This window comes from Vitis riparia, chromosome 13, assembly GCF_004353265.1.
Source record: "Vitis riparia cultivar Riparia Gloire de Montpellier isolate 1030 chromosome 13, EGFV_Vit.rip_1.0, whole genome shotgun sequence".
Taxonomy (NCBI): Eukaryota; Viridiplantae; Streptophyta; class Magnoliopsida; order Vitales; family Vitaceae; genus Vitis; species Vitis riparia.
This window is the reverse complement of record NC_048443.1, coordinates 10,459,170-10,531,258: the sequence shown is the minus strand read 5'-3', so window position 1 is coordinate 10,531,258 and position 72,089 is coordinate 10,459,170. Positions and strand designations below refer to the sequence as shown.

The window sequence follows — 72,089 nt, the reverse complement described above, 5'->3', positions numbered from 1 at the left end:
ACTATAATTATTTCAATCATTATTCTTTAGATTTTCTATGAGAGACATTTTGGAGGGATTAGGGATATCACAACCTTGATTTTAGTGACCCTTGATTCTTAGTTTAGGATTTTGTTTTTGATTGATTTTAGTATATTTAGGTTTGTTTAGATTTCTAAAACCTTAATTTTTACAAATGAATTCGAGATTTAAATTAATCGATAATTGGTTCCATTTCTTTTATGAAATAAAGTATAATTAGGGTTTGATAATGAATTAAGACAAGATATTCTATAATTATGGTTTAATGTGATTTAATTATTTTGTTAAAATCATTTTATAAACTATAGAATTTGATATCCTAACTATGTTTATTAATTAGGTAAATTGAAAATTAATATATTATGATCATTAAATATATGTTTTAAAATTTTAAATCAAGCTAGAAAAGTATTTATTTCAATATTTTATGAACTTTAAATTAAAATATAGATTTAAATGTCTTAAAATTATTAAATCCATCTTTAAAAATATAATTTTTTTTATAACAAACATACTAGAATAATATACCTTTTTATATTTCATGAACTATAAATTAAAATAAGGTTTTGAATTTATTATAACCATTAAATCCATGATTTAAAACAATAAAACAAATGAACCGATCAACTTGTGTTTGACCCAAAAACACATTGGCTTTTGCCCTCATTTTGGCCTAATTTGTCAACAGGTAGCCCATCAAGTCGTTCGTGTGGAATGTATTTATTCGACATATGGACTTCATAATATTCCGATGTGGGATTGGTTGTAGTACAAAGAAAAAGCACTCTGCATAATGGGGGCTCAAGCCTTGGACCTGTGCTTAACAAAATGAGCATGTATCCACTAAGCTACTTAATCACCTTATTAAATAATGCACTAAAGCTATATATTAACGTTCTTTATTAATTTTTATCATCTAAAACATTTAAACAAATATAAATATTTACATTTTTTTTATAATAGTTATTAATGAGAAGTATGAAAATATTATAAATTCATTAATATAATAATTTAAAAAATTCTAATATAATAAATTATATAAATATATAGATAAAATTAAATATTATAATTCTTTTCATCTTAAATATGTCTTCATATCTAAATATTATACATATTCTATTTAATAAAATCTAATATGTTACTACATCTATATTTTTCTTTATCATTTAATTTAACATATCAATTACACAAAATAAAATATTATCTAAAATTTGAATTATATCTATATATTTTTAATTTCTCAAAATTATTTTTAAACTTAATAAAATATAACTTCTATTTATAACGTCATCGATTCGACCGCAATTTGACCACCAATCTGACTACTGAATCGTGAATCAATAACTTTTTTGGTTCAATGATCAGTCTAATTTTTAAAACATTGTTTTTATGTAATCTAAAAAGCACCAAACACTCCATAACCAGTCACAAGCTACTACACTTTGCCTTTACCAACCGTGCACTTAACCCTTTCACCCATCATAGCCCCATGCTCATGACCTCATAGACCATCAAATCAATTGCACCAAACGTCCACTAACAGATCTTTACACTAGAGGTGTCCAATGGGTTGGGCTAGCATAACCCAATACTATAGCGGTTGCGAGTTGACACGACCCAAAGGAGCGGGCCATGTTGGGCTTAAGGAAATAGCCCGCCGGCCCATCGTGTCAACCCATCATGTTGGCCCACCATGTCGGCCCACTTAGCCCTTTTAAATTTCACTTTTTAATTTTTCCTTTTATTACATGTCAAATGTCTATAATACCCCTCTTAACAACTATATAAAGACTAGTTTGAGGGGTTAAAAAGTAATTCTCACCTTTTTTTCTCCTTATTTTTTCATGTAATTTGTTGAAATATTGAATAAAAGAATGATTTTTTTATATTTCATTTCCTTTTATATTCCATTATTTTAAATTTTTTGTTATTTTGATAAAAATAAAATAAACAAATTCAAGTATAATTTGTTGCTATTTTTAAAAACAAAAAACTAACATTTCTATAAATTTTATAATTACAAACTCGATAAATATAAATATAAAAATAAAAAGTATAATTATTAGAGGTGTTTGAAGTAACAAAAATAAATTTTATTTAATAACAAAAAAAAACTTAAGACTAAATGCCTCAAAAAAATTAAATTAAATTTTTAAGTGGGTTGTGTTGGCCTGACACATTGGCCCGTAATGGCCCGGTAAACATTGGGTCATGCTGCTCTACTTCACACCAACCCATGCATCACTCCCTCATTAGCTTTTCATATCAACCCATAACCCTAACACCCTAGTCACTTGTAGCTATAGTGCATAAAGCCTTGAACCAATTGTCCTCTTTGTCCATTTCACTAACAAAAACCTCATCCCTGAGCTACCATAGCTACAAGCAAGCATGCTTTGCCACCCATTCACTCCCATGTCATCACTAACAATTAATCACTCCTCTTATCTTCTTTCTCTCAAACCCATTTCTCTCATCACCCTACAAAGGTCGCACCCAAACCGCCTCATCAAAAGCTCTAGATTTCATATTCGTCCTCTCACCTCAGATTAGGTTGAAGATGGTGTTTGACAAGCAAGAAAAAGGGTACAACAGCCGCCGCTGTATAGCACAACATTGAGAAAATGGTATGAAAATATCAGGTCGGATTGGTATTGACACTATGGTTTACTTGGACCGAATGGATGTGGAAAATCCACCATCTTCGCAGCAATGTGGTGTTGGGAACTTCCCATTCTAGAACACATGGATATCTATCATCTAACCATAGAGTCGCCAATCAAGAGCGGCAACTTCAAAAGTTGCCCCGCTTTTAGTCATCGTTTAAAAGGAGTAGCAGCAGCTCCTATTTTTTCAAATGGCCTAATGATCTCCACTTCGAACACCTTCGGAAGGGTTCGCTAAGAACTAGGACCGTCGCCAGCCTCATCTTCATCATCGACTACCCACAACGCTAGTGTTGGTGCCTTAGAGTTCTAGTGGATGGATTGATCAAATCCATCATGCCATGTATCATAAACAGGCACGTGCATTAGTAGGCATGTGACTAAGTTGGATGGTTTTTTTATTCTATGTTCTATTTGGCTAATGTATGTGCATGCAAGGTTCAACTGAATCTTCATGTATTTGGGAGGGTTTGAGAGCGCATTGAACCCAAAGTTAGAGAGGATGTCACGTAAGAGGTATCATCGACTTAAGGACTTTCTTTTTTTTTTTTTTCTTTTTGAAAGGAGGAGAGGAGGGAAGGGGGGGAGAGGATTTTCTTTGAGAAAAAGAACTTAGGGTTCGGAGATGAGAGAAGTGAATATTAAGAGGGTTTTGATAAGGGGATTCAGTGAAGATTGTGGTGCTTTCATTCTTCGAACTGTTAAATTTCACAAATTGAACCATTCTTTTAGGTTATAACCTCTTTGATTCATTCGTTTATTTATGAAGATCTCAATTGTAGTTTCTCTGTTCTTATGGGTTTTGGTTTAAATCAAATTATTGTGGAATTTGGCTAAATTTCCGTTCATATACTTTTGATTTCTATTGATCTAATTATTCCATAGTAATCGATTGTAATTATTTGAGATTCCTTTTATCTTGTATTGATTTGGATTGTAGAACCCTAATTCGTTTATTTTTGTAAATTTTGGATTGCTTTATTGGAATCTCTTATTTTTATATATGTTCATCCATTTTTGGATCATGTTGATTTAGCTATTATAGAATATTAATTTGAGATTTTGTATTCTTTGCATATTATGGTATGGATTGAGATCATTTTTTTGGAGTCATAAGTTTTTGTTGAATGTAAATCCCTTATTGATCTTTCTTGATTAAAATGTTGTATGATTATAGGTTGAATTTTCCTTAGGTTGCAGTCATTAAAATTTGTTTTAAATATTTTGAAAGTCCTGAGTCATAATTCTTTATTAGGTTTTGTTAATCCACATAAATTTGATCATTTTATGCAATTAGTTTATGACTTGTTTTAAGTTTATGGAGATCCTTATTGATTTAATGAAATTAGACTCTGGTTTTGTTGATTTAAATGAATTTAGTTGTTCTTGACCTTTACGTCATAATTTTCCTTAAATTTGTCAATTCATAATGATTTGATCTAATTTGAAAATTTTAGTGAAATCTTTGATAATCTAGTTGGTTTTATTTACTTAAAAAAATTTAATCTACGGTTTTCTTCACTTATTTTTCTATTCATCATTATTTTGAATTAATTCAATTAAGAATTTGGATTAAGTTTTTGTTGATCCAATTATCTTAATTCAATTAGAATATAGAGCGTGTTAATACTTAAATTCAAGGTTGATGGATCCCTTGAACAATATAAAGCAATGTTGGTCACAAAGGAATGCACACAAACATATGAAGTTGACTATTTATAAAATTTTGCAATCATACTAAAGATGAATACAGTGAGGATTTTATCGTCTTTGGTAACTCATTTTGATAGGGATTTACAAATATTTGATGTAAAGAATGTCTTTCTCTATGGTAAAAATGATGAAGAAATTTAAATAGTTCTTCTTGAGAAGTTTAGACAAGAATAAGGTGTGTAGGTTGAAGGTGTTTGCATGGATTGAAATAATCTGCAAAACCATGGTTTGGAAGATTTACAAGGTTATATTAAGTATAGGGTTTAGACAAAGCTAAGGTAATCATACTTTGTTCATTAAAATTTAATTCATGGGGAGTTAAAATTTTATTGGTGTATGTTGATAACATAATCATGATCGAGAATGATCTTAAAGAAAAAGAAGCATTTAGACAATGACTTGCAAAGAAGTTTATGGGAATTGAAGTGATACGATAAATATAAAAAAAAAGGTATATTTTGTATCACAACACAAATATGTCCTTGACCTGCTCAAGGAGACAGAAATATTGGATGTAAACCCGTAGAAACTCTTATAAGGCAAACCATAAGTTTTGGGAAGCATCATTGGAAGACAAAGGACTGGATCAAGGTGTACATCAAAGATTAGTGAGACAATTGATCTACTTGTCGCACACAAGATTATATATTACTTATGTCGTGAGGATGGTGAGCTAGTTTATGCATAATCCAAAGGAGGTACACTTACAAGTTGTTCATTGATAACCCGACTCTTGGTAGCTTGGCATGTAAGGGTATCAACAAAATTTATACCTAAGGTCCTTACACTAAAGTAGCAAAGCTACTATAGCATAGCATAGTGGCTCTAGGATCGAACACTGGGAAGGGTTTTTACTTTAACTGGTGAAGTTCGGAGGATGGAGTGAACTTTTCTTAATAAAAATTAGGTTAAGATGAAAACATAAAAAGATGAAGGTGTTGTAAACTAAACTAACATGAAAATAGGTTAAAAGATGGAAAAAGAAGTTTCTCAAAGCTTTGGATAGCCGTGCTTAACTCACTGTGTAAAAATGGAGATTTTGGGACTTTTCACCTCGAGTTGGGGAAGCAACTAAGGTGATGCTTACTTCCCGAACCGGTATGAGTTTAACAACTGAGTTTTAGTCCTTGAAAACTTACAAAAAGGGTAGTTGAACCTCATAAATGCTCTTTTATTGGTATAGGTCATCTCCTCGACTTGCAATACAATGGCTCGTAGGAGATAACTAATGAACGTCAGTGGATCTAACAATAAGAATCCACTGAGACCAAAAGGTTATCAAGTATTGGCCATTCAAAGCAAGTCAGAGGGATTAAAAGCTTTACTTTGAATGAAAACATTTATGACGCTCAGCTACTTACATTCATGGCTTGGAAATCTCCATCCTGACACGGGAGCTTCACATGGCATCCATTACTTCAAGAAACTAAAAGGTTTTAGCCTCTCATCCTTGGGGATTTCATCCTCCAAGGATGTTTGGCTACTAAGAAAATGAGAAAGAAAAGAGAAAAGAAGTGTATGAACAAAAGTGCTCTTATAACTTATAAGGTTACAGGTTACAAGATTCTTGTGTCTGAGGCTCTTCACCTCTATTTAAAGACAATAAAAAGCTAAATTACAAGAGCTATTACAAAAGCAACCTTTTCATTGGTTGATTACAAGGGTAAAATAGGTATTTACAAAGCTAAAAGTCAAGCAAAATATCTTGGAGAACCGGCAGTGGAATATCATCAACAGCGTCTCAAAACAGGGGATTTCAAAGGCATTTCGCAAGGGGAAAGATGAAGGGTCCAAATTTCGCAAGGTGAAAATTCACCTTGCCAAATTTCGCAAGGTGGTTCTTCATGGTGCGAAATGGCCAAATTTCGCACCATGAAGAAAATCTCCTTGCGAAATGGTGTTCCCATGGTTTGATGCAATTGTCTTCCGAATGCCATATCTTCCTCATTTCAGCTCCAAATCGTACACGATTTAAAGCGTTGGATTCTTGACTTCCTGAGCTTTGAAATGGTATATAGTATGTGAAAAATGGACTTCAGGAAGTGCTCCAAAAGTGCGAAGGAAGACTGCAGCTGCTGTCCTCTGTTCTCTTCACTCTGTTTTCCCCTTTGCTTCTCTTTGCTTCTCTCCTTTGCTTGGCTTGTCTTAATGATCCAAAAAGCTGTCAAAACACTAAAACTAGCCACAAATATGATTAGAAGTCATTGCTAGGTCCTTAACATGCCAATTGGAATAAGAATGGAGAACTACTACACAAAAGTGCCTAAAACATAATGACTTAAAGGTGTAAAATAGCACTTTTTGGGTAGTAATCATCCATCAAATTTTACAATATCTTAAAGGAAGATTATGAATGAAAATTATCTTGAGAAAAAATATGAATTGGTTCTTTGAAGTGTACATGTATGTTGACTATATTGAATCAATGGTAGACATGAGATCCACACGAGTTACTATACCTTTCTTGGAAGAAACTTAGTGATTTAGAGGAGTAAAAAACAACTAGTTATGCCAAGGTCTAGTGTGGAAGCAAAGTTCAGAGCTATGACATAAAGAATTTGTGAGCTATTATGACTTCAAATTATTCTTAAGGGTCTATGGATTAAATGAGAATGACTAATGAGGTTGTACCATGATAACAAATTAGCCATAAGCATTACTCATAATTCAATACAATATGACTAAAGAAAACATGTTGGAGTTGATAGATACTTCATAAAGGAAATGCTAGAAAGTGGTTTGATTTGCACTCTATTTATATCATCTAGAAGACAACTTATAAATGTTTTGATCAAGAGTTTGGTGTGCACAACATTTCATGCAATAAGTAAGTTGGAAATGGATAATATTTATTCCTTGGCTTAAGGGGAAGTGTTAGAATTTTGAATTTTACTATTTGAGGTTTTTTGTATATATATAATAATGCGTATAATTGTAAATTAGATTAGGAAGAATAATCTCTCATTTGTAGGGATTGTTAGTTTATTTATTTCCTTTAATTTCTCTATGAATATAGGATATAAACTATCATTGTAACAACTAATTAAATAAAAATTCAATACCATTTTTTAGCACAACTTGGAAATATAAGTGTAAGAATCACAACTTTGACAAGAAGCCTGGAAGAACTAGAACGAAAGATATTCTATAAATGGATGATTAGAACTTGCTCAGACTTGTGCCATATGCGAGTCTAGAGAACTCATAACCAATAAGGGTCTTACAATTCCTCTTGTGAAAGAGATTTTTAATGAACAAGTTGCTGGAATTGGAATCTTAGTTGGCTGAATGGTGGCATGTTTAGACAAGAAAGGAATTGCCCATTCTAAAACACCTATAATCCAAGTTAGATAAATCATCTAAATTTTTCTTGGAGCAATCTAAACAATTTTCAAGAAAGATATAAAACCTAGGGATAAATCAAGGGAATAAAGGTGTCAATGTGATCAATTTAATCAACCTCGGTCTCAAACTACAAATCAAATCGAAAATCATCAAAATTGTAAACCTTTTTTATCATCCTCATTGGATGTAAGATTTCATTGACAATTAAGAAAAATATAATGAAGAGCTTATGAAATTTGTTGTTAAGCAAAAGAATTGGAATGAAGAACAATACAAATTCAATTCTTAAACACCCTAAGCCCTCACCAATATCCAAACAACCTTAAATAATTTGAAAATATAGACTAATGGAGATAAAGGGAAATTTCCAGTCCAACCTCATCATAATCCAAGGGCTCTTTATGGAGCAAATAAAGGTGAAAGTTCTTCTCACAATCAACAAGAGGTGAAAGAAGTTGTTTCATTGAGAAGTAGAAAATTTTTAAAGGAAACTAAAGAAAAGAAAGAGCTTGATGTTGAGAAAAAAAAAAAAAAAAAAGACATAACTAAAATTCATGGTAATGTAAAGGAGATTAAAGAAAATGATCCAAGAAATGGGAGGAATATATAAAAGGAAATGCCAGAAAATCATTGCTCCATTTCCTCATGCTTTAAAGGGTAAGAGATCTGAGAATAAATATGATGAATTTTTTTATGTGATGAAGCAAGTGAAAGTCAACATGCCTTTGCTTTATGTTGTCAAACAAGTGAGTACGATAATTGAATGTAAGACCCTTGTAGAGTATAAGGATCAAGGATGTCCAACAATCTCTATTACTATCGAAGATAATTTATGAAAAATACATTGTTAGATCTGAGGGCTAGTGACAATCTATTATTATACTATTTGTATAAGAAATTGGATTTGGGGAAGCAGAAAAAGACAAGCATCACATTACCATTGATAGATCTTTTAATCAAAATCCTTAGAGGTTTAAGGGAGGATGTTTTGGCATAAATGGACAAATTATTTTATCCTATTGATTGTTTTGTATTGGATACCAAGTAATTCAAATGAGAGCTAATGTGGTGCTTATTATTTTTAGAAGAGCATTCCTTTCTATTGTTAAAGCTATAATAAATTGTAGGAATGGAATCATCAAAGTAACATTCAGCAATATGACTTTAGAGATGAACATATTCCACATGACAAAGCAACTACTAGTAAAAAAAAAGAAGAAGAACTACAAGTAGTCTTCTCAATTAACACTCTTATCTAAGAAGATGGTGATTTTCTACTAGAGATTAAAGTTGATGAAACATATGCCGGTTTCAAGGTATTGAGTAGTCATATGAGGTAGAGGAGACTTTTGTTGAGTTGTGGTCTAAGAGTAAGGAAATCTTAGTGTGGACCCGCATTTTTCTCGTGCATCTCCACTCAATCGTCGAGACTCGCTTTTATATTAGTGAAAAATTAGTTTTGAAAAAGTTGGAGCCGCCACTTATTTTATTTTATTTTATTTTAAAAAGGAAAATAAAAACAAGAAATAAAACCCTAAATAAGTGACTCGATAGTTTTTTTTTTTTTTTTTTTGGAAAAATGTGTCTTTGAAAAACCCAAGTCTAGGTCCGAGGATCAGGTTATCTATTGAGAAGGTACCTCTAAAAGATAGCACCCCTTGAAGCCCTACAAAGGTCTCTACTAACTAAGTTGAGGAAAATGTGGCAATTAATTTGGTTGATTATAGATACCTAGGTAAGCTACGTGATTTCAAAAATAGCATGTTAAACAAGAAAACCAATCATAATCAAAAAGAAGATTTAAGGTGTGGACCTGAACTGCTTCTCAAGCGCTATCACAAGACATCAATAGTTAGTTTGGAAAATAAAACACACATGTGTTTACCCTAGTCTCTTAATCAAACATGGCAAGTCAAACAAACAATCAAAAAAACATGTTGAACTGGTTGACAATCGCATACGAACCAATACATAACGATCATATATAAAGCAATACATAATTTATGGAATTAAGACACGAAGGTAAGAAACGTACCTGAATAGCATAGGTAACTTATAATGTGCTTCCTCAAGACATGAAGGGTTAGATAATAAATAATAAAATAAAGAAATCCTAGCATGCTTGTTATCTAATTAGCATAGCAAAAATGATCAGAGTATACGAAATAATCAATTATCACATATATCTTGTGTATAAGTCCTAATAAAAATAGATAGATATGGTTACAACAAGTAGCAAAGGTCGCCACAAAGATGAGTTTTGAAAAGATTTCTTATGTAGGGGTTCCATCAAGTCCCATTCAATTTTCATAAGTTTACCTGTGTATCCTCATTACTTTGGGAGCACAAGTCCAAACCTATGTGAATAAAAACCAAATTTAAAAAAAAAAAAAAAAAAAAAAAAAAAAAAAACAACAACAACAACAACAACAACAACAAAGGAGAAATGCAACTTAAATGAAATGAGTTGCATAATTTTAATAGAAAGTGTGCTCTTTGCCTAAAACTAGAATGAAAGTTTTCTAAAACTTTTTATTGGTGATTTAAATGCTTTTGAAAATGACTTTAAGGGAAGTAAAAAAAAAAAAAATGACCCAATGATTTGTTAAATCCCAATCAATAGACACAAAATAGAGATTTTTGATTTCTAACTTAAGAGGGTTTTGAAAATAAGAGAAAAGCTAAATTGGAACCCTTTTTTGGCTGCCTTTCATTTAGGATCAAGGAGCCAAACTTATGATGGAAAAATTCATTTTTGAAAAAAGAAAATTTTATTCAACTCAAAATGTCAATTTAATAAAGAAAACATTTTCTAAAAGAAAGTTTAAACTCAAGAATTCCCTAAGGTGCCTATAAAATAAGTATCAAAGATAAAGAGAACTAGCAGTTTAGTTACATATAACATCCCACATAATGCTCAATGAATTTTTTTTTTTAAGAGGTATCAATCATGTGAATTTAATCAAACTAAACTCAGTAAATTTTTAAGAGTCATCTAGCATGTGAATTTAAATAAATGGATACTCAGTAAGTTTTTTAAAAGGCATCAAACATGTAAACTTAAAGAAACTAATACTCAATGAAAATTTTAAAACTCAAGCTCAAACTAACCTGATTATTTATCAAAAAGTAAAATCCAAATTATCATCGAAAGTTATTCGAAAACTAAAGTCCATTATTCATCAAAACCAATATAGCAAACTACATCTGTACTTATCGAAACTAAAATCCAAACTAACTAAAATGGATGAAAACATATTTTTAAAAATAAATAAATAAAAACTTTAGCACAAAAGCAATTTTATCAATGGATTGAAATAACAAGAGAAAATAAATCTAAATCGAAGGAATAAATTTAAACTAAAATAAAACGAATTCAAGAACGTGAACTTACCTTTCAGACCAATGCATGGTCTTCAAATTGATAAATGATAGTTTTTTTCATTCCTTTCGTTCGTTCATGTACAGAGTATATATAGAGGGCAATCACCATTCTAAGAATGGGAAAGAATGATATAAGGAAATAACAACTAATATCCTAATATCTCAACTTTCCTAATATCTCAACTTTTCTAATATCTAAACATTCATAATACCTCAACACTAAATGATATAAGGAAAGCATTCCTAATATCTCAACACTCCCCCTCAAGTTGGTGCATAGATGTCACACATGCCCAACTTGTCTAAAATTTTTTAGAACACGACTTGAGACAACTTTGGTGAGGATATCGGCCAATTGATCTTCTGATCCAATCTTAGACAATTTCACAATCTTATCATCCAACTTTTCCTTAATGAAGAATCTATCCACCTCGACATGCTTTGTACGATCATATTGTACTAGATTATGAGCAATGTCACATGCGGCTTCATTGTCACAAAACAATCGGATTGGTTGCTTAGATAGGTAACCTAAATCCTGTAAGAGGAATCTTAGCCATAATGCCTCACAAAGTCCTAGAGCCATACCTCTAAATTTCACTTCTACACTTAAACGAGCAACAACATTATGCTTCTTACTTTTCCATGTCACAAGATTACCACCTATAAAGGTAAAGTAACCAGATGTAGATCGCCTATCATCCACTGCACTAGCCCAATCAACATCAGTATATACTTCTATACTCTGATGATCAACATTTTTAGCGAACAAAATTCCCTTCCTAGGAGCATTCTTCAAATACATCAAAATACGCATGACTGCATTCATATGTTGCTCTCCAGGATTATGCATGCATTGACTCACTACACTCAATGCATAAGCAAGATCTGGTCTTGTATGAGCTAAGTACATTAATCTCCCCACAAGTCTCGGGTATCTTCCCTTATCAATTGATACTTGATTAGGCTCAACACACAATTTCAGACCTTCTTCTATTGGTGTATTAACAGGTTGACATCCCGACATTCCAGTCTCCTGTAAAAGATCTAAGGCATATTTTCTTTGAGACAGAAAAATTCCTTCACTTGATCGAGAAACTTCAATCCCAAGAAAGTATTTCAGAGGACCTAGATCTTTCATTTTGAATTCTCTAGATAGATAATTTTGCAGAGCTTTTCTTTCTTCAGGATCATTTCCTATGACTACCATGTCATCCACATATACGATGAGTGTCGTAATCTTACCATGTTGCTTTTTCAGGAACAAAGTGTGATCTGAATTACTTTGACGATAGCTAAAAGCTCTCATTGACTTTGTGAACCTTCCAAACCATGCTCTCGGGGATTGCTTCAACCCATACAATGACTTCTTCAATTTGCACACCATCTGACATTGCTTTTCTGACACCATGCATCTTGGTGGAAGATCCATATATACTTCTTCAAATAACTTGCCATGCAGAAAGGCATTTTTCACATCGAACTGTTGTAATGGCCAATCTAGGTTTGCAGCTAAAGGAAATTATACTCGAACTGTGTTGATCTTAGCTACAGGTGCAAATGTCTCTGTGTAGTCAATTCCATAAGTTTGAGTGTCCATCTGCCTTGTACTTCACAGTATAGATCCAACGACACCCAACTGGCTTCTTTCCTGGTGGACATTCTACGAGTTCCCATGTTTCATTCTTCTGCAATGATTTCATCTCTTCATTCATGGCTGCTTTCCACCTTGGATCAGCTAAGGCTTCCTACACACTGTTAGGAATAGCTACAGTAGATAATTGATTTACAAATGACTTATTTGATTCAAACAAACGATGGTTAGACACATAGTTGCTCATGGGATATTCGACTTTGGTAGACAATTCAGGTTCATATGTGGGTTTACGAATACCTCTATTATGACGGTGTGGTAACCGTTTCATGAATGGATCAGGTTCCAAATTAAGAACACCCTCAACAGACGACGATTGGTTTGGTATTTCGGACCCAAATTGTTGACCACTCATATCCAACTCACCCGCTTCCTGGTTCACTAGTTCAGATTGTCCAGATTCATCCTCCTCAGAGATATGATAATCATAATCGAGAGTCTGAATTTTCTTATGGTACTCTCCCTAAAGTTCAGACTTAGATGAAAAATACATCGAATCTTCAAGAAACACCACATCCATTGTAATATACATTCGTCGAGTTGGAGGATGGTAACATCGATATCCTTTTTTGTGCAATGCATATCCAACAAACACACATTGCAATGCATGAGAAGTTAACTTGGTGCATTGGTGTTTGTGTAGATGCACAAATGCCACGCAACCAAAAACACGAGGAGGTAGATTTGGGACGGTTGGGGCAACTACGACATTAGTAAGAGCTTGAAGAGGTGTTTGAAAGTTAATTGAGCTGGAAGGTACCCGATTGATCAAGTATGTGGCAGATGTGATTGCTTCTCCCCAATAAGATATCAGTGTTTTTGCTCCTATCAAGGAAGCACGAACAACCTCTAACAAGTGCCGATTTTTTCGTTTAGGGACTCCATTTTGCTGGGGTGTATTGGAACAAGTAGTCTGATGAATGATGCCATGTCCTTTCAAATACTTTTGAAGATCAGAACTTTGATATTCTCCACCATTATCACTACGCAGAACCCGAACCTTTGCATTGTACTGAGTTTCAATCACTTTATAAAATTTTTGAAACAATAAGTTCACTTCATCTTTTGTCTTCATCAAGCATAACCATGTCATTCTGGTACAATCATCAATAAAAGTAACAAACCAACGTGAGCCACTCAAAGTTGGGACTTTGGATGGGCCCCAAACATCAGAATGTATAACCATAAAAGGAAACGGACTTTTATTCAAAATTAACGAAAATGAAGCACGATGGCTTTTAGCCAATTCACAAATATCACAACGGAAACCAGAAATATCACTCTTTGCAAACAAACTAGGAAACAATTTTTTTAAATAACCAAAGGTAGCATGTCCCAGACATCGATGCCACAACCAAATTTCAGATTTTTTCTTCTCCCCCTCAGATTCATCTGCCATCAAGGTTTGTTGCAACTTATTTGAATCCTTTGACTGCAAGTCCAAGTAATAGAGTTTTCCCCGCTTAATACCACAACCAATCGTCTGTCTTGTTTGGATGTCCTTAATCACACAAAATTCAGGCCAAAAAATGACAATACAAGATAAGGCTGCAGTGATTTGAGAAACTGATAAAAGATTGTAATCTAAAGATGGAACAACTAAAACAGAATCCAAATTCAAAGTATCAGTAAGAGTTAAGCATCATTCCCCAATGACTGGGGTTGTGTTACCATTGGCTGTGGAAACAATTTTTTGTGAGGAAGGTCTAAGGGGTGAAACCTATCTAGAATCAAAAGTCATATAATCTGTAGCACCAGAATCAATTATCCATGCACTATTAATAACAGGTGTAAAAGTATTTAAAAACTTACCACCATGATCTGTAGTGGCTACCAATGCAGAGGCTTTCTCAGCAACATTAGCCTTTGTTTTTATTTCGGCAACAGTTGCAGTCGAGGTTTTCTTGGAATCCTTCTTCCGTTGATCATAGTTATTATCATTAATAACAAAGTGTTGATAGCCTAAACATGATTTAAAGGTCCATGGTTCAAACCCTCGGTTCCTCATTTTTTTCCTAGTCATACCAAGAGTCGTTGCTTTGAAATTGTGGGATATCCAGACTGTGGGATCAGTCTTATTGCAGTGAGTGCATTTGAAGGTTGACTTATCAATATTAGGGCTTGTCTTAGGATGGTTGATTGCTGTCGGAATACCATAGCGACAAAATATCTAGGATATCAGTTCCATGGCTTTGATACCATCTTAAAATTGATAAATGATAGTTTTTTTCATTCATTTCATTTGTTCATGTATAGAGTATATATAGAGGGTAATCACCATTATAAGAATGGGAAAGAATGATACAAGGAAAGAATGATATAAGGAAATAACAACTAATATCCTAATATCTCAACTTTCCTAATATCTCAATATTCCTAATATCTTAATATTCCTAATATCTCAACTTTCCTAATATCTAAACATTCCTAATACCTCAACACTAAATGATATAAGGAAAGAATGATATAAGGAAAGCATTCCTAATATCTCAACACATGGGGGTTATTTTGAAGCCCAAAGGTGCGGGCTACTTTCTTCTCCAAAGTGGCGTGTTGCTGGAGATGTGTGGAGTCTTCCCATTCCCATGATTGTTAAACATTATCTTGAAGATTTTAGTTCCTTCTTCCACTGTTTCAGAACTCGTTGGCAACTCTAAAGACACCATGAATTTCTCGAGGGAGAAAGCGTGTGCGCGCGTAATATATAGGAGATTGTGGTGTGTCGATAAAAGCCTGTATGATGGCAATGCTGCTGCTTCTAGAAGGACTTGTGTTTGTTGTCATGGACCTCATCTTCCCCCAAAAAAAATCTTCTCAATCCAGTTCAAAAAAACCAGCCCCAAAATCCCCTAGAACCCTTCTCAACACATTAGTTTTGACCTCCCTCTACTACTTCCCAACCTTCATTATCTGACTTCTCTTGATCACTGGGATGAAAACAGCTTTGAGAACAAGTCAATACAATCACTGTCAGCCAAGTCCAGTACTCGAGTGAGTGTTTTTTATGATCATCAGATCGTTCTTGTAGAAAATACAAGAGAGCAGGTGTCAACTGCATTTCATAGTGCATTGAACCGCCACAATGCCTGCATCTCCCTGGGTCTTCTACCTCTTCCATAGCCAGAAGTGGCTTTCCCACCATATGCATATCTGAAACATTGGCTTGGGTATGCATCTAGACATTTTCTGAAGCTGAAGTAAGTCCTGTCAGTATTCCATGCCCCCATATACTCATAAACCTCCTCATTGGATATTGCTTTCTAGGTCTGTTCTTTCTGTATTTCCCTTGAGGATACTCTTCCTCAGTATATGTATAAAAACAAGCCAACACTGGTGTGTCATTAGAAACCACCCTAGTTCCAGGACTCAAAGGTGAAGACTTCACAATAGGCTTGGCGTGTCGCTTCTTAGAAAAAGAAGCCATGCTTGCAGCTTCAAAGAAAGCCCTACCCAACTCCTCCAAATCAATATCTTCATCATTTTCATCATTTCCCTCCTCCGTCCATATATCATTATTCCATCCAGCAACAGGAGATGATGCAATGACAGTCTTTTGTACTACTTCATTGTCGGTAGGATTTAATTTTTGAACACAAATAGCCCGCTAGCTACACGGATTTCTTCCACATGTGGGCATCAAATAGCCCAATACATAGATTACCCACTCGTCAATCTTCAAACTTTTGCCAAAAATCGGGGCATAAACCTGAGCCACAAGACAGAGATCCTTTTCACATGTAGCGTACTGAAGAAGATGGGGTTTTGAGGAGAGCAACTGTGGAATCGACATATCTGGTAGTCCTCCAATTTTGTGGTGTAGTGGTCTGATGGTTCAGAATCGTTTTCAACCCATGGTCCAGGCATGCCCACCAATTCGAGGACTGCACCACCCTCCCTCCCCCCCGTAACTGCAAAAATTTACTCAAAATATAAGGTGGCGGCGAAGGTGCTCATCAGAGATGACCCCAGTGGCGACAATGAAGAGGAAAGAAATAAAATAACCAATCTCCACTCTCTTCCTACCCCTCTCTGTATCTTCCCCAAAAATCCCCCATCATTCATCAGCCAGAATGTTGGATATCTCTCTTCCACGTGCTGCTGAATCACCCTCCCATAAGCGTCATTTTCATGCTGGATATCTCTTTCCTTACCTCTCACAGTCCTTCCCATAATTATCATTCTCATCATGCTCAGAATTTCTCTTCATTTTGAACACAGCCCTCCTTCCTGCCCACATACACACTGAATCTTTCCTTTTTTTCTATGCCAAACTCCTTTGGTAAGTTTCCTACAAAAATCAATGGGTTTACCCTGTTTCTCTTCATTGTTCACCAACCTTAAAGAACATTGAATCCTCATATGCAAGAAGTTGTGAGGACTAAGGTGATTAAGCTCCTTGATCCCAAAATTATTTACCATATTTCTGATAGCACTTGAGTTAGTTTGACTTAAGTTGTGCCAAAGAAAAGTTGTATCACAGTAATTAAGAATGAAAAAGAGAACGTCATTCTTACAAGACTAACTATTGGTTAGAGGGTATGGGTTGATTACAAAAAGTAAAATATAGTAGCTAGGAAAGACTATTGTTTTCTACCATTCCTTGACCAAACACTACAAAAGGTAGTTGGATATCCTTTCTATTACTTAAATGGTTGTTCTAAATATTTTCAAATTTACATAACTCTAAAGGATTGGGTGAAGACTACTCTCACTCCTTTTGGGATATATGTATATAGAAAGATGCCTTTAGGGTTATGGAATGCTCCTATAACTTTTCAAAGGTGCTTGATCAATATATTTTCGAAATTGTTAGAAAGAGAAATGGAAGTTTTCATAGATGATATCATAGTTTTTGGAGCCACTTTTAATGTATGCTTGAAGAATCTACACTAAGTGATAGGAAGATGTGTAGAAAATGGCTTAGTTCTAAACTTGGAGAAGTGCCACTTTATGGTTAATGAAGGAAGCGTATAATTTCAAAAAGGATAATTGAAGTAGGACAAGCAAAAATTGAGTTGATTATGAAACTACCTAATCCCTCTAGTATGAAAGATGTTTGTCAATTCCTTAGACATGCAGGATTCTATAGGAGATTCATTAAGGATTTTTCTAAAATTGCTCAACCTCTTTTGTAGTAGTATTTCTACTTAAAGTTATTGAATTCAAGCAGTAAGAAGATTACTAAAAAGCCTTTGATACATTACAAGAAAAATCTGATTTCTACACCATATTAGAGGTTAGCTCTTGAAGTTGTGTTTGATACTAGTGATCTTGCCATTGGAGCAGTTTTGGGATTAAGGATGGAAGGAAAACCCTATGTGGTATACTATGAAACATAAGGTTAAATGAAATTCACATGAATTATACCACTATGAATAAGGAACTTCTTACTCTAGTATATACTAGGCAAATTCAGATCTTACATTTTTGACACCACTATTGTTGTATTCATTGACCACTCTACACTAAGTTACTCGTTAGGGAAGAAGGATGTGAAGTCAAGATTAATCAAATGGATTTTTCTCCCACAAGAATTCTATATAGAATGTGGTAGTTGATCATCTATCTAGAATAAATTAAATTTAAAGGAAATGAGTATATTAATGATGATTTTCATGATGATGCACTTCTAGTTGAGAACAAAACTCTACAGTATTCTCAAATAGTACTAAATTTTCTTGCTACAGGCAAATTCACCTTTAGAATGGAAGAATGAAAATAAGAAAGTTTTCAAATCAAAGATGAAATATTACATTTGGGCGATCCTTATAGATACAAGTATTGTTTATATCAAATGATGAGAAGATTTATTTTTGAGGAGAAGATGGAAGATGTCTTGAAAATGTGCCATGATATGCATGTGGTGGGACTTTTCAAGAAAAATAGCTACAAAACTAGTTTAGCCAAGGCTATGTTGGAATCGCTGCTAAAGAATGCTTGGAAATACAATAAGAGTTGTGAGAAATTTCATCGAAGATCAATCAATGGAAAATTGGTCATGCCTTTGAATAACATCCTTGTTGTAGAAGTATTTAACTATTGGTGAACTGATTTTGTGGGGCCTTTTACAACTTCAATAGGACAAACAATCACAAAGTGGTGTTTAGTTTAGAATAGATTTATTTTTCATTTTAATTAATTAGTTGTGTTATTTTTTATTAATTTTGGTGGTTTTGTTTTGTTGAAATTCATGATGAGTTGCTTAAGTTTTACTAGACTAAGCATGTGCAAGCTCTAAAATATTTTATGTTCTTTCACTCTTTATATTTACACTTTGAACCTTGAGTTTTACTTTATTGGGTATCTCTTACTCTTCTTTATCTCCTAATCTTTCTCATATCTTTATTTGCTCGATATAGACTTTTTATGCTACTCTACATCTCATCACTTTTATCTCTCATCATTGTAATCATAATTTTTAACCCTTTTTTTTTTTTTGGAATATAGGTTTCTTATATAGGGAAAATCATCCAAAAGTGTGTTTAAACTAAGGATGAAAATTTTGGATAATTTTGGTGAAATTTCGCATATCACTGACCGAAAAAACTAAAAGATCAAGTGAAAAATCGGTGAGGCGATTTTTCAGGAAAAAATCAACGAGTTTCACTGAAATTTTAGAATTTTCCAATTAATCGGAAAAACAGGAAAAGTATCTCTAGCTGCTCACATTTTTTCAATGAAATTCCATAAAATTTTGACCAAAAAAAGGTTGTTTGCTGCAACACGGGTCAAGGGGTGGGGTGTGGTCAAATGGGCGGCAACATGGTTTGGGTGTAGTGAAAGCACAAAATATCTTAATTTTGTGCCTTCAAATGAGGGACTCGAGCCGCAGACAAAAAGTTTGAAATAAACGTTACCCAGGGGAAAGTTTGCCCGTTGATAAATATGTTGCACCATGAGATATATATATATATATATATATTATATAAACAAAATATTAAAATAATATTTTAAATAACAAATTAATTATAATTAAATGAAAATTTTCATTTCATTAATTACCAAAAATATAAAAATTATCATAATAGCTTTCCTCATAGTGTTTTTAATATTATTAATATATTAATTAAACATTAAAAAATTATATATATATATATATATATATATATATATATATATATATATATATCATTTATTTTATATCATTTAATACAATTGAATTAAATGTATCATAATTTTAATATTAAATATATTTTAAAATTAAACATATTATAATCAAATATCATAATATTATTATCGAATAATATTTGATGTAATTTAATAATGAATGTACATTTATAAAATTTATATTTTTTTATCAATGCATACAACATTATTATCAAGTATGATAAATTATATCATAAATATATCAAATTATTCAACAAAACAACTTTAAAATGCTTATTATACTTCTAATTACATTTTTATGAGGTTTTTCTTACATTTTCATGAGTTTTGATGAATTTTAGACTTTCTAAATTTTTTTTCAAAATATCCGCCGATATAAATTTTAAATGATTTTTTAAAAACCAATTATATACGTAATCTAGGAGAGGACAGGGTGATGGAGGAGGGACAAAGCAATACCCGAACCTATTTTGGGGTTTAAAAAAAAATTCCTAAAGTTGCCCTAACATCCACTTAATACGTTGATGGAAAGAAAGATAAGGATAAATAAAAATAAATAAATGAACATGAGAAAAAAAAAAAACAAAATAAAACAAAACAAAAAATCTCATACAAATGGAAAAAAAAATCATAAATGAAAAGAAAAAATTATATAAATTTATGAGTATTTCATTAATATTTTTTTATATAATTATTTTCCTCTTTCCATGCCTGTTCTCCCATTCTCCTCCCTTGTCATTATCATTTCATTTGAAACCCAAAAATAAGCACATGGGTACCTTAGACTTATTGTTCAATCTATCTATCATTTAAAAATAAATTAAACTAAAAAATCGTTGATTAAAGAGGACTCAAACAAACGTGATATTGGAAATATCACGTGGACTTGTTTCTAATCAGATCACTTGAATCACATTGTTTTTGGTCAATGCTAACGTGTAGAAACGTAGGAACACGCCAATCCACGTTTTATTTCCTTATTTTTTATTTTTTTTTGCAACACGACATTGAGTTTCTACGCCATACTACGACTTCACGTGATTTATGCTGTCTTGGGTTTTAGAAATTACATCCCATGTGGGGAACCAAAATAAGGATTCAAAAAGAAAAAAGAAAAAAAAAAAAAATTGTCAATGGTTTCCTTTTTTTTAATATGAAACCATTGCCAGCTTCAAACCATATATATATATATATATATATGCTACAAAGTCTCATCGGCATTGGTTTATCTCTACATCATTCTTATAAGCCATCTAGCTAGCTTAACCTTGTTGCCCTCGTCTCTCATGGCTGCCCTCTTCTTGTCCGACCTGGAGCCTAACCAGGTATGTGGTTCTTGTCAATCCAAGGACGTTTTTTTCCTTATGAGATTATTTCTATTTCTTTAGGTTTTATTTGTTCTTAGTGAGTGCATTTTTACGTTGTATGATAAAGAAAATTGAAGAGCCATAGTATTTGATATCACAATCCTTGGTAATGAAGTAACCCAGGCTTTGTTTGTATTTGCCTATGTTTTTTGTTTTTAAAAATAGGAAATTTCATATAAAAAGTACAATCTCTTCTTCAAAAAGTAGACTTACCTTATATTTTTTAAAATTATTTTTAAAATTTTTAAAAATTATTTTAAAATTTAAGGTACTAAATATTTTTTTAATGTCTCTATTTTTTAAATCGGTCGATCTTTAAAAACCGTTATATTTTTTTATGTAGGTTTCTAAGAATCCTTACATTTATAAAGAATTTAATACCATTTTTTGTTTTTAAAATGTATCAAATTAACACTAAGTTTAGCATTTAATTTCATGATAATTTTTTAAAGTAACCCCATTTTAAGGGTGACAATGGGTAATGTCCTATAGAGGTAATAAATAGTGAAAATTTACTTGACTCGAATATGACCTACTAAATTTAGCATTTAATTTCATGGTAAGTTTCGAACATAAACCAACTTAAGGGTGATAACGGGTTGTGTGTCCTATAGTGGTAATAAATAGTGAAAATTTACTCAACTCTAAACATACTTGGTATTCTTGTTAGTAGATGACTCATTTATTACAAATATTCATTTAACTGGTTTAATAAATGATTTAATTTTGATTGTATATGAATTGATACAAAATAACTCATCCACACAATTCTAACTTATTGCATCTATGTTATTTATAAGCCATTTAAATTATTTAGAATTTGAAATTTATAAATGTATTATTCTAAATTAATATTTTTTAGTTGCTTTAATTTAATTTTTAAAAATAGTAATTAATTTAATTATTTAATTTTAATATAATATGTTTATAATATAAAATGTAAATTTAAAATTTTAATTTCATTTATTTGTTGTTTTATTTGATATTTTAATTTTTTTTTTAATATCTTTATCTTTATAATGCAATGTACATAAGTTTTCACTATGTTGGTTATTTAATTTTTTCTAATTTATAATATTTATAATTAAAAAGGTACATAAAATTTTAAAATATATAACATTAATAAATCTATAAAGGTTCACAAGTCATTTTGACACAATAAAGTAAAAAAGTTAGATAAGTTGAGTCCAAATACGAATACAACTAATTTATTAAACGAGTTATACAATTAACATGATTATAATACAATGACAATTTCACTTAACTCAAACTTAATGAAGTTTACGTAATTTTCAAGTCATGTGCTATCATGTTATATCAAAATTGTCACCCTTCCTTAACTCTTAATTTAATGCTACAACTACTGAATTCCTTAACCTTTCATTCCTTTTAGAAAAGTTTTTGTTCTTTCTCTCTCTCCAATAAATAAAATAATTAATTTATGATTAATCAAGAAGTTTAATAAGCTAGAATTATATAAATTAGAGATTTGATTTCAACCAAGTAGATAATATGGGGAGACTAAATATTTAATACATTTTCGTCAAAATTTTGAGGAAGATGTTGGTTCTAATACAATGGTAACACTAAATTTTACGATAAAATTCTCTCAAACAAAATATTCTTCAATGATTCTAAATATAATAATAATAATAATAATAATAATAATAGTAATAGAAGAACATGATATATTTTATGGTACAAATTCTAAGTGTTTAAACTAATTTTTAGAAAGGTGATCATTTTTTTTTTCTTTTTTCTTTTTTTATCCTCTTGTGATTTTTTGTGTATGTCTCTCTAAGATATGAAAAAGGAATATATATTAAAAGACAAAGCATGTGATAACTAGAATAACCTACTGTTGGAACTATATCATATATTTTTGTCTTCTTCAATTTATTTGACTTCATTTAGCAAACAAAGATAAATGAAAAAGAAGGGAAAGCTCCAAAGAAAATTAATTCAATAAATTGTTTGTAAAGAAATATTATGATGTAGCAACAAGAGGTTGTATTCATCTCACAAACTTATATTTGTATTGCTTGGTGCCATTACTTACTTTCCAATGATCTATTTTGATCTTAAGGTCCTTTTTGAAGAAAGTTCATATGCACGAAAGATGATATTAAACCGACCTCACAAACTAAACAGTCTCACTTATGAAATGGTATGTTGTTATTTTGCATATATTTATAAAGCATTCGATATTTAAATTCTCAAATTAAGTTTCATTATTTCATGGATTGTATGTTTTGTAATAGTTATTTATATTTTTATATAAAATTGTTTCCATTTGGTTCTCCTTGCTAAAGTATTGTATTTTGGAAGTTTAATATCAATGTCTTAGGATTTCTTTTCCTTATAAATTGATTACCTGCTCAAGTACATAACAAATTGAGGTAAGGTGTGCTAAGGGGTCTGTGTAAGTGCAAGTGAGTAGACATAAAGTGTTTGTAGACCTTGTCTACATACATAACCTAAGTAATCCATTAAAGCATTGAGTTTGGATCCTTATCACCAAAGAGGGTTGTGCTCAGATATTTATTCAATTGTTCCCAAGCATAAGAATTGTCAAAATAGTACCCCCGTTGAATATGTGGGTTGAACTTAGAATATCTAATGATTTCAATACTAGAGGTATGGAAAATAGGTGATTTAAGGTGAATGACTTACAAATAGAGGTAGCTCTAAAACATAATGGAAATTAAAGAATTAATCAGAGACTAATTTGACAAAATTTCAAATAACAAAGCAATAAGAAAATCAGACACCAAAGGAAAAGATCCACTAAGGAAATCACCTTAATCTCAAATCCTCAACTAGATGCTTTTAACCCAAGGTTGAAGGAGAAACAATGGCACTAAACCAGTGTTATTTTTAGCCTTCAGTTTAGATCTTGAATAAGAATACAATGCTTAGTCCAAGTGAATCCATATCAAGTTAGCTTATACTTGTGCCTAAGATTGCTCAACTTTTGACCTTCACAACCAATGTAGTAAGCACCTATGACCACTAGGATTCACGTGAACTTCACATAGACATTTAAGCCATTAGAGGACTGATTTGAGATATGATTTAACTTAGATTCGCTCATCCTTTGGTGCCTCAATGGATTTAGCTACTCATGTTCTAATCCAAAGAAGCAGGTAAAACAATGAAATAAAAAGACAAAGACATGAACTTTTAATTGAGAATGAAAATTAGAATTCTATTAATAAACTAGAAAGTGGTGAAAAAAAAACCAAAGTTCAATATTGAACACCTAGAGAAATGGGTGTAATTAAAAATTTATAATAAAGATTTATGTGTTATACCTAATTTTTCCTTGCAAGATAGTAGGAATAACCAAGATACCCAATCAACCAATATAATCAAGAGATCTGCAAAAATAAAAGAGATATGCAATGGACACAAGATTTTTACATGAAAAACCCCTGCACTAACTATGGAGATAAAAAAAACTGCAAGGTTGAAGGTCGCTAATCTAAATCCACTATATGAGATTAAGTTACACATATTTACTTGGCTCATTTACCTTAAAGACTTACTTTCTAGTACTTATAACTTAATACATATCCGTGATGTAACAACCTCCAATTGCTTCAGTGAATACGCTTTAGCCTCATTGAAGGGATGCAGGTCTTCAACTCTAAATTCTTGAATGAATCATTTGAATGAGAGATCGGGAATGGCGTGGCTCATTAAGCTTTCTCAAGGAGACTCTCTTTTGAAATCTTCCCAATCTCTTACCCTAAAAGGATTATAATGAGGTATATATAGGCCTAGAGGCCGAAGAGGGTCGGTATCTCAAGGTTTCTAAATAGGATTTGCATGAAATATTCAATAAACTTGTGCCAATCTTCAATAAAATTGGCATGAGCACTTGAGCGCACTTAACCACCGCTTGAGCGCCTCAGGTGCTTGAGTGGTGTCAAGTGCTTGTGTGGTCTTAGCACTTGAGCGTTGTTACCTACTTAAGTGCCCCTGCCCTTTTACAAAAATAAATAAAAATTAATTTAATTCTAGAAAAAATGCACCGTTCCTTTTTATACCCTTTAAAAGCCTAACTTGCCCCAGGCCAAACCTTCTTAGACATACTTGTTACTTTTTGGTTGGACAAACAACAACTCTTGATCTTCAATGAAGAGTAAGTCACTATCTAAAAAGATTTCTAAGGTCACAATTTACTTGGAACAAAATTACCAACATACAAATAAGACTCAATGTTCTAACAATCTCCTCATTTGGCAATTTTGTGACAAAACATAACATAAACCTACCTAAACTCTCATAAAGGAGTTCACATAACACACATGAATGCTCAATTAAAAAAAAAACTGAGGAAAGGCCTTACATCATCATGTAACTTTCACACAAAGAAAACCATACATAAGGTAAAGCAATGTGTGGGATAAAATAATGTCAAGAAAGAAAAACAAGATAGTTGGAGATTTTGCTTGATGCATTGTGAAGGCATGAAGATGGAACAGATTCCTATAGCAACACCAATGTGCAAAGCAAAGCTTGAGAGGAATATAGATGCATACAAATTAACTAAACCTAATAAAAGCTTGATAAGACACAATAGATCAACAATAAAGCATAGGAGGCTTTCACCAACTAGAATATACATAAAGAAGATCATGGGAACAAGCTTTTATGACTTAGAGTAGTTCTAGAGAGATAGACAGATAACAAAGAAATATTTTGCAAGAAACATCTATGTTAGGTATCTCTCTTAAACTTCTAAGGCATGCAATCAACAATTGATTTGGTTTTGTTGATTTGGTTTTCTCCAATGTCTCAAGATTAGTATCCTCCAATACATCAATTACTTTCCCTCAAGAATTAAAAATGAATAAAAATAAAATTTGAAAATAATTTTTCAAAAAATATCTTCCCAAAATAACATTTCCCCTTAAATGTAAGAACTCTCATTAAAATAAAATAAAATAAAATAAAATAAATAAATAAATAAAATTTTTGCCTAGAGATATCTCCCAAACTTCAAGAAATATCTTATATATCTTCTAATGAACTCCACCGTTGGTATTTGATTGACTTTGCAAGTATGTTTTATAGATCTCCCATTTTTTGTCACAAAAATGAAAAAAGTAGCAAGATAGATATAAAGCACAAGAGAGACACAATGGGAAATATAAAGCACTATCATATATATAGATACTCAAGATTCTAGATACAAAAAATGTGTAAGAAATGAAAATCAATCTAGATCAAAGCAAAAAACATAACAGCTCTAAGCATCAAGAGGTGGAAGAGGTGGAATAGAACTCGATGCGCCCTGAGAATGGATCCATTAAATGATATATGAAAGCTAAACTTAGACCTCATGGAGCTAGGTGTCTTGTGAGTCTATTCTCAGATGAAGATGAGTCATGGCATCTATGATCTTTTGTATAGTCGGATCAACCGTAAATAGTACAGAAGATGATGTGTGTGAGAAACTAGCATGACCACGACTAAAGCGTGTATGAGCAAGCTCCGAAAAATAGACCTTGAGAACTAGAGCATTCTACTTCATCGCTCAAACCTCATTCTCCTTGTTGAGAGCCTCTTGAGCTGCTAAGACTAGTGTTACATCCTATATACCATGGGAAACATGGGAACCATGAGGCCATACACATGACTATAATGTTTGGCTTAAGAACTCACATTTGGAAGAGCATAAAATGCTTGAACCCCTTAAGAAGCATCAAACTAGAACCCAAAGTCGTTTAGGATTCGAGAAATGAGAAAGGTAAAAGAAAGGCCACCAAATTTGAAGGAGTGATCACGAGAGGGGGTCATATTGTCAAGAATGACCTACGCTATATCAAACTACTAGCCAGAGAGAATGACATGAATAAACCTAGCAGTTTGGTAATGGATCTTGGCATAGTAAGTGAAGAGATAGCTTGGTGAAACCAACAATGGAAATGTAGGAGGGAATGAGGTGAGAAATAATATAAAGAGAAGTGGGAATGAATCAAGCTTCCCTCGGGTGAGAGCCTATACCTCAAGAAAAAAGTAAGGAACACACTCAACAAGACAAGGCATACCAAGGACACGTTCGATCGACTCGGAGGAGATGAGAAAAGAATGGCCATACATGGTCACTCTAAATGTAACGCCAGCTACAATAGAGTGCATGTTAGCATAGAACATCTGTATAAGATGAGGGTAGTAAGTCCCTTGGAGAAAGAACAAAGTCTTCTACCCTCACTCACAAATGATGGTGGAAAGAAGAGTATCTTGAAAGGCTCTAAGGTTGACTGAACCCTCAATCTCGATGCGATAATTGTGGAAAGAAGCATAAAAGCGAGTACGATCCTCCTCACAATGGAAGCACTCCCACTAAGAGGTCATCCAAGTCAAAAGAACCTTAGAGAGGAATGTCCTGAATGGGCTCTAGTGACCTAGAAGTGGTCACCTCACGCTAATAGTGACAACTAGCCATCAATAATATAAAGAATATACAAAGGCACAAAAAACAAAGAAAACTAAACCACTAGAAATGATCTAAACTATGTCCTAAACAATACTATACAAATGAAAATGTGAAACTAGGAGTAAACTGACCTCAAATGCACAAAAAGCAAGAACCCATAACGTTTGAGCTAACTAGAAGGAGGTTATTTATACCCTATAGGAGCGTTTGATGCAGATTAGCACTCGGACATCAAGAGCATAGGAAACAACTTATAACACTTGAGTGGTCTTATTGCTTGAAGCGATGTTGGATACAACTTATGGCACTTGAGCACTTGGAGCATTGGATAAGAGCGCTCAAGTGTTGGTGACAATGCTTGAGCACTTGATGTAGAATTTAAACACCAAGTAAGATTAAAGGGCTTTCTAAAAAGGCTTTGAAATCCAAAACTAATCAAAGTATAAATTACTCATGAATTTAGGAATGATAAACATCTAAGGGTAGAATCATAGAGCTCATAAACTCGCAAATTAGGTTGAAACGTAATGTATCAAGTAAAGTTTTTGGATAGTATCCATCCATCAAACAAGAATGAAGTTTTCAACTCTAAAAAACAAAATTAATCTTAATTTTAGTTTAGAAAATCAATGCATAACTATCAATGTATAAGAGGATCAACATAGAAACATAAGCATTGATGTTCAAGGGAATACGACTTATTGTCTAGTTCTATATTTCAAAATTGATCTCCTAGAAGTAACATCTAGTCATGTCTTTAGTCAAATTAAAGAACCCATCTAGTTAATTTGTTCTAAGTTTGTCTAATTTTTGTTTAACATGACCTTGTTGATCTACATACAACAAAACTTAAACTCCCTCTTAATTTGATATCATATTTTTCTTTTTCTTTTTCTTTTTATTTTGAAAGTGGAGGCATTGATCTTTTAATTTTACTTTTTGTTTTTATTCATATTTGCCTTTTTATCCTTTTGGGGGTGTTTCCAAATGTTGCAAGTGAGCAGCATATATTTAGGGAATGAATCTTGGAAAGTATATAAGACTTAATCTTAGCCAAGTATTCAAATTTTGCATTGACTTATGAAACAATAATAATGATCATAGCCAAACAAGGTATAAGGATAATAAGATTTAAGCATGATAAAAAATCCTTCCAAAGAAACCAAAATCTACTTTGTGAGTTAAACTTAAGAAGTTCTCCGCTTGATCAATCACAAAGATTTTTAATTATCAATAAGCATGTACCTCAAAAGTGATTACCAAATATCTAAGGAAAACCTACACCAAATCTTGTAAATTTAATATATTTCTCTAGGTCATAAAGTCGAGACATTACAAATCATGCTAACAAGGTAAGTAAACAAACAACAATTATATGCCCAAAACTAAAATTTAAGAAGGCTAAAGGAAACAAATAGAAAATAGACAATAATATATATATATATATATATATATATATATAGTACTTAGAAGCTTGAAGGAGTCTAACTCCTTAACGCACTAACAATCATCTTCCTACTTGCAAAATAGACTTAAATAGGTCCTCAATTATTCTCTTAAGTGTTTGTCTAGGTGGAGGCATTATGAAATAGCTTAATAGATCCCAAAGTAGAGAAGAAAAGCCAAAAGATGTGGGCTTAAGAAAAATCAAGAGAGCAAATAGCTATGACAACATGCTCAGGTAATAGAGGAGGTGTCACCCTAGTTGTGTCTGCTTTTCCAAGGTAGGGTGCCACTTGATAGGCGAATGCCAAAGTTGGCTTCCATTGATTTTCTTTGTGCATCTTCTTGCTTGCCTTACTTAAGTAATACACCTTAAAGAATTCCTTTGAGCTCTCTTATTCACAAATACGGATTCAAACTCACACCAACTCGATGAAAAAGTGAGAAAATCAAGCATTGGAAAAATAACACAAGTTTAGTGTTGGGAAGCATGTTTGATGCCAAATAAATGTAAGAAAGGTATGATTCATGGAAAAAAAATGTGCTATATATGATCGCAAGTAGGAAGTTGAGGATGTAAGTCTTATAGATGAAGAACATGACAAATGATTTTCTCCCCTTGTGTTTGTTAATGGACACGAGTTTTGGCTATTTTGTATGATTTTTACGTAGTTCTTACTTTTCATAGCATCATAATTTTTAATTTATGTATAAAGATAAAAAGGTATTAACTTACTGTATTTCATATTAATTGAAGATGTATGTTTTATTATTATATCTTCTTGATCTTCACACCACTCTTTTCTTACATATTTTCTCATGCATTTATGCATATGATGTGGACAAATGGGATGTTGAATTAAAAGTAATACAATTGATTAATGGTTTTACTGAATGTCATTTTATGTGCAGATTTCTCAAATTTCAAGGAACTTGGAAGTGTATGAGAATGATCACTTGGTCAAAATTTTGATTTTAAAGGTAAAGGAGAATTATATCAAAAAAACATTTAATCTAAACTTTGGTGAAACTAAATGTATATGGTAACATGTGATAGTGAATGAGTACTAAGAATTTAGAACACAATCATAACTCATTACACAAAGCATCCATTTCTATATAGCAATTTAGTATACTTATATTAGGGACTTAACTTAGGCCCTAAGTTCATTTGTGAAAATAGAAGGCAATGCTCATTATTAGTCAAACACTTAGGTTACTAAGAATTTAGAATAGATAATCCTAACTTGTTGCCCAAGTACCCATTTCTGTGTAGCAATTTTGTATGCTTATATTAGGGACATAACTTAGGCCCTAAGTTCATTTGTGAAAAAGGAAGGCAATGCTCATTATTAGTCAAACACTTAGGTAACAATATGGAATCATTTTAGTGAACCATCAAACATAATAAAATCATACAATACTCTTTCATATAGCAAAATCATATTATAGGTTCAACACATATATGGTTAATTTCTATTTGATCCCTAAAGTTATTTTACTAGTGTCTTCTAATTTAATTTTTTCCTCCTTTATAGGGACAAGGAAAAGCATTTTGTGCTGGTGGAGATGTTGTAGGAATTCTTCTTTCTATAATTAATGGTGAGATTTTTCATTTCTTCCTTGCATTAGACTCATCTTCCTTGTTTTTTATTTACTCATCTTCTTCAAAAATATAGGCAAGGCATATATTATTTCTAACCCTTGAACTTACTCATATCTTGGATGTAGACAACAAAACAATGATGAGAAAGTATTGCTTTTAATGTGAAGATTGTGATCTAAATATTCAAGTGTCAATGCATGTATATTATTTCCTAATAAATTGCTTAAATGAATAGGACATTGGAGCTTTGGTGCAAGGTTTTACAAGAAGCAACTCACCTTAGACTATTTAATTGCTACATCTACAAAACCTTTGGTGAGACTTTATATATAGGCTGATGATAAACAACTATATTTTTTTTTTTTCCCTTGTAGCATTATGTTAATCTATCGTTTTCTTTAAGGTTTCACTTATCAATGGAATTGTCATGGGTGGAGGTGCTGGACTGTCCATGAACTCAATGTTTCGAGTTGTCACTGAGAACACTGTACTTATCTACCCCCTCCAAGTATTCTTTAATCTCTCAAATTAATATTGTCTTGTTACAACAAAATTATTTTGTGAAACATAATTTCATGTTTTGCCACTTAAATACTTCATTGTTGCAAACCTTTTTATCTATTGTAGATGACTTTCATGCAAACAAAAATTGTGTAATACAAAATCTAAAGCAGGTATAAAGTTTCACTACAAATAAAATGAAAAATAATTTTTTTTTCTAATTACTAGGTCAAGAAAAGTATTCTTTTTTCCACATGAAAGTCAAATTGTCGTGGAAGCTGATTCACATACCTTAATGTCTTCAATTGAAGTGATAAATAAACCAAATATAGAAGAATAAGAGCAAAAAAATGACATAAATTTAATATGCCTTGACAATATGTCAGATTCATTGGGTGCAGAATAAAAGTATTCAATTTACAAAAATAGAAATTGAGAAAATAAATAATTAAAACTCTTACCAATTAGGCTCACGCAATTCAATGCTTCACACCTAAATTCTTAGAATTGAAGTTCAAACCATGCAATGCGCTTTTTTTATATTGTTTTGAAAAAAAAAAACATAAAAGTCTAATAATAACTCAAATACCCATAAGATTTACTTTGGATCATGAGTATAAGTATGAAAAAACACTTACTCATAGGACTTAGTAGCCTTATCCATGTCAAAGACTTACTACATAGTATTCTTGTCCAAGTTTAAGTCTTTGCTTAAAATTTGCTAACTCGAAGACTTATTTTTCCACTAACAAGATAACAACCCAAAATTGATAAGTGAAGTTCACCAACTGCTAGGTAACCACAAGCCTAAGAAAAAATCTTATGATGAATGAACTTCTCTCTTGTATGAGTTTCTTTATTGTGATACACTTGGTTAACATATTTTCCACATACTTGGTTAACATCTTGTGCTTTCTTGTAACCTCTCTCTATAATCTCCCATGAATGCTAGGAACTAAGCAAAACCTTCATTTTGATACTCTAATTATCATAATTATCTTTGTTGAGCCTTTCCTTATGACTTTCATGCAAATTTCTTCAACTAAAAGAGTTAAAAACACACAAACAATTAAATAAAGAGATATTTTAATTAACTTTCTAAAATCAAATCAAATAAACATTTTAAAAACTTCCCAAACTCAAGTTTACTTTTCAATAATTTTATTTATTTTGAAAGTAAATACAAGAACTAGGTTATAAAGGAAACAATTTTATAATGTTTTACAAAAATATAAATAAATAACAAACAAACAAATAAACAAAACAAAATTTATAGTCTACCCTTACTCACAAACTAAACCAAAATTTAAATTGATTTCAAAAGTACTTTTTTTTTTTAGCATTTGTTTTCAAGCTAATACTTAGGATTAGATAACTTATGAGGAAAATAAGTGTTAAGCAACCACTTAACCATATTAGTGGTTTGTTTTAAAACGTTTAGAAGCTCCATTCAACTCAAATATTTATGAACTAATCAATATACATAAAATCAAAATAAGTGTAAGCAAGAAAATGAGGAAAGAGTGTGAACTTTGTTGGGCTAGGCAGAAAAACCTAAATATCATCTACATTCTCTATGAGGGGAATTAGGGATGCAATTATGGCCTCTTCAAATTATTTCATGCAAGCAAATAAAAAGTGAACTTCATACTCTCTGAATATATCTTTAAGTAGTGACCATACCTTAATATGTGATTTCTTAATTAATTTGAGTTACAATTACTATATTGTGATTCAAAAGTAAGCCAAATTTGAACTAATGCCCTACTGTCAAATATAAATGTGTTCTTAGTCTTTTGAAAATATATCAAAGTCTTTGTAGCATCAATTCATTGGTTTCATGAATTTTTGTAGGTATTTGCAATGCCAGAAGGACAAATAGGACTCTTCCCTGATGTTGGTGCATCATATTTCCTTTCTAGGCTGTCGGGATCTTTTGGTAAAGTTGTCAATTCTTCTTATGACTTCATAATATTTCAACACAACTTTTTAGAATATTGGGTATGCAGTTCTCAATTCCCTTTGTGCCTTTTAGATAAATAGCATTTCATACATATCTAATCAATACATTTGAACTTGGTCAAACATATTGTTGAAACTACTATCTTATGTCTAGTAAGAATAACAAGGGAGTGGTGAAATTGATGAATTATTTGACTTTGATAATTTAGTAATAGATATGGTCTAGACACCCTTTCTTAATTTAGGAAAATAATTGATTAAAATTAAAATGTAAAAATAAAATTAATTAAATAGAGAAACATATCAAATTTTAAGTGCAAAAAAAAATAGAAATAACAAGTTTAATAATATCTTAAATTACTTCAAGATACCTAAGTATTAATGATGGTTAAAGTAATTCTTGTGCTGGAAAATTTTTCTAGAGGTGTTGTAACTGCTTACAAGTTTTATGACTATTAATTCTTCTGCCATATGCTTAAACTTCAAACTGAATTTTTATCTGTGAGGTTAGATTCATGTGGTTTTAACCCATTTTCCCTTCATTTGTGTTAATCGATATGAAGGAGAATATTTAGGACTCACTGGTGCACGGCTGGATGGAAGCGAAATGTTGGCTTGTGGCCTTGCAACCCATTTTGTCCTCTCAAAGGTACTTTCTCTCAGAGATAATTCTTAGTTATCATAAAAGGTAATTCCTTAAGGGAATTCATTTAAATGAATAAGGTGGTAGAGTTAAAAAATTGTGATGTATTCTTTGTTGTTATAGGATCTTCTTTTGCTGGAAAATGCGCTATCGGAGGTGGATTCTTCAGATGCATTAACCATTTCTAGGGTCATCAGTGCATTCTCAAGCAAAATATCCTTAAAGAAAGATAGTGCCTTCAGGAGGTGATTCTCATGCAAATTGATTATATGAACAACTAAGCATTTTTATTGAGTTTACAACATTGTGCCCCTTAAGCATGACGCTCATGACTTTGATGCATTGGTAAAATAGATTGGAGACCATCAACAAATGTTTCTCAAAGGGAACAGTCGAAGAAATACTATCGACACTGGTGACTATGATTGTAAAATCGCTCCTTTCATTAGGCCTTAAATATATGCTCATAATTAATTAGAATTTCACTTGTTTTAGGAAAATGAGGTTGTAAATGGAGACAACAAGTGGATGGTCCATGCAATAAGTTCTATGAAGTCGGCTTCTCCAACAAGCCTTAAAATTTTTCTTAAATTGGTAAGAACATTATAAATGCTTATTCATTTTCAAAAAGAAGTTCAGTTAATAAAAACTTGTTCTACTTAGAATAGATTTCCTTAGTTTAAACCTTCTAGGTCTACACTGTTAACAAAAATTTTACTTGATTCATACTTAGATTAGAGAAGGGCGGACAAAAGAACTTAAAGACTGTCTAATCCAGGACTATACCATCGTTTGTCACCTGATTCGAAGAACATTCAATATGGATTTCATTGAGGTATCTATATTGATAGCTTATGTTTGTTTTAGCTATTTTGATACCTATTACTTATATAGTGAAAACCTCCACATTCAGGGTTCAAGGGCAAAGTTATTTGAGAAAGACAAACAGCCTAAGGTACATATAATGCCATCCCTTGCTTCATGAAAATTTTTTGGCAGCATTCATATTCTTACCATGAGATTCTTATAATCCCTTTTTTTCATTTTTCTTTTCAATTCCCCCATGCATGCAAATAGAGACTTTACCATTTCTAAAGGAAATTAAAGAAAGAACTTATTGAATGCCCTAAAATAACCAAAGTCGGGATCAATGTTTTCTGGAGAACACTTTTGCATGCTGTTTATTTCATCTTAGAGGAAGATGCTAATTTTGTAACTTCTTTTATTAGCTGCTTATGTTACAAGAAATTATCTAATGTTAAAAAAAAAAAAAAACCATGATGGGAATAATATATATATGTAACTTTTTTTCTATATGTCACAACAGTATTGATAAAATGGGGAAGGTAAAAGTGGTCCCTTTCCATAGAAGTTGAGGCAAAATCTTAGAAAGGCATGAAAGGATATTTTGAGCTTCAAATCAAATGGCTTATTTCCATCATATTGACTTGATCCAATCATAAGAGATCATGAGTCAAAGCTTAACCAGGTAGAATAAGATTTTTTTCTTATCATTGAATAAAGTAGTTAGAATACAATAATCTTTAAGAGGATGAGAAAAGGGATAGTAAGATAGAGCTAAAAATAGAGATAAAACATTTTTGTTTCCTTTTCAGTATGAACTTTGTCTTCTTCTATTCTTCTTCTATCATGGATTTTCTTTTGCATATTAACAATCATCTAAGATTCTAAAATGGAGCAAAAATTCAAATGTCAAATTTCCATATTCGCCAAGCAATTTCATTGACATCTAATTGCATTTTTTTTTAGTGTGCAGTTGTCTTATAGTATACAATCTACAAAACCCCTTGCATGTACTCTAAAATAAAACAATAATAAAATGGGACTACAGGTTTTTTGGATAAGAGTAATGATGCTTTCTACAAATGAATCCCTAGATGAGTTCTTGGGGAACACAAAGAATACATGTATTTGATTTTGCAAAATTATAAAGCAGGTCAATATGATTGTAAGAAAATTGTATTCCCTCTCTCTGATCTCCACAAAACATATTTTTATCTATTTAAAGATATAGGACCTTGTCATTTTAAGTTAACCAACATGCTTCCTGGATAGGACCTTTACCACACGATAGATAGGAAAAATCTATATATTTTTTTATGTAGAATCATCTTTAATATTATACCACTTGAAAATAACATATTTTGGCTTGTTCTTGGCCTGTATTCTGACAGTGGGAGCCTTCAAAACTGGAGCTGGTTAGTGATGAAATGGTGGATCAGTATTTCCAAAAAGTTGATGATGCTGATTGGGAATACCTACAACTTCCTGAAAGAGCAAATATTGCCAAAATATGGCAATCAAAACTCTAGCTGGATTGTGAAAGATGATTAAGGAATATAAGGAGCTATAACTCACTTCAATTTCTAAACTTGATTTAGAAATTTTTTAAATTTTATAATTAGATTTAGATTCTAAAATTTAAGACTTTTATTTTAAGTGATTATTTTAGTTTCTATTTTTTAGTTGTTATGAGTTTCTGTTTGTCAAGTGTTAGTATCTATAAATAAGAGATTATGTAATATCTAAATAAGAGAGAGTGGTGGAATTCAAAACATTTTTAATTCTCCTCAATTTTATTTTCTTTGTAACTTCTCATGTTTCTCTATCAACCCTATTACTCTAAATAAATTGGTATCAGAGTCATAAGAAATGATGGCAAATATTCATTTCAAGTCCCATAACTCAATAAAGATAATTATGACAATTAGAGTATCAAGATGAAGGCTTTGCTAGGTTCAAAAGATGCATAGGATTTTGTTGAGAAAGGCTACAAAGAGCCACACTACAAGAAAGTGTACTTTTCGTGACAAAAATTTAGGGGCGAATTCTAATTTTGTCGCTAAAAGTAACTTTTACCGATGAAATTTTAGATGTTGTCAATAATGCCAATTTTCTACAAACTTTTCCTAACGAATTTGAAATTTTTGTCGCTAAAAGATGTGGCGGGAAAATTTGGCGCTTTTTTTTTGGCGCAAACACTTTTGTGACAAAAATAAACTATTTCCCTACGAAAATATTTATCACTAATTATAATTTTGGTGATGAAAATAATTTCCTCACTAAAAGTTACAACCTTTTATCTATTTTTGCTTACAAAATGGTTTCGTCGGTAATTATATTATTTCCTGACAAATTGAGTAATTTTGTCACCAAATAATGTTATTAAATTGTGATATTAATAAAGAATATTAATAAATAAGTAGATTATTTATACTATGAAATAATACAATATATATTTGTTGACACTTAATATTTATACTATAATATTTTATTTATATAAATAATAATAAAAATTAAGGATCCACAAAATTAAATACTAGAATGTAGATTTATTTAAATTTAAATGTTCTATTATGTAATAATAGTATTGTTATGAAATAACAAAATGTAAATTATTTAAGCAATTAATATTTATAGTGTAATATGTTATTTATATTTATATATATATAAATAATAACAATAGATAATCCAAGATATGTAAGATTACATCCTATGATATAAATTTATTTAAATTTCAATATTATTATATGGTGCTACATCATACATAAATACTACTAAATGATTTTTATTATATTAGGTAAAAGTTATCCATACAAGTCCAATGTAGTATTAAATTTATGTTAGCTATGAATAAGTAAATTTATTCAAAATCATACCTTATCCACTCAAGAAGTAAATTTATACTAACATTTAGTTACCTAGTTTAAATTAAAAGATTTTTTTTTTTTAATTATTACTTGGTTTTTAAATAATTGGTCAGAATTAACTTTCTCAAATAAATTGTCTAGTATCTATAAAAACATTCTACCTACATAAAATTCCAAATATTATTTATGTGTACGAAGATATCATATATTATTAATAAATAAATAAGTATAAGTTAAATATTATATGATATAATATATTGTAAGTACTATATGCCTAGCTCTATTTTCATATTTACAAAATAAAAAATGTCTGATATATATAGCACATATGAAATTCTATATAAATATAAAGTTTTTTTAAAAGTTTTCAACCACATCTTTATTAATAATTGGTTATTTTATTTTTTATTGATCAATTATATATTTATTATTTTTAATTATTAATTACTAATTTATCAAAATTGATTAGTTATTAAGAATAAAATCTTAAATTATACCGCAAAATAGTAACTTCTATGGCTACTAACTTGTAAAGGAGTTTTTATACTTGTATGCATTTTTAATCAAATATTTAAAACAAATGTAGTTATAAAAATAATTGAAATATATCATAAATTATTATATGATTTATATTTATAGTGTTTCATTATGTTTGATATTTTGTTTGGAATAGATGAGAAAGGGAAAGAAAAAAAAATGATGTAGAATCCTAATTTCATTTTGATCATTATTTTATTAATGTCAATATGAGTATTACATTTTGGCATTCTCCTAACATTGTCTTTCAATTATACTTTTATTTTATATTTCAAATTTATCACTTTAATCCATAAGTCTGGAATTGAATTTATTCTAGCTATTAATAAACTATAGTCCTCTAATTTGTTCTCATTCAACATTAGGTTTGTTTAGAGGTGACAAAATTTGATATGACTTGTCAATATGACTTGAATCTAACACCCTTTCATGATTTTGGGTTGAGTATAATTGAGTTCAAGTCAAATTCATGTCAACTATGGAGAGTGACCTTAAATAATATAAGGTCCCAATTCTGATCACCAATTGGTTTTCAGAACAAATGGGGGCCTTGTCATAAAATACTCTGTGGTTAAGCGTGCTGCAGTCAAAGAAATCTTAGGATGAGTGACCCACTGGGAAGTATGGAGCACCTCGATCTACAAGTGGTATCAGAGCTTGGTCACATGTTTGACGGGTGAGCTAGCACTGTGGGTGAATGGCGAAGGCCTGGGGCGTGGCCAAGACAACTAACAAAGACGGTAGACTTATCACCAACTAAATTAATTTGTTACCAAAAATATTTGGCAATAAAAATAAAATTCGTCGGCATTAAATATTGACGACTTTTGGGACAAATTTTATTTTTTTTGTGACAAAAATTCTTACTTTTGTCGATGAAATATTTCGTTGGAAAACACCTTCAGTGACAAAATTTTATTTCATCAAGGAAAACTTTGGGCGACGAAATAAGATTTTTGTCACGAAACTTTTAGTGACGGGTCTAGGGTGACGAACAAGGCACGAAAGGATTTTCGTTGGGGAATGTTTTTGTAGACGAAATTTAGACTTTCAGTGACAAAAGATTTTGTCGCTAAAAGTCAATTTTCTTGTAGTGCCACAAGATGAAACCACTCTATCCCCATATCAAAAGGATTCAAAATAATTATGGACGTGGTAGTGGATATGGCGATGGATATGGCGATCAAGAAGAGTCTACCATATTGTTTACATATAAATGAGAAAGTGAAGAGAACACATGGTATCTTAACACTGGAGCAATCAATCAAATGTGTGGTATCAAAACATGTTTGTGGAGCTTGATGGATCAAAAAGTGATTATGTTACTTTTGGAGATGCATCTGAAATTCCAGTCAAAGGTAACAGCAAAATCCTAATTCATTTGAAAAATAGAAGACATCAATTTATCTTGAACCTCTACTTTGTTCCTAGCATGAAAAACAATATATTAAGTCTGGGTCAACTCTTAAAAAAAAGGCTATGATATTCATATGAAAACTCAAAGCCTTCAAATAAGATATAAACATGCCAATTTAATTGCTAATGTGCCTATGACAAGAAATAAAACATTTTTGTTAAACATTCATAATGATATTGTAAAATGTCTTAAATCTTGTGTCAATGATTCTTCTTGGATTTGACACTTAGATAATTTAAACATCTTAATTTTGGTAGATTGAAATAGTTGAGCAAGAAAAATATGGTGAAATGATTATCATTTATAGATCACTCAAATCAATTATGTGAAGGATGCCTACTAGGAAAACATGCTCAAAAAAAAATTCCAAAAGAAGCAACTAAAAAAGCAAAGAAGCCTCTAGAGCTTATTCATGCAAATGTATGTGACCCAATTCATCCAAACTCTTTGGGTAAGGATAAATGTTTTTTGCTTGTCATTGATAATTTTAGTAGAAATTTTTGTGTGTATTTTTTAAGAGAAAATCTAAAGTATTTAATGCTTTTAGGAAAATACTTATTGAAAATGAAAGTGGGCAAAATACAAATGCAATGAGATCCGATAAATGAAACCAATTCACATCAAAAGAATTTGAAAAATATTATGAAATCATGGGATTCGTTAGCCTTTAACAATTCCATATTCTCCATAATAAAATGGTGTAGATGAAAGAAAAAATAGAACTATTTTTTATATAACTCGAAGTATTTAAAAAGTAAAAACACACTTAAAGAATTTTGGACTGAAGCAGTTGATTATGTAATTTATTTGTCAAATCATTCTCCTAGCTAGTCGAAGTGTTTGGAATAAAACACTACAACAAGCTTGGAATGGAAGAAAGCTAAATATTTCACATTTGAGAGTGTTTGGAAGCATTATATATGCTCATGAAATGGATCAAAAGCAATCAAAGTTAGATGACAAGAGAAGAAAATATATTTTCATTGACTACGACTCAAGCTCCAAAGGTTACAAGTTATAAAATCAAACAATGAAAAGATTATCATCAGTAAAGATGACAAGTTTAATGAATCAAAAGCATGGGATTAGAGTATTCAAGAAGGTGGCTATGACACTCCTCTCTTGTATGATGAAGAACAACAACAAAAGGAAGCTTACAAGAGATTGCTACTCCAGTTTCATCACCACCTCCTTCAACTCATGAAGTTCTAACAACATCATCCCTATTGGAAAACTCAACTAAAAGGACACCATGTTTTAGAAGTCTACAAGAGATCTATGAGATAACAAAAAATCAAAATGATCTAATCCTCTTTTGTTCTTTTGCAATTTGTGAACCAATAAGTTTTAAAGAAGCAATTCAAGACCAAAGATGGAAAGATACAATAGAGGAGGAAATAAAAGCAAGGTGGAAAAATTACACATGGGAACTAAATATTAGAATTAGATTTAGATTCTAAAAGTTTGGCGAGAATATTTTATTTTGAGTGATTATTTTATTTTCTATTTTTGAGTTGTCAAGTCCTATGTAATATGTAATATTTGAATAAGAGAGTGGTAGAATACAATAAATTTTTAATTCACCCCAATTTTATCTTCTTTGTAAATGTTCATGTTTCCTATCAACCTTATTATTACTCCAACAAATTGGTATCATAGCCATATGAAAAGATGGCTAGTGGGATGTATCCATTTCAAGTTCCCTAACTCAACAAAGACAATTATGATAATTGGAGTATCAAGATTACTACTTTGCTTGGTTCATAAGATGCATGAGAGGTTGTAGAGAAAGGCTACAAAGAATATAGGAGGAAGAAAGACAAAAAAAAAAAAAAAAAAAACTCTCACCATCATCTATCAAGCAATGGGTAAAGGTAATTTTGAGAAGATTTCAAGTGTAATTAACTCCAAGAAAGTTTGGGAGATATTACAGAATATACATAAAGGAGTTCATAAGGTACAAAAAGTTCATTCTCAAACTATAGAGGAGAATTTGAAGTTTTGGATATGAAAGAATCGGAATCAATCTCCCATTATTTTTCTAGAGTATTGGCTATTGTAAATTTATTAGAAAGAAACGGCGAGAATTTAAATGATACTCATGTAATTGAAAAAAAAAATACTTTGATCTTTAGATTCAAAAGTTTGATTATTGAAGCCATTAAAGAATCTAAAGATTTACATTTTATGACCATTGATCAACTTATAAGATCACTGCAAGCCCATGAAGAGAGATTAACAAGGAAAAACTAAGAAAAACTAGAATAAGTTCTTCAAAGAAACCTTATATCAAAATAAACTTAAGAAAAATTTAATAAAAAAAAGTCACAATAATCATGGACATGGTCATGGATGTGGCAATGGACGTGGCCAAGGCAATCAAGGAAGAGGTAGCTTCAATTCATTAAACAATGAAAAAACAAGCCAAAACTCCATTCCTTAAGAGGGTGTGGAAGATAGCACAACTCAAGGCAAAAAAAAAAAAAAAAAAATGAAAGGGGAAGGTATGATAAATTCAAAATTCAATGTTATAATTGTAACAAATATGGTTATTATACTTATGAATGTAGAAGTTCCATTAATAATATGGAAGGACAAGCCAACTATGTTAAAAAGAAAGATTAAGAAGAACCTACTGCATTATTGGCATATCAAGGAGAAAGTGAAGAGAAAAACACATGGTATCTTGATACTAGAGCAAGCAATCACATGTATGGTTTCAAAAACATGTTTGTGGAGCTTGATGAATCAAAAAATGGTTATGTACTTTTGAAGATGCATCCAAAATTCTATTCAAAGGAAAATGTGAAATCCTAATTCATTTGAAAAATAGAAGACTTCAATTTATCTTGAATGTCTCTTAGAAAAATACTATGAAATTGATAATAAAGTACAAGTTAGATGGGATAATTGATAGGCATAAAGCTAAATTGGTTGCCAAATGATACACCCAAACCTATGGAATTTACTATCAAGAGTCTTTTGCCCCTATGGCCAAGATGAACATTATTAGAGTCATACTCTCTTTTACAATCAATCTAGATTAGCCATCAAGATAGTTTGATGTAAAGAATGTCTTTTTGCATAGTGATCTGTTAAAAGTGTACATGGATCCTTCTTCGAGGTTTACACCAAAAGAAGGCAAGGTATGCAAACAAGAAAAGGCTTTGTTGGATTCAAGCATATGCTAAGGGCATGGTTTGGCAAGTTAAGCTACTCGATGACGGGGTATGGTTTCAAGCAATTAGTGGCATATCACATTCTGTTCTATAAGAAAGATGGTGATGACATTACTTTGATTATTGTTTATTTTGATGACATGATTGGTACAATTAGTGACTTTACAAAAATATAAAAGCTTTAAAGCTATCTTGCTAAAGAATTTGAAATGACTTGGTGCTCTAAAATACTTCTTAGGCATTGAAGTGCCTCAATCCAAGTATGGACTTTTCCTCTCACCACAGAAGTATACATTACATCTCTTGGTTGAAATCGGTAACTCCATTTTCGAACCTGTGGACAATCTCATTGTGATAAATCAGGCTATGTCCATCTATCCTGGTTGAATATTCCAACATACAAAGAAATATATCAAGGACTAGTAAGGAAATTAATCTATTTAACCTATACTAGATCTGACTAGTCATATGAAATTAGTGTTGTAATTCAATTCATACATAATCCAAGTGACTGAGATATGAATGTAGTAAATCATATCCTGGCCTATCTAAAGTTCTCTCCAAGCAAAGGTATTATGTCCTCCAACAAAGGCATCTAGTTATTAAAGGTTACATAGTTGGATCCAGATTGAATAGAAAGTCTACTTCAGGGTATGTGTCATTTGCAGGAGGAAATTTAGTGACCAGGAGGAGTACGAAACAAAATGAGGTCTCATTGTCTAATACAGAAGTTGAATACCATGTGCTCTATCATGCAACTACAGAACTTACTTGGCTAAGAATTCTCTTAAGCGAGCTTGGGTTTGGTTCAAAGAAACTTATGGTGCTCTTTTTTTTATAAAGCAAAAACTATTAAGATTGCAAATAATTCGATACAACACAATCAAACTAAGCATATCGAACTTGACAGGAGTTATATAAAGGATAACCTAGATTCTAGCATAATAAAGGTTCCCTATATCAAGAGTGCAGATTAGTTGGCATCTATGCTGACCCATGTCTTTACTAGTGGTCCATTCTATGCATCATTATCCAAGTTAAGCATGTGCAATATCTATGCATCAACTTGAGGGAGAGAGTCAACATATAAGTTACAACTATGATGATTTATTATACAACTATGATTTATTACACAATTGTGTTTGATTATACATTGTGTTTTATCCAATTGTATATTATTCTGTATCGTTGTCTATTATTCTACATAGTTGGCTATTCTAAAATACCCTTATGTACCCTATATAAATACCCTTGATATATATGAAAATTTTATTTAACAATTTATCAAGTTATTCGTATGAAAAAATCACACCTCTCAATAAGAGATTAACATGTCAATTTCATTGCTAATGTGCCTATGACAAAAAAAAAATAGAATGTTTTTGTTAAACATTCAAAATGATATTGTAAAATGTTTTAAATCTTGTGTCAATGATTCCTCTTAGATTTAGCATTTAATATTTGGACATCTTAATTTTAGTGAATTGAAATTGTTGAGTAAGAAAAATTTGGTGAGATGATTGCCTTCTATCGATCACCTGGATCAATTATGTGAAAAATGTCTACTTGTAAAACAAGCTCGAAAAAATTTTCCAAAAGAAGTAACTACAACAACTAAGAAGCCTCTAGAGCTTATTCATTGGGATGTATATGGCTCAATTCATCCAAACTATTTTAGTAAGAATAAGTATTTTTTTTATTAATTATTTTAATAGAAAAACTTAAGTGTATTTTTTGAATGAAAATATGAAGTATTTAGTGCTTTTAAGAAATTTAAAACACTTATTGAAACTAAAAGTGGCCAAAATATAAAGGCAACGAGATTCGATAAAAAAGGCTGAAAAATGGGTATTGCTTAAATACCACTTGAATAATAACCGAAAGTCCAATAGGGAACACCTAAACAAGGGGTGAATGGATGATTTTAAAATTGTTAGACAATATTGGTTAATTATAATCAACTTTTCTCATCCCAAGATTGTAGACCCTCCATTTTGTCTTCCTAGCACATGTCCTATTAGGTATTTATTCAATACTTCACAGCAATTCCCTGGTAGCCCATTACTACTCGTGTAGCCTATCTTTTCTGAGCCACCTTGGGGACTTTGGTTGAGGGATTTATCTAACTCCATTGTGACTCTTGGTAGCCCTAATTTAGACTTAGGCCCATTTAGATACACTTAGCCCATTAGGCACCACTTAAGGCCCACTTAGGCATCCTAGGCCCATTTAGGCACCCTAAGCCCATTTAGATACACTAAGCCCACTTAGCCATCCTAGACCCATTTAGGCACCCTAGGCCCACTTAGGCATCCTAGGCCCATTTAGATACCTTGGGCCCACTTAGGCACCACCCTAGGCCCACTTAGGCACCTTAGGCCCACTTAGGTATCCTAAACCCATTTAAGCACACTTGGCCCATTAGGCACCTTAAGCCCACTTAGGCACCATACGCTCACTTAGGCACCTTAGGCCCACTTAGGCACCCTAAGCTCACTTAGGTACCTTAGGCCCACTTAGGAACCACCCTAGGTCCACTCAGGCACCTTAGGCCCACTTAGGCATCCTAGGCCCATTTAGGCACCTTAGGCCCATTTAGGCACACTTGGCCCATTAGGCACCACCCTAGGCTCACTTAGGCACCTTAGGCCCACTTAGGCACCCTAGGCCCATTTAAGCACCTTAGGCCCATTTAGATCATTTTTTGCATGAATGTATGGTTTACATAGCTTTCATGGTTGCATAGCTTGTATGGCTTGCATGTACTTGATTTTGTTTTTGTTTTTATCTCTCTCTATTTATTAGTTTTATTCATTTATTTACTTATTTTTAGAAAATTGCATGAGCTTAATAATCATATTCATTTCGTTTTTATTTATCTATTTATTAATTTATTTTGATAGAGACTAGGGTTGTTTGAGTTGATAATTCATTTTAGTTTTGCATGTGATCTATAATTCTAATTTCACTTAAAATTACATATTTTGAATTTTTAATTCTTAGTTACATGTTTCTTTTTTTTATTGTTCTAACCCTTAGTTTTCTTTTATTTGTAGTTTTATTTTCTTTTTACTTTTTTTATTATTTGTTTTGCATGGGATTCCACGTGCTCCATATAAGGAAGGGAATGAGGTGGTGATTGGAGAGGAAGGAATAGAGAAAAGGAAAACTCACCAAAAAATGAAGAGGGAACACGCATGGGAGAGAAAAATGAATGTGGTAATCTGAGAAAAAGAGAGAAAGACACCATTAGAGAAGGGAAATTATGATGGTTGGTGATTTGAATGAGAGATATGGAGAAGAAAAAATAAAGTGTGATATGAAAAATGGAGAAAAAGACCATAAGGAAAAGAAAATTAGGATAGTCGACTGGTGATTGGAGAGAGAAAAGGAAAACTCAACCAAAAAATGGAGGAAAAGACCATTGGAAAGGAAAAAAAAATTGAGAGCCGCATGAAAAAAGAAAGGTTGAAATAGCACAAATTCAAGAAGGAAAAAGGGATCAGTCCGATGAGGATTATGGGTGATCTGAAGAGAGAAGAGAAAACATTTCCTGTTATGTCTTCCATCACCATGGTTGGAGAGGAGTCTGAGTGAGTTATTGAGAAAATATTAAGGAGAAAGAAAAGAAAGGAAGATGGATGATTGAAATGGGATCGTCGGCCGCATCATTTTGGAAGTGGGAGTAGGTGCAGCCACACTATTTAGACTAGGGGAAAGTTTGGTATTTCGGGTTGAGAAGGAGGTGCAACCGTACTTGGTTTTGGAAGAAGTACAGCCACACCTTTGAGAAGATTTTCAGCACGTGGAAAGGGTAAGAAAGCACTCAGCCGGATAAGGGAATGACGCACCATTGAGGAGGTTGGCTGTTGCACCAAAGCAAGGAAATGAGAGAGGTGATAGAAAGGTTTTTTCTTCTATCATTGGAGGTGGGGAAGAAAAACAAAGACACACCATTGAGGGGATCAACAGCCGCACCAAGTGAAGGAAAGAACGAAAGAACGAAAGTACTCAACAAGAAAGGAAAAGAGAGTGCACCATTGAGAAGCATGATCAACAACCGTACTAAGAGAAAAAATGAGAGAGGTGGTCTGAAATGTGGGTTTTTTTGTCAATAGCGGGGTTCAAGGTGCAACTACACCATTAGAAGGCAAGAACAGGTGTAGTCGCACCCTTAAAGAAGAGTAAAATCATTTCTTCTAGAGGTGTAAGGTGCAGTTGCACCATTGAAAAGTGAGAACAGGTGCAATCGCACTCTTAAAAAAGAGCAAAATCATTTCTTCTGGAGGTGCAAGGTGCAATCGCACCATTGGAAAGCAAGAACAAGTGCAGTCGCACCCTTAAGGAGGAGCAAAATCATTTTTCTGAAGGTGCAAGGTGCAGCAGTACCGTTGGAAAGTAAGAACAGGTGCAGTCGCACCCTTAAGAATGAGCAAAATCATTTCTTCTGGAGGTGCAAGGTGTACTACTCAAAAAGTGTTATTTCATAGATTATAATTAACTCTTATAAACACTTTTGAGTAGTAGTTATCACCTTTTAACCCAATTAACATATTAAGGACCCTTGCAATCAATTCTAATCAAATTGTGTTAAGTTTTGGTGTTTTGATAGCTTTTTGATCACCAAAGCAAATCCGTGATTGAGGAGAGTTCTTAGGAATCCATGGCAAAGCAATGGAAAGCTCAGAAACATGAAGAACTGAAGCTTTGAAGTCCTTTGCCATAAGCAAATCCGAAATGCAAGGAATAAAAGATGTCTGGACAGGACGTTCGGACACACCATCGGATGGCGGCGAAAGTCAATGATCCGGACAACACATCCAGATAGGATATGCTATCGTCCGAGTGTGATATTCACGAGTGCCGTGTGTTTCTCCCTGAGGGAGTCCGGATAGGGAAGTGCGCCACATGACCTTCGGGGGAATCCGGATGGAGTTGATCCGGATAGCCTGGCGCGGGATATTTCACATTCGGATATCTCACAGCCGGATGGGAGAGGAGGACATTTCAACTTATTCTGATAGACATATCCGGATCTTCTAATAGCGCTTACCCGGAGAGTTTTTCTCTCAGTATACAGTACCGCGGTGTTCTCCTGAAGCTTCCTGATATTTTCGACCGACATCTTGAGATATTTTGCTTTAGATATTTGTTGTCTAAATCCCCAAACTCTCCTTGTAACCCACCTATCATAGGATTCCTTAGTCTTTAAGTAACAACAAAGGGTGAATAACCTGATATATATAGTTGTAATTTTCTTTACAATAAGAGATCTTTTCTGGGAGCTTGTTCACGGACACATCCTTTGTACAATTTTGCAAGAAATATATTTTACAGAGCACTTGCTCTGTTTTTCCTGCATATATTTGTTTTCTCATTCTTTTTCTTACTAGCCAAACAAGTTCTTTCCTCAGAGAATGAGTGGCTAGACTTTTAGTTCCTTGGAGCTAAGGTTGCCGGGAAAGGTTCCAAGTGCAAGAATTAGTAGCTTTGTGGTTTCAGCCATTAAAGAAGAGAAAGTGTGATCCTTTAATGATTTCTATGTTTTTAGTTAACTTAAAACACCTTCAATTCACTTGAACCAACACTTGGTAAAGCAAGTGATCTCCGTCCATGGAGATGCACTAGTTTACCTCTTGCGAGCTTTTGGGAAGTGACTTGAAGGTAGGATTTTCTAGAATTGCCAACACTTGGTAAGCTTTTGAACTCCAAGGAGACATCCATTAGTTATCTTTTACGAGCTTGAGAAGGGAAGTCCAAAGTTAAAGATCACCTTGAATGGCAAATGCTAGGTGAGAGGCACGAGCCATTGCAAGTTGCATTAGTGAGAGGGAATTAGAGCTGAAATCCATTTAAAGGATACATCTGTACAACACCGGTTAGAGAATCGACTATATGTTAATTCTCTAATGCGAGGAAATGAACCAAATGACCGGAGCTCTGTTTTTGCATAAGAAACCTCCCCTGTGAACCTAAACATCCAAGGAATGTTTTTCTTCATAAGTAATTTCCATTACTTTCTTTTTAGTTAGCTTTAAACAAAACCTCATTTAAACAAAGTTTGTGTTTTATTTCTTAAGCTAACCTTGAAATGAAAAAGCACCAATTTAACTCTGAATTGGTATCAGTTGTGAGTTGAAAACCCTTTCCAGTGAACGATCCTAGAGCCACTATGCTATATTAGGTAAAGCTATCCTAATGCATGGTGATATAGGTTATAAATTTTGTTGATCACTTCCTCAGTCAAGGAGCACCAGCTGGACATGAATCAGCTGAGACACCGATTGGGAATGAATCAAATGGCGCCGTTGCCGGGGAAGGTGCCAACTTCATAGTGATATTATTTCAGGGTACTTGTGGTTTACATCACAAGTTTGGTGAATTTTCCTTCATTTTACTAACTCTTTTAGTTGTTTCTTTTGCTTGTTTGTATTCTAGCATAGCTTTTAATTTAGTTTTAGTTAATCGAACTCTTTTTGGTAGTGTTATTTTTGTTTTCCTCTGTTTTTTTTTTTTTTTTTTTCTCTTTGTTACAGTTGATACTAGTTGTGTATGCCAAAGTGGATACGAGATTGTGGAGGAAGGCTTGTTAAACTGGAAACACCTCATAACAAGGAGTTGGAAGTAATCTTGAACATCATGGAAACTACACCTGAGGATCAGCATAGTCACCATGATCATCAGGACAATCCCAATGAATTCAGATCAATGAGGGATCGTATGCATCCACCTCGTATGAGTGCACCATCATGTATAGTGCCCCCTACAGAGCAGCTAGTGATCAGACCCCATATTGTGCCACTTCTGCCAACTTTCCATGGAATGGAAAGTGAGAATCCCTATGCCCATATCAAGGAATTTGAAGACGTTTGTAATACATTCCAAGAGGAAGGAGCTTCTATTGACCTGATGAGGCTTAAATTATTTCCTTTTACTTTAAAGGATAAGGCCAAGATTTGGCTTAATTCTTTAAGGCCAAGGAGTATCTGTACTTGGACTGATTTACAAGCTAAATTCCTCAAGAAGTTTTTTCCTACTCACAGAACAAATAGCTTGAAATGAAAAGGCAAATTTCAAACTTCTCAACTAAAGAGAATGAGAAATTCTATAAGTGTTGGGAAAGATACATGGAAGCCATTAATGCTTGCCCTCACCATGGCTTTGATACATGGCTGTTGGTGAGTTATTTCTATGATGGGATGTTTTCCTCAATGAAGCAACTCCTCGAAACAATGTGTGGAGGGGATTTCATGAGTAAGAATCCTGAGGAAGCTATGGATTTCTTGAGTTATGTAGCTGAAGTCTCAAAGGGATGAGATGAACCGCACAGAGGAGAAGTGGGAAAGATAAAGTCTTAACCAAATGCTCTTCATGCTAAGGCTGGGATGTACACCTTGAATGAAGATGTTGAAATGAAAGCAAAATTTGCAGCTATGACAAGAAGAGTGGAGGAGCTAGAACTGAAAAAGATGCATAAAGTGCAAGCTGTTGCTGAAACACCAGTGCAAGTAAAGCCATGTTCGATTTTTCAATCTTATGAACACTTGGTGGAGGAGTGCCCTACAATTCCAGTTTCTAGAGAAATGTTTGGAGAACAAGTAAATGTTATTGGACAATTCAAGCTCAATAGCAATGCTTCGTATGGCAATGCTTACAATTCAAGTTGGAGGAATCATCCAAATTTTTCATGGAAGCCAAGAGCACCTCAGTACCAACAGCCGGCTCAACCATCCCAACAAGCTTCAAGTCTTGAACAAGCAATAGTGAATCTCAGCAAGGTTGTGGGAGATTTTGTTGGAGACCAAAAATCCATCAACTCTCAACTCAGTCAAAGAATTGACAGTGTAGAGAATACTTTGAATAAAAGGATTGATGGGATGCAAAATGACTTATCTCAGAAGATAGATAATCTCCAATACTCAATCCCAAGGCTCACTAATTTGAACACAGTGCAAGAGAAGGGTAGATTTCCTTCTCAACCTCACCAAAACCCCAAGGGTACCCACGAAATGGAAACTCATAAGGGAGAATCTTCACAGGTGAGAGATGTTAAAGCCTTGATCACTCTAAGGAGTGGGAAAAAGGTTGAGTCACCAACACCCAAGCTATATGTTGAAGAGAAGGTAGAAGAAGAAACAAAGAAAAGGGAGGAAATGAAAGGAAAGAAGAAAGATATCAGTGAAGAGAAGAAGGACCGTGATTCAACAGTGAATGCAAATCCGGAGAAAGAACTTTAGTTATGTTCCTATCATCCTTGGAAGGCCATTTCTTGCTACTTCAAATGCAATCATAAATTGTAGGAATGGACTTATGCAACTCAGTTTTGGCAACATGACACTTGAGCTTAATATCTTTCATATGTCAAAGAAGCTAATTACTCCGGAAGAAGAAGAAGGTCCAGAAGAGGTATGCATTATTAACACTCTAGTGGAGGAGCATTGTGATCAGAATATGCAAGACGAGTTGAATGAAAGTCTTGAGGATCTTGAAGAAGGTTTGTCTGAACCCGCTAATGTCCTTGCTACTCTACAAGGTTGGAGGAGAAAAGAAGAGATCCTACCTTTATTCAATAAAGAGGAGGGACAAGATGATGTAACAGAAGAATTCCCGAAGCTCAATTTGAAACCTCTGCCCATGGAGTTAAAATATACATACCTGGAAGAAAATAACCAATGTCCTGTTGTTATATCTTCATCTCTTACCAGTCATCAGGAGATTTCTCTACTTGAAATTCTTAAGAGGTGCAAGAAAGCAATAGGATGGCAAATATCTGACTTGAAAGGAATCAGTCCTTTGGTTTGTACACATCACATATATATGGAGGAAGAAGCTAAACCAATTCGTCAACCTCAAAGAAGATTGAATCCTCATTTACAAGAAGTTGTGCGAACTGAGGTACTGAAGCTACTCCAAGCGGGTATTATTTATCCCATATCTGATAGCCCTTGGGTGAGTCCTACTCAAGTGGTACCAAAGAAGTCAAGGATTATTGTGGTTCAGAATGAAAAATGAGAAGAAATTGCTACACGCCTCACTTCAGGTTGGAGGGTGTGTATTGACTATAGAAAATTGAATGCTGTGTGATTCGTGCCCAATTGGTGTCTCAGCTGATTCGTGTCCAGCTGGTGCTCCTTGATTGAGGGAGTAATCAACAAAATTTATAACCTATTACACCATGAACTAGGGTAGCAAAGACAAAGCTACTATAGCATAGTGGCTCTAGGATCGTTCACTGGGAAGGGTTTTCAAACTGAAAATGATATCAATTCAAAGTGAATTGATGCTGTTTCATTTCAAGATTAGCTTAAGAAATTAAACACAAACTTTGATTGAAAAAATGTTAGATTTAGACTAACGGCACAGCAAGTAATGGAAATTACTCAAGAGAAAAACATTCCTTGGAGATTTAGGTTCACAGGGGAGGTTCCTCATGCAAAAACATAGCTCCGGTCAGTTGGTTCATTTCCTCGCATTAGAGAATTAACATAAAGTCAATTCTCTAATCGGTGTTGTACAAATGCATCCCTTAATTGGGTTTCAGCTCTAATTCCCTCTCACTGATGCAACTTGCAACGGTTCGAGCCTCTCACTTAGCCTTTACCATTCAAGGTGATCCTTAACCTTGGATTTCCCTTCTCAAGCTCGCAAGAGATAACTAATGGCTGTCTCCTTAGAGTCCAAAAGCTTACCAAGTGTTGGCTATTCTAGAAAATCCTACCTTCAAGTCACCTCCCAAAGGCTCGCAAGGGGTAAACTAGTGCATCTCCATGGACGGAGATCACTTGCCTTACCAAGTGTTGGCCCAGGTGACTCCAAGGCATTTTAAGTTAACTAAAAATATAGAAACCATTAACGGGAATACTTTTCTCTTCATTTATAGCTGAAACCACAAAGCTGCTGATTCTTGCACTTGGAACCTTTCCCGGCCACCTAAACTCCAAGGAACTAAAGGTTTAGTTACTCATTCTCTGGGGAAGCTTCCTCAGAGAATGCATAACTAGAAAATGAAAAATACAATCAAATTGATCAGGTAAGGCAGAGCTCAAACTTTGTATTTTACTTTCTTTCTAATTCTTACAAAAGGTTCATCACCCTCAGAACAGGCTCTTCGGGCTCTATTTATATGAACATTACAATAATAGCTATTACAAGGATATTTGGCCTTTTTCCTAACTTAAAAGCTAAGGAATCCTATAATTGGAGGCTTACAAGGAGAGTTTGGGGATTTATACAACAAAAATATAAAGAAAAATATCTCAGAGAGTCGGTCACAAATATCAGGAAGCTCTAGGGGCCATTTCGCAGGTGAAAATGAGGTCTGCGAGATTTCGCAGATGAACAAAAAGGACTGCGAAATTACTTCGCAGCAACCGGTTGATTTCGCACCGCTGTGAAGTGGTCTTCCAGCTTGCGGCTATCGGCTTCCAACTTGACATGAAACTTCAGGGGGAATTCACAGCACTGTGCAAAAAGGCTGCGAAATCATTTCGCAACAAAAGGGTGATTTCGCAGCGCTATGCAAAAGTCTTCCTTCAGCTTGGAGTGATCGGCTTCCAATGGCTGTAACTCCTTCATTTCAACTCCGAATTGCATACTGTTTGAAGCATTGGATCGTTGACTTCCTAAGCTTTAAAATGACATATAGAATGCATAAATTGGACTTCGGGAAGTGCTCCAAAAGTAGCTGACATGACTGTCATTAAGAATGCTTCATGACTGATTTCTCTTTGCTTCCCCTCCTTGCATTCCGGATTTGCTTATGGCAAAGGACTTCAAAGCTTTAGTTCTTCATGCTTCTGCTCTTTCCATTGCTTTGCCAAGGATTCCAAATAACTCTCCTCCATCTCATATTGCTTTGGTGATCAAAAAGCTATCAAAACACCAAAACTTAACACAATTTGATTAGAATTGATTGCAAGGGTCCTTAACATGTTAATTGGGTTAAAAGGCAATAACTACTACTCAAAAGTGTTTAAAAGGATTAATTACAAGCTATCAAATAGAACTTTTTGAGTAGTAATCACTGTGACAAGGAAAGATCATTTTCCACTCCCGTTTATTGATCAGGTGTTGGAGAGACTCTCTGGCCATCCTTTCTATTTTTTCTTGGACGGGTACTTAGGGTATTTCCAAATTGAAATTGATGTTGAAGATCAGGAGAAGACCATTTTCACATGTCCGTTTGGAACATACGCCTATAGAAGAATGCCTTTTGGTTTATGCAATGCACCTGCAACATTCCAAAGATGTATGCTTAGTATCTTCAGTGATATGGTGGAGCGAATTATGGAGGTTTTCATGGATGATATCACCGTATATGGAGGTACATTTCAAGAATGCTTAGTAAATTTGGAAGCGGTTCTTAAAAGATGCATTGAAAAAGACTCGGTGCTTAACTGGGAAAAATGCCATTTTATTGTACATCAAGGAATTGTCCTTGGCCATATCATCTCCGAGAAAGGCATTGAAGTTGATAAAGCAGAGGTGGAACTTATTGCCAAATTGCCATCCCTAACCACTGTAAAAGGAGTAAGGCAATTTCTTGGCCATGCAGGGTTCTACAGGAGATTTATACAAGACTTCTCTAAGCTTTCAAGGCTTCTTTGTGAACTTTTAGCTAAGGATGCTAAGTTTGTCTGGGATGAGAGATGTCAAAAGAGTTTTGATCAATTGAAGCAATTTTTGACAATCACTCCAATAGTAAGGGCTCCTAACTGGCAATTACCCTTTGAAGTAATGTGTGATGCCAGTGACTTTGCAATAGGAGTTGTACTTGGCCAAAGAGAAGATGGGAAGCCCTATGTGATCTACTATGCAAGCAAAGCATTGAACGAAGCTCAAAGAAACTACACAACTACAGAGAAAGAATTGTTAGTTGTGGTGTTTGCTTTAGATAAGTTTCGTGCTTATTTGGTAGGGTCTTTCATCATTGTTTTCACTGACCATTCAGCCTTGAAGTATTTATTGACGAAGCAAGATGCAAAAGCAAGGTTGATTAGATGGATTCTTTTGTTACAAGAGTTTGATCTCCAAATCAGAGACTAGAAAGGGGTGGAAAATGTGGTAGCTGACCACCTTTCAAGGTTGGCTATAGCACATAATTCCCATGTATTACCTATTAATGATGATTTTCCTGAGGAATCACTTATGTTGCTAGAGAAAGCTCCTTGGTATGCTCACATTGCTAACTATTTGGTTACTGGTGAAGTTCCAAGTGAGTGGAAAGCGCAAGACAGGAAGCACTTCTTTGCAAAGATTCATGCTTATTATTGGGAAGAGCCCTTCCTTTTCAAGTATTGTGCAGATCAGATCATAAGGAAGTGTGTCCCTGAAGAAGAGCAACAAGGGATCCTCAGCCATTGCCATGAGAATGCCTGTGGAGGACACTTTGCCTCTCAGAAAACAGCCATGAAGGTCTTGCAGTCAGGGTTACTTGGCCATCGCTTTTCAAAGATTCCCACATCATGTGTAGGAGTTGTGATAGATGCCAAAGACTCGGGAAGCTTACAAAAAGAAACCAAATGCCCATGAACCCCATCCTTATAGTTGATCTTTTTTATGTTTGGGGTATTGACTTCATGGGACATTTCCCCATGTCTTTTGGTAACTCTTATATATTGGTGGGGGTGGACTATGTTTCCAAATGGGTGGAGGCAATCCCCTGTAAACATAATGATCACAGGGTGGTTCTCAAATTTCTTAAAGAGAACATCTTCTCAAGATTTGGGGTGCCCAAGGCCATAATCAGTGATGGAGGTACTCATTTTTGCAACAAACCTTTTGAAGCCCTATTAGCCAAGTATGGAGTGAAGCATAAGGTAGCTACACCTTATCATCCTCAAACTTCCGGACAAGTGGAGCTAGCAAACAGGGAAATAAAAAACATACTGATGAAAGTGGTGATTACAAGCAGAAAAGATTGGTCTATTAAGCTACATGATTCATTATAGGCATATAGAACAGCTTATAACACTATTCTTAGCATGTCCCCCTATCGTCTCGTCTATGGCAAAGCGTGCCACCTCTCTGTGGAAGTTGAATATAAGGCTTAGTGGGCAATCAAGAGGTTGAACATGGACTTGATCAGAGTTGGGGCAAAGAGGTGCTTAGACCTTAATGAGATGGAGGAATTAAGAAATGATGCTTACATCAATTCCAAAGTTGCAAAACAGAGGATGAAGAAGTGGCATGATCAACTAATCTTCAACAAAGAATTACGGAAAGGACAAAGAGTCTTACTCTATGACTCAAGGCTCCATATCTTTCCAGGGAAGCTCAAGTCAAGGTGGATAGGTCCTTTCATTATTCACCAAGTATATCTCAATGGAGTGGTGGAATTACTAAATTCCAATGGCATAGACACCTTTAGAGTCAATGGTCATTGCCTCAAGCCATTCATTGAGCCGTTCAAACCAGAAAATGAGGAAATCAACCTCCTTGAACCACAAAAATCCTGATCAGAGAAGGGTTAGATGGACTTGGTTTCACCAAAGTCCATAATTTTATTAAATATGTTAATTTTTAAATTTTGTAAATTATTTGATTGTAATTTTGGTCTTAAATTATGTTAATTGTAACTAACTTTTTGAATGATTAAAATCAGGAGGAATTGCAAGAAAATCGAAAGAAGCTACTCCGAGCTGATGCCATTCCCAGCTCATCAGAGCCATCAAAGGCCCCTCCTTTTGTTGATTAGCCTATGCCTCATCAGGAGCCTCCTACAAGAGAGGCAGCTAAGCCATCATTTCCACAGCAAGACTCCATGTCACTCAGGAGGTACTACTTCCCCCTATTTTTCAATCGCTTTGATCACATTGAGGACAATGTTCAGCTTGGTTGGGGGGAGAGTTGAGGAAGGAAGTTTTTGTTATTAATGCTAAGTTATTTTGGTAATTTAGTTGCTTTTTGCTTAATTTTAAAATTTTTTAAGTTTTTATTCTACTCTCCATGGTTATTAAGGAAAAATTTTCAAAATGAAATGAGAGAAATTGAATTTTTGTTTTTCACTTGACTTAGAGTTTGTATTATGCCTACTAAAGTTGATGAATTGTTGAAACTTCTATTGAATTCAACCTTAGTTCTTCCACTTTAAGCTATTCACACATTGTGCACAATAGGTTCCGATTATAAGATGAAAAACTATTTCCATCTTGACTTAGGAAAATTTTAGACTTTATACCTTTGATCTCATTTTAATAGTGTTAGGACACCTTATAAAAGGCCAATGAGCCTTTGAAAAAAAAATAAAGAAAGAAAGAAAAAATGCTTGCTTGCCTTGAAACCCGAGCAAGGTCTGAGAGGTATATGGTGAAAATCTTTAAAACCTGGTTCCCTAAGCCTTAATTGGTTGGGAGTCACCGACCTCAATGCTCGTTACAAGGGTGGATAGGTGGAGTTTAACATACTGTAGGTGTTTGGGTATAAAAAATTCATTCTCAAAAGTCCGGGGTAAAATCTGAGGAGTTAATGGTTGAAAAATCCTTAAAGCTTGATGCCCTAAACCTTAATTGGTTGGGAGTCATCGATGGACCCCCGTTACATGGACAATTTAGAAAAGAATACCTTTAAGCCTTGTACTCCTACAATAAAAAAAAAATTGTGAAACAAGAGGTGCGTTCTTAGCCTATTGGAGGTTGATTAGTTTGCTAAGCTTTGAAAAAGAACTAGGTTTGGGGGAGAGATTAGCTTAACATACTATATTCAGAAACTAATAAATAACACATAGATTTTTGTGGAAGAGTAAGGTTTGACCATTTGGGAGTGGAAACTCTTTTAAAGCTTAAATTTGCATAATGCCTTCTCTTTAAGAATTGTGATTAGACAAGTTATTTGATAACTCTTGTTGAAGTTTAAGTTTTATTTCTTTAATGTTCCATGTGAGAGCTAGATCATCATGCCACTTGAAATTTGTTTTTTGATTAACATGATGTTGTAAATTATAGTACTATTTGTTTTTATTTTTCTCTCCTCCATTGCTAAGGGACTAGCAATATGTCGGTTGGGGGGAGTGATTACTACTCAAAAAGTGCTATTTCATAGATTGTAATTAACTCTTATAAACACTTTTGAGTAGTAGTTATCACCTTTTAACCCAATTAACATATTAAGGATGCTTGCAATCAATTCTAATCAAATTGTGTTAAGTTTTGGTGTTTTGATAGCTTTTTTATCACCAAAGCAAATCCGTGATTGAGGAGAGTTCTTAGGAATCCATGGCAAAGCAATGGAAAGCTCAGAAACATGAAGAACCGAAGCTTTGATGTCCTTTTCCATAAGCAAATCCGGAATGCAAGGAGTAAAAGATGTCCGGACAGGACGTCCGGACACACAATCAGATGGCGGCGAAAGTCAATGATCCGGACAACACATCCAGATAGGATATGCTATCGTCCGAGTGTGATATTCACGAGTGCCGTGTGTTTCCCCCTGAGGGAGTCCGGATAGGGGAGTGCGCAACATGACCTCCGGGGGAATCCGGATGGAGTTGATCCGGATAGCCTGGCACGGGATATTTCACATCCGGATATCTCACAGCCGGATGGGAGAGGAGGACGTTTCAACTTATCCGGATAGACATATCCGGATCTTTTGATAGCGCTTACCCGGAGAGTTTTTCTCTCAGTATACAGTACCGCGGTGTTCTCCTGAAACTTCCTGATATTTTCGACCGACATCTTGAGATATTTTGCTTTAGATATTTGTTGTCTAAATCCCCAAACTCTCCTTGTAACCCACCTATCATAGGATTCCTTAGTCTTTAAGTAACAACAAAGGGTGAATAACCTGATATATATAGTTGTAATTTTCTTTACAATAAGAGATATTTTCTGGGAGCTTGTTCACGGACGCATCCTTTGTACAATTTTGCAAGAAATATATTTTATAGAGCACTTGCTCTGTTTTTCCTGCATATATTTGTTTTCTCATTCTTTTTCTTACTAGCCAAACAAGCTCTTTCCTCAGAGAATGAATGGCTAGACTTTTAGTTCCTTGGAGCTAAGGTTGCCGGGAAAGGTTCCAAGTGCAAGAATTAGTAGCTTTGTGGTTTCAACCATTAAAGAAGAGAAAGTGTGATCCTTTAATGATTTCTATGTTTTTAGTTAACTTAAAACACCTTCAATTCACTTGAGCCAACACTTGGTAAAGCAAGTGATCTCCGTCCATGGAGATGCACTAGTTTACCTCTTGCGAGCTTTTGGGAAGTGACTTGAAGGTAGGATTTTCTAGAATTGCCAACACTTGGTAAGCTTTTGGACTCCAAGGAGACATCCATTAGTTATCTCTTGCGAGTTTGAGAAGGGAAGTCCAAAGTTAAAGATCACCTTGAATGGCAAATGCTAGGTGAGAGGCACGAGCCATTGCAAGTTGCATTAGTGAGAGGGAATTAGAGCTGAAATCCATTTAAAGGATACATCTGTATAACACCGGTTACAGAATCGACTATATGTTAATTCTCTAATGCGAGAAAATGAACCAAATGACCGGAGCTCTGTTTTTGCATAAGAAACCTCCCCTGTGAACCTAAACCTCCAAGGAATGTTTTTCTTCATAAGTAATTTCCATTACTTTCTTTTTAGTTAGCTTTAAACAAAACCTCATTTAAACAAAGTTTGTGTTTTATTTCTTAAGCTAACCTTGAAATGAAAAAGCACCAATTTAACTCTAAATTGGTATCAGTTGTGAGTTGAAAACCCTTCCCAGTGAACGATCCTAGAGCCACTATGCTATATTAGCTAAAGCTATCCTAATGCATGGTGATATAGGTTATAAATTTTGTTGATCACTTCCTCAATCAAGGAGCACCAGCTGGACATGAATCAGCTAAGACACCAATTGGGAACGAATCAGCAACCACACCCTTGAGGGAATTTCCTGAACAGCTGCACCATTGAAAGACAAGAGAAGAACCAGCTACACAAATCCAGATTTGCTCCAATAGCATCACATTCGGCTAGCACCAAGCATAATAGCTGGTGTTCATTTGCTTGCTCTTCACTACATCAGTGGCACACATTTGGATTATTTCGATAGCATCATAGTCGACTTGCTTCTTTGATCTCCACGGGAAGCACCTTCAACACCAAACACAGCTGCCACTTTGGGAAGCCTACTGCCTGCACACCAATCCGGTTGGGTAAGCTATTCTTTCCTTATATCTTTATTTAGTCAATACAATATGATAAAGGCTCTTTATGAATTTACTGTTATGCCTTAATAAGTCATTATTAAATTTGAGATATATTTATTTATATTCTATCTATTTCTCCATTTATTAACAAGATTTATTTTATAGGTTAGATACATAGTTTTAAAATTTGTTTTGGATAGTTTTCAATTTAATTTTAGGTTTAAGTGAAACTTTAGTTCGTTAAAATAATAGATCTTTGTGTTAAATAATTGATTTTTAGATTTGCCTTAATTAGTGTTCAAAAACATTTTTAAGTTTAGATTTCATTTTAGTAATGTAAGTTTATTTAAAAAAAGAAAAAAATTGATCCCATGAGTTCATATTTCATTTTAATCATACCTATTTATTTATGTGTTATCTATTTATCCATTTGTTAATGAAATAGATTTTATGGGTTAGAAATTTAGTTTTAAAATTTTTTTTGTATAGTTTTCAGTTTAATTTTAGGTTTAAGTAAAATTATAATTTGTTAAAACAATTGATCTTATGCGTTAAATATTTGATTTTTTAGATTTGCCTTAATTAGTGTTTAATTCATTTTGATCTTAGATTTCATTTTAATAATGTAAATTTATTTAGAAAGTTGATTCCGTGAATTCAAATTTTGTTTTTAGTTTGCTTTCATTTAATTTGATTCATTTTAATTATTTTAGGTGTTTTTATAATTTTAAGTTATTAATAAAATCAATTATATATTTGAAGGTGCCTGTCTTTAGTTTACTTTGATTTAGCTTCACTCATCTATTCAGTTTAGGTATTTTTCATAATATTAGTTCATTAATAAAATTAATTTTATGATTGAAAATTATTGTTTGCCTTGATTTGATTTGGTCAGTTTAATTAGTCTGGATGTGTTTGTGGGTTTAATTAATCACATGTTAATCCTTGATTGTTACTTTTAATTTATTCGTTTCTTGAAAGTCATTAATTCTGGGTGAGTATCTCGTTAGCTTATTTAATCTGAGTTTGAATGGTTTATTATTTTGGTGGTCTCTAATAATTGTTACTCTTAATTGATATGTTTCTCAAAAATTAGTCACTAATTCTTGGTAATAAATTGAGAGTTAGATTTTTTGAAATATTAGTTTGTAATTTTTTATGATAGATTAAAAGTCAAAACTTTTCTAAATTTATTTTATGATTCTTAATGATAGTATAAAAGATAGAAACTTTTTTTTTAGAAACTTGTTTCCCATAGCTCTTAGTGCTAGATTGAAAATTAAACTTCTTAAATGTTAGCTTGTAACTCTTGATGATAAATTGAAAGTTAGATTTGTTAAAATGTTAGTTTGCTTGATCTAAAAATCTCTGGTTAGTTGCTATAATGATTCTATCTTTAATTTAATTTTCAAAGGTCATTGGAAAATAATGATGATTGGTCCTCGTCTCACAACTTTAGTTTGCTCAGTTGTAAAAAAATTTTACTTGGCGATTTTGTTTTCTTTTATTTTGCCCAGTATTTTGTCTCATACATTTTGTTGTTTTTTTTTCAAATTAATTTCTTTTATTTTCAAATAAAATACTTTTCTCAAAAGACCCCTTTAAAATTTCTATTTTAAGAATAATTCATTTAGAGTCCTTAGAATCAAAATCTCATTTTCTTAAATAATATGCAACCATGTTTTCATCGGTTTGCATCTGCCCTAGTTTTCAATAAAAATTCCAGTTTTAAGTAGAATACGAATCCAAGCTTGTGATCCTAAATAAATGGGATAATTCAAGGCTAGATTAGTGTATATCAATTGGGGAATTGGTGAAACCCTACATAAGAAAATCTTTTTAAAACTTACTTTTGCTACCACCTTTGCTACTTATTGAAATCATGTTTATCTATTTTTTTAGGAATTATATACCCGATATAAGTGATAATTGAGGATTTCATACACTTTGATCATTTTTGCTATGGTAATTAAATAACAAGCATGCTAGGAATGCTGTATTTTATTATTTATTATTTAACCCCTCATGTCTCGCGGAAGCATGTTACGAGTTATCTATGCTATCTAGGTATGCCCTCTATCACCCGCCTTCTAAATTCTGTAAATATGCTTATCACTGTGAAACTGCACCTATATTTGATAGTGCTTGTGTATCTTTATATATGTTTCATTGTTTGATTATTTCTAAATAAAATGCATTCTGAATGATGTACTATTTGAACTAACTTTGATGTCTTGTGATAGCACTTGAGAAGTAGTCCAAGTACGCACCCTAAATCTTCTTCATGATTGTGATTGGTTTTCTTATTAGGCTTGTTATTTTTTGAAATCACCTAGCCTACCTAGGTACCCTTAATCAACCAATTAATTGCCACTATCCCCTCAATTTAGTCAATAGAGACCTCTTTAGGGCTTAGAGGAGTGCTACCTCTTAGAGGTACCTTCCCAATAGGTAACCCAATCCCCGAACCTAGACTTGGGGTTTCAAAGACACGTTTTTCCAAAACTATGGAGTCACTTCTTTAGGGTTTTATTTCTTATTTTATTTTTCCTATTAAAAATAAATAAAATAAGTGGCGACTCCAATTTTTTCCAAAAATAATAATTTTTCACGAAAAATAAAAGAGAGTATCGCCGATCGAATGAGGACGCACGTGAAAAATGCAGGTCCACAAAGATATTATAGGAATAACCTGGATATTCAAATAGGTTTTCATCCTTATTGAAAATCTAATTTTTATTGTTAATTGATGTCCAAATATTAACAATATATGTTGAAATATGTTAGGGATAATAATAATCACTATCAGAATGACCAACCTAACAAACTTAATAATAATCCCAACAAATCAATAATTGGTTATAGGTATAATCAACATAAGATAACCAATTCAACACACTCAATAACCAATTAACCAATCAATCCAATACATTCAATATCTTCAATTGGAATATAAGCAAGAATAAATATAAACCTTCTAAAATAACCCTACAAGATATTAGGTTAAAACAAGGTAACCTATTCTAGGCAATTCAAATGTAATATCAAATAGATATGCAACGAGGCACAAGATTTTTTACGTGGAAAGCTCCCACAAACTATGGAGATAAAAAAACCACGAGGTCTAAGACCTATCAATCGAAATCCGCTATTTGAAATCAAGTCACACAGATTTACCTGGCTGCTTTACCCTAACGACTTACTCTCTAGTACCTACAACTTGATCCATGTCCGCGACACAACAACTACTTGTTGCTCCCTAGTATATCCTTTAGTATCTCTAAAGGGATTATAGTCTTCAACTAACAATTCAAATAATCAAATCCTTCAATGAGAGAATGGTAATGATGTGGCAATAAGGCTTTTCTCACAAGGAGTCTCTCTAAAGAATAAGAGGTTTCTCAACAATCTCCAAGATCTCTATGATCCTTTTAATCTTTGATCTCTTAGCCCAAATCTCTAACCCTCAAACGGTTACAAGAGAAGTACATATAAGCAAAAGCCAAAGATTCCTAGTATCTTAAGTTTCCAAATTAGAGTTTGAGCGAAATTCATTCAAAATATGTTTCTACACTCGGTAGAACTATCATGGTAGGATTAACTGCCTGAGCGGTCCCTGCTTTTTGACAAATCATTTTAATATCAATTTAATGCTTTTAGCCTTATGTGCCAATTCATCATAAGTTATATCATATGGCATTTCAATGTCTTTTTCCTCATTCTCAGAAGCCTTAAAGCCAGAGTCTTTAGGCTTAAGAGAATTAGGTAGGGTCATTTCATATGTTTAAATGGAGCCTACAAGTTCATCAACTCTCATGGAATCAATGTCCTTGCTCTCCTCTATGGCAATTACTTTGGGTCTAAATCTCTCTAGAAAAGATCTTAATATTTTTCTAACTGCCTTAGAATCCGAAATAGTTTCTCCAATGTTAAATGAGGAATTTACAATATCACCCTGATTAAATGGATATGTTGGGCTTTGTGGAGCCTAGTTTTGTTTGATCCGATTTGACGACCCGATCCGAATAATATTGCATGGTTTTTTTTAATGGGAGATTTATTAGGCCTGTTGGGCCGTTTAGCCCATTGTGGAACCACCTTTTGAATTAGGGTTTTTTAGTGTGGTGGGGTTGCGTGTTATATATATAGAGAGAATATTGTAGCCGCCAGTTGTACTCTGTATTCTTCCCTGATAATAGTGATATCCCTGCAACTCTGTGGACGTAGGCAAATTGCCGAACCACGTAAATACTGTCTTGTGCGTGTGATTGTTTTTCTTTGGCGTTTGTTTTCTCTAATTTTTGTTTTTCACGGGTTGGGAATCCGGTTTAATTCCCTACAACTGGTATCAGAGCCTAGGGTTAGGTTTGAGTGGGAGCAATGGCAGAGGAAGCAGGAAAGGCGTCTGGAATAGAAAAGTTTGATGGCACAGACTTTGCGTATTGGAGGATGCAGATTGAAGATTATCTCTATGGGAGGAAATTGCATCTGCCTCTTTTGGGGACAAAACCTGAGAGTATGAAGGCTGAGGAATGGGCGCTTCTTGACAGACAGGTTCTAGGAGTTATTAGGTTAACTCTGTCTAGGTCTGTTGCACATAATGTTGTAAAGGAGAAGACCACAGCAGATTTGATGAAGGCTTTGTCCGGTATGTATGAAAAGCCGTCCGCAAACAATAAGGTGCATCTGATGAAGAAATTGTTCAATTTGAAGATGACAGAGAATGCATCAGTAGCACAACATCTGAATGAATTTAATACAATCACAAATCAATTGTCGTCTGTAGAAATTGATTTTGATGATGAGATTCGTGCTCTGATCGTCTTGGCTTCTTTGCCAAACAGTTGGGAGGCAATGAGGATGGCAGTAAGCAATTCTACGGGAAAGGAAAAGCTCAAGTACAATGATATACGAGATTTAATTCTGGCTGAGGAGATTCGCCGAAGAGATGCAGGTGAAACCTCAGGATCTGGTTCTGCCCTAAACCTTGAGACAAGAGGCAGAGGTAATAACAGAAATTCAAATCAGGGTAGATCAAATTCCAGAAATTCTAATCGGAACAGAAGCAAATCTAGATCAGGCCAACAAGTACAATGCTGGAATTGTGGGAAAACAGGTCACTTTAAAAGGCAATGCAAAAGCCCTAAGAAGAAGAATGAAGATGATTCTGCTAATGTTGTAACAGAAGAGGTACAGATGCATTACTTCTTGCAGTAGACAGTCCACTTGATGATTGGGTTTTGGATTCAGGAGCTTCGTTTCATACCACTCCACACCGAGAAATCATACAGAATTATGTTGCAGGTGATTTTGGTAAGGTGTATTTGGCTGATGGTTCAGCCTTGGATGTTGTGGGTCTGGGAGACGTCCGGATATCGTTGCCCAATGGGTCTGTTTGGTTACTGGAGAAGGTTCGACATATTCCTGACCTGAGGAGGAATCTGATTTCTGTTGGACAACTTGATGATGAAGGACATGCAATACTATTTGTTGGTGGTACTTGGAAGGTTACAAAGGGAGCTAGGGTATTGGCTCGTGGAAAGAAGACTGGTACTTTGTATATGACCTCATGTCCAAGAGACACAATTGCAGTTGCTGATGCAAGTACTGATACAAGCCTATGGCATCGTAGACTTGGTCACATGAGTGAGAAAGGGATGAAGATGTTGTTGTCAAAAGGAAAACTACCAGAATTGAAATCCATTGATTTTGACATGTGTGAAAGTTGCATCTTAGGAAAACAAAAAAAGGTAGCTTCTTGAAAACTGGCAGGACACCGAAGGCTGAAAAATTGGAACTAGTACACACTGATTTGTGGGGGCCTTCTCCGGTTGCATCCCTAGGAGGTTCAAGGTACTACATCACTTTTATTGATGACTCAAGTAGAAAGGTATGGGTTTATTTTCTGAAAAATAAATCTGATGTATTTGAAACTTTTAAGAAGTGGAAGGCCATGGTTGAGACAGAAACAGGTTTGAAAGTAAAATGTTTGAGGTCAGATAATGGAGGAGAGTACATAGATGGAGGGTTCAATGAGTATTGTGCTGCACAGGGAATTAGGATGGAGAAGACCATTCCTGGGACACCACAGCAGAATGGTGTGGCTGAGCGCATGAACAGAACTCTCAATGAGCGTGCTAGAAGTATGAGGTTGCATGCTGGACTACCAAAAACTTTTTGGGCTGATGCTGTTAGCACTGCAGCTTACCTGATAAACCGAGGACCATCAGTTCCCATGGAGTTCAGACTTCCTGAGGAGGTTTGGAGCGGTAAAGAGGTGAAGTTTTCACATTTAAAAGTTTTTGGTTGTGTTTCTTATGTTCATATTGATTCTGATGCTCGTAGCAAACTTGATGCAAAGTCAAAAATATGTTTTTTCATTGGCTATGGTGATGAGAAATTTGGCTATAGGTTTTGGGATGAACAAAACAGGAAAATCATCAGAAGTAGAAATGTGATATTTAATGAACAGGTTATGTACAAGGACAGGTCAACTGTAGTGTCAGATGTTACAGAGATAGATCAAAAGAAATCTAAGTTTGTCAACTTAGATGAATTGACTGAAAGTACTGTCCAGAAGGGGGTGAAGAAGATAAGGAGAATGTAAATTCACAGGTAGATCTGAGTACACCTGTAGTTGAAGTTCGCAGATCTTCCAGGAACATTAGACCTCCGCAGCGTTATTCACCTGTTTTAAATTATCTCCTGTTGACTGATGGCGGTGAGCCAGAGTGTTATGATGAAGCCTTGCAAGATGAGAATTCAAGCAAGTGGGAGTTAGCCATGAAGGATGAGATGGATTCCTTGTTGGGAATCAGACATGGGAATTGACTGAATTGCCAGTAGGAAAGAAGGCTTTGCACAACAAGTGGGTATACAGAATAAAGAATGAGCATGATGGTAGTAAACGTTACAAGGCCAGATTAGTTGTTAAAGGGTTCCAGCAGAAGGAGGGCATTGACTACACAGAGATATTTTCTCCAGTTGTGAAAATGTCAACAATCAGACTTGTACTAGGAATGGTGGCTGCAGAAAACTTACATCTTGAGCAGTTAGATGTGAAGACAGCATTCCTTCATGGTGACTTGGAGGAAGACCTTTACATGATTCAGCCAAAGGGTTCATTGTTCAGGGACAAGAGAATCTAGTCTGCAAACTGAGAAAAAGCTTGTATGGCCTTAAACAAGCTCCTAGACAGTGGTACAAGAAGTTTGACAGTTTTATGCATAGAATTGGGTTCAAGAGATGTGAAGCTGATCACTGTTGCTATGTTAAGTCTTTTGACAATTCTTACATCATATTACTGTTGTATGTGGATGATATGCTTATTGCAGGGTCTGACATTGAGAAGATTAATAATCTGAAGAAGCAATTGTCCAAACAATTTGCAATGAAGGATTTGGGAGCTGCAAAGCAAATCCTTGGTATGAGAATCATTAGAGATAAGGCTAATGGTACATTGAAGCTTTCACAATCAGAGTATGTGAAGAAAGTTCTCAGCAGGTTCAACATGAATGAAGCTAAACCAGTGAGCACACCCTTGGGGAGCCATTTCAAACTAAGCAAAGAACAGTCACCGAAGACAGAAGAAGAAAGGGACCATATGAGCAAGGTGCCCTATGCCTCAGCTATTGGTAGCTTGATGTATGCTATGGTGTGTACAAGGCCAGACATTGCACATGCAGTGGGAGTTGTGAGCAGATTCATGAGTAGGCCTGGAAAGCAGCATTGGGAGGCAGTCAAGTGGATTCTAAGATATCTGAAGGGTTCATTAGATACATGTCTTTGCTTCACAGGTGCAAGTTTGAAATTGCAGGGTTATGTAGATGCTGATTTTGCTGGTGATATTGATAGTAGAAAGAGTACTACTGGGTTTGTTTTTACTCTAGGTGGTACAGCTATATCATGGGTTTCAAATCTACAGAAGATTGTTACTTTGTCTACTACAGAAGCTGAGTATGTTGCAGCAACTGAAGCTGGAAAGGAGATGATTTGGCTACATGGTTTCTTAGATGAATTGGGTAAGAAGCAGGAGATGGGCATTCTACACAGTGACAGTCAGAGTGCAATTTTTCTTGCCAAAAATTCGGCTTTTCATTCAAAGTCGAAACATATACAAACAAAATACCACTTTATCCGTTATCTTGTTGAGGATAAACTGGTAATACTTGAGAAGATTTGTGGATCTAAGAACCCTGCAGACATGTTGACTAAGGGTGTCACTATTGAGAAGTTGAAGCTGTGCGCAGCTTCAATTGGTCTTCTAGCTTGAGGACAGGAGGATGAGTTGTAGGGATGAGGGATTGTTTCTTGGAGGATAGCGGTTTGATGTTGGTGATTGGACTAGTCTCCAAGTGGGAGATTTGTTGGGCTTTGTGGAGCCTAGTTTTGTTTGATCCGGTTTGACGACCCGACCCGAATAATATTGCATGGCTTTTTAATGGGAGATTTATTGAGGCCTGTTGGGCCCGTTTAGCCCATTGTGGAACCACCTTTTGGAATTAGGGTTTTTTTAGTGTGGTGGGGTTGCCGTGTTATATATATAGAGAGAATATTGTAGCCGCCATGTTGTACTCTGTATTCTTCCCTGATAATAGTGATATCCCTACAACTCCGTGGACGTAGGCAAATTGCCGAACCACGTAAATATTGTCTTGTGCGTGTGATTGTTTTTCTTTGGCGTTTGTTTTCTCTAATTTTTGTTTCTCACGGGTTGGGAATCCGGTTTAATTCCCTACAGGATATTCAAATAGGTTTTCACCCTGATTAAAAATCTTATTTTTATTGTTAATTGATATCCAAAGATTAACAATATGTGTTGAAATATGTTAAGGATAATAATAATTACTACCAGAATGACCAGCCTAACAAACTCAACAATGATCTCAACAAATCAATAATTGATTATAGGTATAATCACCACAAGATAACCAATTCAACAAACTCAATAACTAATTAACCAATCAATCTAATATATTCAAGATCTTTAACCAAAATATATGAAAGAATAAATATAAACCTTTTAGAATAGCCCTACAAGGTAGTAGCTTAAAACAAATTAACTTATTCTAGGCAATTCAAATGTAATATCAAATTGATATGAAATGAGGCACAAGATTTTTTACATGGAAAACCTCCATAAACTATGGAGATAAAACAACCACAAAGTCTAAGACCTATTAATTGAAATCCACTATTCAAAATCAAGTCACACAGATTTACGTAGTTGTTTTATCCTAAAGACTTACTCTCTAGTGCTTACAACTTAATCCATGTTTTCGACGCAGCAACATCCTGTTGCTCCCTAATAAATCCTTCAATCCCTCCGAAGGGATTATAGTCTTCAACCAACAATTCAAAGAATCAAATCCTTAAATGAGAGAACGGGAATGGTGTGGCAATAAGGCTTTTCTCACCATGAGTCCCTCTAAAGAATAAGAGGTCTCTTAGCAATCTCCAAGATCTTTATGATCTTTGCAACCTTCGATCTCTGAGCATGAATCTCTAATCCTCGAAGGGTTACAAGATAGGTATATATAAGCAAAGCCAAAGAGTCCCAGCATCTTAAGTTTCCAAATTTGAGTTTGGGTGAATTCATTCAAAATATGTTCCTAAACTCAGCAGGATTGTCATGATGATTTGAGCGAACTTAGATTACTTAAGCGGTTTCTACCGCTTAAATGGCCCCTGCTTTTTAAAAAATCATTTTAAAAATATTTTAAGCTCAAAAATTGATACTAAACCTTTTATACCTCAAATGAGCCTTATATGCTATAAGTCAAACCCTTTTAGACGTACTTGTGAGTTCTTGGTTAGATGAACAACAACCCTTGATCTTCAATGGAAAGCAAGTCACTATCTAAAAAGACTTATATGCCCAAACATAAATTGGAACAAAATTGCCAACATATAAACAAGACTCCATGTCCTAACAAAGGCGAATTCACATCAAAAGAATTTAGAGAATATTGTAAAAATTATAGGATTCATCATCCTTTATTTAATGGTTTCATATTTTCCATAACAAAATGGTGTAATTAAAAGGAAAATTAGAATTATGTTTTTTTTATATGGCTTGAAGTATATTGAAGAGTAAGAAGATGCCTAAAGAATTTTGGGTCAAAGCAATTGATTTTGCAGTTTATTTGTTAAATTGTTCTCCTAATCAAAGTGTATGAAATAAAGCACCAAACAAATTTTGAATAAATGAAAGCTAGGTATTTCACATTTGAGAGTATTTGGAAGCATTGCATATGCCATGTGTTGAATCAATCACGATCAAAGTTAGATGACAAGAGCAGAAAATATATCTTCATTGTTATGACTCAAGCTCCAAGTTTATAAATTATACAATCCAAACAATAGTAAGATTATTATTAGTAAAGATGTCAAGTTGAATGAAAAAGAATCATAAGGATTGGAGTGCTCAAGAAGGTGACTATGATACTTCCGTATATGAAGAAAAAGAACAAACAAGAGGAAGTTTACAAGAAATTGCTACTCCACTTTCATCACCACCTCCTTTAACTCAGGAAGTTTCAACATCATCCTCATTGCAAAGCTCAACTGAAAAGACACCAGGTTTTAAAAGTTTACAAGAGATTTATGAGGTAACAAAATATTAAAATGATCTAACTCTTTTTTTTTTCTTTTTTTCTTTTTTGTAAATTGTGAACCAATAAGTTTTGAAAAAGCAATTCAAGAACAAAGATAGAAAAATGCAATGGCTGGGGAAATAAAAGCAATAAGGAAGAGTTACATATGAGAATTAAATCCTCTTTCAAAAGAGAAAAAAACAATTAGAGTAAGATGGGTATACAAAGGAAAAAAATATGTGAAAGGTGTAATGAGATACAAAGCAAAATTGGTGGCTAAGATGTCAAATGTGTTCCCAAAATATTTTAGGGCTAGTAGGAGTTTGTTAGGTTTGAGCCCTAGAAAGCATGACATGATGTAACAGATTGAGATTCATTTATAAATTTATTTATTCATTTTTCTTGGTTTCCCTTTATCTCATATGCATTAATAAGTTATCTAAGCATACATGCCCATATTACTTGCATTGTACATGTTTTGGGTGCATTAGAAGTTACATAGAAGATTTAAATTATGGGTTCCTTGCAAAGTGATGAATTGTCTATAGTCAGTTCATGGATTTAGGAAATTCATTTGAGAATATAGTGTACTACCTCCTAATTGGAGGGATGACTTGTCTTGGTCATCAAAATAATTTTTCTATGGTCAACGCACTAGTGTTTATGATGCACACTAGACAAGATCTATGGTGAATCATGACATAAGGCTATTAATTGTCATGATTAACCAAGCTACTATACTGCATGGACTTTTAACCTTGGGAAGGTATTGAGCATGTGATAAAATCAACAAGTGACTTTGACTTATAGGTGAGACACTATTGTGGTCACATATCGTGGATTGGATCATTATTGATGGAGGTTGGTGACAACAGGTATTCTCAATAAAGGCACCATGATCTCATGGGTTTAAGAGTGTGTGTCCCATTGGGTGATCTAAAGGACATATGATCTAAAAGACTATAGCCATAGCAGTTTCTTTTATGGAAATTTGACATATGTTCCTTAGAGCTAGAGTATGTCAATTTATCACATAATAAGGAGGAATTTTAACTCAAGGATTGGAAAGATAATCTTGATAGGTGATAACATTATCTTGTTAGATTATGAACACTAATTTATGGGAAGTTTACATGTAAAGATAGTAGGTCATAGACCCAAGCTTCATCTCATTGTTATTTATGTAAGGTATTAGAGTGTAGTTGATTCTCTATAGTGTGATATTGAATCAATTTCATAATTGGATTTTGAGGGAGCCAATACTCCTATGGGTCCCAGTGACCTCCACTTAAGCTCCTATACCTTGATGGCATGGTCTATGAGGGTTGGATTGGCTTTAGGTTTATTTTTGTGCATAAATCCATTTTGGTAATTACACAAGGTTACACAGGGGTTAGTGAACAAGGTCTTTGGATTGGTCGCATTGATTAATTAGATGACCCTATGAGGTGAATTAATCTATTATGACTTATTTTGGGCTAGATGAAGTGACTTAAGCCTTTGGTAGGATCAAGCCGCTTGAACCAATTAGAGAACCCTATAAATACCCCATTAGAGGTTAGGGGTTCTGGTTAGTCATCTTCCACCATCCAGAAAGAAAACAGTCTTAGCCTCCTCCCTTCTAAAGACTTATCTTTGGAGTACTAAGATTAAAGTTAGAGCTATCGGGCAGAAGATCTTGAGTGTATGAGACCTTTAAATA

General features: G+C 33.7%; 1 protein-coding gene across 1 annotated transcript; it reads left to right on the top strand.

The window, feature by feature from the left end:
• The first annotated feature begins 21,156 nt into the window (after window positions 1-21,156).
• On the top strand, window positions 21,157-36,223 carry LOC117929236 (probable 3-hydroxyisobutyryl-CoA hydrolase 3). Its single transcript, XM_034849507.1, has 14 exons — window positions 21,157-21,215; window positions 23,344-23,424; window positions 30,061-30,129; window positions 30,687-30,750; window positions 30,990-31,069; window positions 31,158-31,241; window positions 33,110-33,194; window positions 33,781-33,866; window positions 33,984-34,105; window positions 34,215-34,275; window positions 34,356-34,454; window positions 34,594-34,695; window positions 34,774-34,815; window positions 36,056-36,223. The coding sequence occupies exons 1-14, from the start codon at window positions 21,177-21,179 to the stop codon at window positions 36,191-36,193; spliced, it is 1,152 nt and encodes a 383-aa protein (XP_034705398.1). The 5' UTR covers window positions 21,157-21,176; the 3' UTR covers window positions 36,194-36,223.
• Window positions 36,224-72,089: the final 35,866 nt, after the last annotated feature.

Excerpts from the sequence above, each read along its gene's own strand:
- LOC117929236 (XM_034849507.1), top strand. The coding sequence starts at position 21,177 with ATGGCTGCCCTCTTCTTGTCCGACCTGGAGCCTAACCAG. Across the intron at positions 31,242-33,109 it reads GAGTTGTCACTGAGAACACT|GTATTTGCAATGCCAGAAGG; the intron begins GTACTTATCTAC and ends GAATTTTTGTAG. Across the intron at positions 33,867-33,983 it reads CCCATTTTGTCCTCTCAAAG|GATCTTCTTTTGCTGGAAAA; the intron begins GTACTTTCTCTC and ends TTGTTGTTATAG.